This window comes from Furipterus horrens, unplaced genomic scaffold (assembly GCF_987537825.1).
Source record: "Furipterus horrens unplaced genomic scaffold, mFurHor1.1.pri manual_scaffold_8, whole genome shotgun sequence".
In the NCBI taxonomy this organism is placed as follows: Eukaryota; Metazoa; Chordata; class Mammalia; order Chiroptera; family Furipteridae; genus Furipterus; species Furipterus horrens.
In genome coordinates, this window is record NW_028327178.1 from 86,835,789 (window position 1) to 86,896,736 (window position 60,948).

Consider the following 60,948-nt stretch of genomic DNA (forward strand, 5'->3'; position numbering starts at 1 on the left):
AAAACTAAAACAAGAAGAACAGAGCCAGAATCATGGATACGGAGAGCATTTTGATGGTTACCAGATAGGAGGGGGTATGGGGGAATGGATGAAGAGGTGAGGGGATTAAGAAGTACATGTAGGTAGTTACAGAATGACCATGGGGATGTAAAATATAGTATAGGAAGTGGAGTAGCCAAAGAACTTACAGGCATGACACATAGACATGAGCAATGGTGTGGGGATTATCTGAAAGAGTGGGGGGTGCTGGGTGGAGGAGGGCAAAGAGGGAAAAATTGGGACAACTGCAATAGCATAATCAATAAAATATAATTAAAAAACAAAACAAAAATAAAAGCAACAAGCCCTGGCTGCTGTGGCTCAGTGGATTGAGCGTCGGCCTGCAAACCAAGTGTCGCTGGTTCGATTTCCAGTCAGGGAACATGCTTGGGTTGCAGGCCAGGTTCCCATTTGGGAGCACGTGAGAAGCAACCACACATTTCTATTTCTCTCCCTCTCTTTCTCTCTCTCTTGCCATCTCTCTAAAAATAAATAAAATCTTACATAAAAAAAGTACTGATAAATGCTACTTTATAGATAAATCTTGAAAACATGATGCTGCCCTCATTAGTGTAGCTCAGTGGATTGAGTGCTGGCCTGCAAACCGAAAGGTCACTGGTTCGATTCGCACTCAGGGCACATGCCTGGGTTGTGGGTCAGGTCCCCAGTTGGGGGCATCCGAGAGGTAATCCATTGATGTTTCTCTTCCTCTCTGTCTCCCTCCCTTCCCCTCTCTCTAAAAATAAGTAAGTAAAATCTTAAAAATAAAAATGATGCTAAGTAAAAGAGGCCAGGAAATTTATAGACAGAAGTAGATTAGTGGTTGTTTATAGCTGGAGAAAGGGTGGGGGGTAGATAGAGAGATGATAGCTAAAGGGTATGGGATTTCTTTCTAAGGTAATGGAAATGTTCTAAAATTGACTGTGGTAATAGTTTTGAATATCTGTGAATTGTATACTTTAAATGGGTGAGTTGTATGGTACATGAAATATATCTCAATAAAGATGTTAAAAATAAAAGCATATGCTATGAAGGCTTAGGGGAGAAATGAGCTATTTTTCTTGGGACTCTTGGCTCCAGGAACTCTAGGAATGTCCTCAAACGCCTGGACAACTTCTTTCGTGCTAACTGCAGCTGCCCCTCTTCAATAGGCCCACAGTGTCTTCTACTTCCAGGCCCAACCTTGGTGCCATACAAAGAAACTGATACAGCCACTTCTAGGACAGAAAAGAAGCTATACATATGTGCTAATGGCATAGCCATTTCCAGACATCTGCTCTAACTGCTGCCTGTAGCAGCGCACAGGGCCCACTTTTACTCTCTCTCAACAGCCATTTCCTGCACCAATTCAACTGGAGCCCTGGGATCCCACACCTCCCTCCATAAGCCCCATCTTTCCACTTCACCTTAGGGAAGTCCAGAGTCCACCTTCTCTTCTCTTGGACCAGGCTGTTCAAGACTGCCTACCAGGCCTAATAACCATTCCACTTACCTAAGAGCTATTCTTTGTGTTCCTCAGCAAGCTTTCCATTCATTCTCCTGTCTTTTTAAAGGGCCTTTTAGTACTTGCTTATTGAAGAAAACTTGGAAAAATCAGCAAAATAGGGGGGAAAAGTCCACACACAGTCCAATTACCCAAAACACATTTATTATAAACCAGAATGGGTGAGGGGGTAAGAGGGACATATGTCACATGGATGAAATCTCCAAAATGTAGCAAGGTTTCCTGAAGATGTGTGGGAAGGAGTCCTCATCCAGGTGGCACTACATTCACCTTTGCACAGAGACCATATACCCGTTATGGGCCAAGTATGGATCTGGCCTATGTAGGAAAAAGTCTCCCACGTTTTCTTCTAGATCTTGTGATTAGAATATTTTTTTATATTTCAGGGGTGGGAAATGGCTCTCTTAAGTAAGACACAAAACCCAGAAGCAATACAGGAAAAATTGATAGACGTGCCTAAAGATTTAAAACTTCTCATATCTAAGACTCTGCAGGCTAAGTTAAAGAACAAATGGAGAATATATTTGCAATATACTTAACAAAAGTTTTATGTTCAGAGGGGAAGAGCTCCTAAAAGTCAATAAAAGGACAAATATAAGGGGCACATGGGCAAAGGCTATGACTAGAAAGTCCATGGGATTCAAATGGCCAATACACACATGAAAAGAGAAACACACACTAAACCAGCAGTGAGTTACACTTTCTTCCCTTGGCTTCCAGAACACCATATGGTCTTGGTTTTCCTTTTACCATTTCAGCTTTTCCTCATGAGTTTCTCTTTTTTAAAAAACATTACTTATTAAAGTATAGTTGACATACAATGTTATATTAGTTTCAGGTGTACAACACAGTGACTTGACATTTATGTACCTTATGATGTAAACACCACAATAAGTCTAGTAAACATCTGTCACCATACAAAGTTATTACATTATTGGCTATTATCCCTATACTGTACATTACATCCCTGTGACTTATTTTATAACTGGCAGTTTGTACCTCTTATTCCCCTTCACCGCTTTCACCCTTCCCCTCACCCTACTCTACCTGGCAACCATCAGTTTGTTCTCTGTATCTATGAATGCTTGTTTTGTTTTGTTTATTCACTTGTTTTGTTTTTTAGATTCCACGTATAATGAAATCATGTGGTATTTGTCTTTGTCTTTGATTTATTTCACTTAGCATAATACCCCATCCATCCATCCATGTGTTGCAAATAGCTAGCTTTCATTCTTTTTTATGTCTTAGCAATATTCCATTGTATTCATATAACACATTTTCTGCATCTCATGAGTTTCTTGCTAGTTCTTTCTTAAGCCTGTAACCTTGGAGAGCCCAGAGAATGATTCTTGGTTTTCTCTCCTTCTTTATGTACACCCACTGGCTTAAGGCATCATCCAGCTCTGGGTCCTCACTCAGCCTGTCCCCCTGGGGGTCACAGCCTTCCTCTTTGCCTATTCCTCATGTTACTCTCAGAGATTTTTAAAAACACTGTAATACAGCCTTGGCTGGTGTGGATCAGTTGGTTGGAGCAGTTCAGTTGGTTGGTGCATCGTCCAGTGCACCAAAGGGTTGCTGTTCAACTCCTGGTTGGGGTACTGCCTTTGTTGCAGTTCCGTCCTGGGTTGGGACGTCTGCAGGAGGTGGCCAATGGGTGTTTCTCAGGTCAATGTTTTTTTCTCTATCAGCAGTGAAAAAATGTCCTCGTTTGAGGGAAAATAATTTTTTAATAAAATCAAATCACTATAATACATTCAATGTTTTAAGAATTTCATTTTTATGTGTTTGGTTCAGAGATTCTTGTGTGTGCATGCCTATATATACATGACATTATTTCTGTAGGTACAAACACATACATTTATGACTATATGCATGTGACACACTAAGATGATATCAGTGTTTATGAATTGTGGAATTATCATCAAATAGATTTAAAACTGGTGTTGCTTATAAAAATAACCTAAATGTGTAATAATAGGCTACATAGATTAAAGTTCATCCATTAGAAAGCATGTTGGCAATACTTTACCGATATGGCAAAATTCTCACCACTTGATGCCAGATAAAACAGCAAGAGATGCCAGATATACGGTCTCTACAGTATGATGCCAGTTTTATGCAATATATTTTTAAAAAGAAAACTGTATGCGCCTAGAGAAAAGACTGGAAGGAAATGTATCAAAATGTTACCTGAGCATCTTACGAGGTATTGGGGTGAAAGGTGATTTGTAGTTTCCTGTATTTTTCAGTTTCTGCCAAAAATGTGGGTTATTTTTACCTTAATAAAATATAAAACACAATTATTCTTTACAAGCAGCAAATCACAGCCCACCAGGCTCAGTGGCCAAGTACCACGCCCCCGCCCCTGGGTCACCGGAAGCCAGAGCGCTGGGCTGTCCAGCAGGCGGCAGCGCCCCCTGCGGTCCGTCCCGGCGGCTGGGAGGGGGGTGGGCGCGGAGGGCTGGGAGGCGGTGTCGGGCGTCCCCGCGCTTCCCGCGAGATCCCGCTCCGCCTGCTCCGCCCCGCTCCGCCCCGCTCTCGGCGCTCCCCGCTCCTGGAGCCGCGGCACTTTCTGCGTTCCGTGCCCGCACCACCCTCCCTCGCCCGCGCTCGCCGCCTGCTGCTCGCCGCCCGGCGCCGCGCCCAGCGGCGGCCCCGAAGGTGTCCCCGGCCCGGCCGGGTCGCCGCCCTGCCCGCTGCCCCGCGAGCCGCTTTGTCTCGGGTGGGGCGCGTGGGAGAGGCCGCCAGGTGCCCCCCGCCGCGGGCCCGGGCCCCCCGCCCCGGGGCGGCGGCGGTGGCGCCGGGCCCCGGGGCGGGGGGCGCGCCGGGATGGGCCCCAAGAGGCGGCAGCTGACGTTCCGGGAGAAGTCGCGGATCATCCAAGAGGTGGAGGAGAACCCGGACCTGCGCAAGGGCGAGATCGCGAGGCGCTTCAACATCCCGCCGTCCACGCTTAGCACAATCCTGAAGAACAAGCGCGCCATCCTGGCGTCGGAGCGCAAGTACGGTGTGGCCTCCACCTGCCGCAAGACCAACAAGCTGTCTCCCTACGACAAGCTCGAGGGGCTGCTCATCGCTTGGTTCCAACAGATCCGCGCCGCTGGCCTGCCCGTGAAGGGCATCATTCTCAAGGAGAAGGCTCTGCGGATAGCGGAGGAGCTGGGCATGGACGACTTCACTGCCTCCAACGGCTGGCTGGACCGCTTCCGCCGGCGCCACGGAGTGGTGTCCTGCAGTGGCGTGACCCGCGCCCGCTCGCGCAGCACTGCCCCCCGGGCCCCAGCAGCGCCCTCCAGCCCACCTGCGGTGCCCTCGGAGGGTAGCGGCGGGGGTACCACGGGCTGGCTTGCGCGGGAGGAGCAGCCGCCGTCGGTGGCCGAGGGCTACGCCTCCCAGGATGTGTTCAGCGCGATTGAGACCAGTCTATGGTACGACTTTCTGCCGGATCAGGCCGCGGGGCTGTGTGGCAGCGATGGACGGGCGCGCAGGGCCACCCAGCGCCTGAGTGTGTTACTGTGTGCTAACGCCGACGGCAGCGAGAAGCTGCCCCCGCTGGTGGCGGGCAAGTCAGCCAAGCCCCGTGGAGGCCAAGCCGGCCTGCCCTGCGACTACACCGCCAACTCTAAGGGTGGTGTCACCACCCAGGCCCTGGCCAAGTACCTGAAGGCCCTAGACACCCGCATGGCTGCAGAGTCTCGCCGAGTCTTGCTACTTGCCGGTCGCCTGGCTGCCCAGTCCCTGGATACCTCGGGCCTGCGGCATGTGCAGCTGGCCTTCTTCCCTCCAGGCACCGTACAGCCGCTGGAGCGAGGAGTGGTCCAACAGGTGAAGGGCCACTACCGCCAAGCTATGCTGCTTAAGGCCATGGCTGCGCTAGAGGGCCAAGATCGTTCAGCCCTGCAGCTGGGCCTCATGGAGGCCCTGCACTTCGTGGCTGCAGCCTGGCAGGCAGTGGAGCCTTCGGACATAGCCGCCTGCTTTCGGGACGCTGGCTTTGGGGGTGGCCCAAATGCTACTATCACCACTGCCCTCAAGAGTGAGGGGGAGGAAGAAGAGGAGGAGGAAGAAGAAGAGGAGGAGGAAGAGGAAGAGGAGGGAGAAGGGGAGGAGGAGGAGGAGGAGGAAGAAGGGGAGGAGGAGGAGGAAGGGGGGGAAGGAGAGGAGTTGGGGGAGGAAGAGGAGGTGGAAGAGGAGGGTGATGTTGATGACAGTGATGAAGAGGAGGAGGAAGAGGAGGAGGAGAGCTCCTCTGAGGGCTTGGAGGCAGAGGACTGGGCCCAGGGGGTAGTTGAGGCTGGTGGCAGCTTTGGAAGCTATGGTGCCCAGGAGGAGGCCCAGTGCCCTACCCTCCATTTCCTGGAAGGTGAGGAGGAATCTGAATCGGACAGTGAGGAAGAGGAGGACGATGATGATGATGATGACGATGATGACGATGATGAAGACGATGAGGATGGTGATGAGGTGCCTGTGCCCAGCTTCGGGGAGGCCATGGCTTACTTTGCTATGGTAAAGAGGTATCTGACCTCCTTCCCCATTGATGATCGTGTGCAGAGCCACATTCTCCACTTGGAACATGATCTGGTCCATGTGACCAGGAAGAACCATGCCAGGCAGGCAGGAGTTAGGGGTCTTGGACATCAAAGCTGAGCCACTGGGCCTAGCCATACCCTCGACCCAGATGTGGCAGCACCAGTCCAGGGCAAAGGACTCTGGGCAGCTGCTGTGGATGGAGCCAGAGTGGGAAGCCCCAGATCCTTTAGTGATGTTCACCAGGCCCTGTGAACAAGCCCAGTCACCTTGGCAGGACTTAGGGTCAGCCTCACTGCCTGCTTATTGCCTCTTTCTCAGAGTCCTATTTCCTCCCCATTTGCCCCTGGGCTTGGGGGACCAGGTGGGGAGCTGTCCGGTGCTACCACACTATGCCATCAGTGGACTAGGCCACAGCAGCCTCCAGGGATGGGCCCTGGAAGCTCCTGGCCAGAGAGTGCCTCTTCCCTCTGCCGTCCATACCAGGTTTTGGTGGGGGGACCCCAAAGCCATTCTGGGAAGGGCTTCAGAGGAAGGTCCAGCCTAGGCCCCCACAAGGCTGGCAGCCCCCCATCCCTGCCCCCAGACCACCTCCAGAAGCACAGTCTAACTCACTGCAGGCTTTTGAACCTGCCTCTGCCTGCTTTCCCACCCCCAATTCCTTTCTCTGGCCCAGCCCATGTTACTTTGGCCCTTGGTTTTCTTTCCAGATTGGAGGTTTCCAAGAGACCCTCCGGGGGAGTAAAAATGGGTGTTTCTCTTGTGGGCATCTGCAGGCCCTGTGCCTCTCCTTCTCTGGCAGGGTTCTATCCTGGGCAGGGGGCCTGGGGCTGGGCCCAGAGTCCAGCTGTCCAGCTGCTCCTTTCCCAGTTTGAATTCAATAAATCCGTCCACCCCCCTTTTGTGAGGGTGAACGTTTTAACAGCCAAGGGTGCATCCTTCATGGTCTGGGCTTGCGTCTGTCGGGGACATGTCCTTTCCCGGTTCCTTTTGGTCCTTTCTCTGGTGAGATATGAAAGCAAGTGTTGAGAGAGTGGCCACAGCCTAGGGCCTAACCAGGATGAGGGGCCACCTCCATATCTAAATGATATCTAGACTTGGGGAGGTAGGGGTCTTTAGTGCACCTGCCTGGGTATGGGTTTGAGGAAGCCAGGCCTTGCACTGCTTTTGGGTTAGAGAAGCTTGGGGTCAATTGGCTGGGACAGGAGGGAGGGAGCCAACTGTCGGGCTAAATTAAAATATAGGCACCTTGGAACTAGGCCTATCAAGGCTCATTAATGAAGGTCCTTGCAGGAGTGGGGACAGAGAGACAGAAAGGGATATTAGGGCAGTTCCTGAGCTCCAGGTTGGAGTTTGGAGAAACATACAGGCATCCCTTGGTTTACCCTTGGTGCCTTAAGAGGAAGTCCTTAAGGCCTTTCAGTGATTGGCATCTCCAAGCTTAGTGGCTGTCCTTGGGGACAGTGGCAGGAGAAAGATGATATTGCTGGGAAGAGATTGCACCCCCAAGAGGCTGAAGATGAATTAGCAACTCCATGTGTGGTGCCCTCTTGGGGGCCCCCAGTTCAAAGGTGAAGACAGGCCCCTCACTGATCCTACCTGGTTTCTCCTGTTAGGGCCAGCCCAGCATTGAGGCCTTCAGGCCCCAGTGGTTCCAGCTAGGGGAGGGCCCCAAACCGGTTTTCCCACCTTGACTAGGGCTGGCACATCACCCCTGTGGTTCTCTTCTCCCCACCTCCTTATAGTTCCTCTCTCCACCCTGGAATGTTAAGGGGTGGGGGGTGGTATCCAGGTAATCTTTTGTCTCTTGCCTGCCTTGGGTGTGGTCCCTTTTAGAAAGGCAAGGCCACTATGGACGACTTTTTAAATTTACTGATTGGATTTTATTTTTGGAAAGATTTTATTTATTTATTTTTAGAGAGAAGGAAAGGGAAGGAGAAAGAGAAAGAAACATTGATCGGCCCTGGCTGGTGTGGCTCAGTGGATTGAGTGCCAGCCTGTGAACCAAAGGATCGCTGGTTCGATTCCCAGTCAGGGCACATGCCTGGGTTGTGGGCCAGGTCCCCAGTTTGGGGTGTGCAAGAAGCAACCACACATTGATGTTTCTCTCTCTCTCCCTCTCTTCCCCTCTCTCTAAAAATAAAATAAATATATTTTTTAAAAAAGAAAGAAAGAAACATTGATTGGTTGCCTCTTGCTCATGCCCAGGTCAGGGACTGAAACTGCAGCCCAGGCATGTGCCCTGACCCAGAATTGAACCTGGTGACCTTTTGGTTTTGGGGATGATCCCCAACCAACTGAGCCACACTGATCAGGGCTGACTTAGTGATTTTAGAGAAAAGAAGAAAGGGAGAAACATCAATTTGTTGTTTCACATATTTATGCATTCATTGATTGATTCTGGTATGGCCCTGACCAGGGATTGAATCCTTGAGCTCAGCATATTGGGATGATGCTCTAACCAACTGAGCTGCCTGGCCAGGGCCACTATATATGACTTTAAAACAAAGGGTGGAGTCACCTTTCCACCCTTGGCTTTCTGCATTCCTGGCACAGAGGGATGCCTTCTAGGCCTTGAAGACTTTGAAACTAAGTGACAGCGAAAAGTAGTAGGGATTCCCCTTGCCGTCATCCCCCCACCCATATCTATGCCCTGGAGAGGAGACCAGAAAGTCATAAGGAAGCCCAGCCTACCTCCTGGCCTGCTCTGGAGTAAGTAGGTGGGAGCAGTAGCCTTCTCCCCAGGTGCCCCTGGCCAATCCAAGTCTCTCACCTCAAATAACAAGGCAAATCCCTTCCATTTGTTTTCTTCGTACAAGAATACCTCTTTTGCTGCAGCTGAGATAATCTTGTTATCGATAACACCAACTGATGTTAATAGGGCTCTCGGCACATGTCAGATGCTGTGCTAAGCACCATAAATGCTCACAAAGCCCCTATGAGGTAAGTAAAACCATGAGAAAACAGATACAGAAAGGTCCAGTAATGTGCCAGAAGCTACATCACTAGTGTGGAAGCTAGGGTTCTCCCTAGGATGACCCTAGAAGTGGCCCTTCAGTAAGGAAGGACCCATCTTCCTAATCCTCCTGAATTTTGTCCTCTTGAAATGGAACTGGTTATTGAAATCAATTTCTAATCCATGGAAGTGTAGAAGAAGAGCTTTTTGGAGAAAGTGAGGGATGTGGAAGTGTCTATAGGAGTTCTTACAGCTCTTATACCTATAACCAACTCCTGTTCCAGCAGTCCCCATAGAAACACAGGTTTTCTGTAAATAACCTTCACATTCTCCTCCCTCATTACCCCACTGGGAAAAATAGGTGAGAACTATCTGCATATCACAAAGGAGGTAATAGGTTTAACGGGTGAAACAACCTGCCCAAGGCACTGGCCTTGAGCTGTGGTCTCCCTGGGAGTCTGGGTTACATATTAAATGCCCCACACAACTATGCTGGGAAGTGGGGCGTGGTAATGGGCGTATGGGCACTGAGCTTTGAGGAGAGACCTAGGGAGGAGGCAATATCACACAGTCCAGACAGGAAGCAGCAGATACCTTCACTTGGGACTGATCACCAAAGGATCCTCGTGGGGGATACCAGACTGGGGATGCTGGTTCAGGGGTTCTGGGGACCCTCTTGGCTTTGTCAGGACCCAGAATGAGCCAGTGGCTGATCAGCAGGGGACGTGGGCGAAAAAGATTTCTTCTTAAGAGGCGGGGAAGACAAGGCCACCTATTATCGCCTTTTCAAATCTGGGGCCCGAGAGGAGGTAACTGGGTTAAACTACAACTCCCAGAAGCGTCTGCTCCCCGAAGTCAAGGACGGTTGTCATGGTTTCAGAAAACAATATGGCCGCTCCCAGCTGGGACGAGAGTCTCGGGGTTAGAGAGGCTGAGAAAGGTTTGGGTACCCGCAGCGGCGGGGTAGGAGGTGCTTGAGCTGTCGTGAGTTTGGGGCTGGACGCTGCACCGCTAGAACTGCCTGCTTTTGCCGAGGGCGCCAATGGCGGGCAGCGTGGACGAGGAGGCGCTGCACCAGCTGTACCTGTGGGTAGACAACATCCCTCTGTCCCGGCCCAAGCGAAATCTCTCCCGGGACTTCAGTGATGGAGGTGTGCACCTGTGTGTGTCCCCATGTCTTGTCCTATATGTACGTGCGTAAGGGGCTCTTTGTACAAACATATCTTTGCTTGTGTGCATGTGGGGTGTGTATGTTTGGAGGGTGTCTGTCTTCTAGACTTCAGTTGTAGAAATGTGTCTGAGTGTGAGTCTGAGACTCTCTCCTGGGACTTAATGACTAAGATGTGTATCAATGTATGTACTTTGCATATCTCTGTGTGTGCATGCACATTGCTATATTCTGTATGTTTGTCTATGGGAGTCTGAGCATGCATGTGTTCATATGTAGATTGACACAGTCTGGCCTGTATGTAGGGAGGTCTTGTGTGCATATGTGTTGCTTTGTGACTGTGTAGGTGTCTGTGTTTCTAAGACTGTCTCCAGGAATTTTAATGTGTGACTATGTGCCTCTGTCTGTGTATTGGTGACTGTCTCTTGGACTCCAGTGATGGAAGTATATGTATGTGTTTGTTTATCTTTGTGTGTTTGTTTATGTAGTGTGTGCGTGCTATATATGTGCCTAAGTGTGTCTAGGCATGTGTGTATCCTGTGTGCCTACACAGTCTGTCCTATGTGCATATCTTTAGAAGGATCTTATCACATGTGTCTGTGTGAGTCTGTGAATTCCTCCTGGGACTTTGGTGTTGGAGTATGTGTATGTATCCATATAAATGCCTAGGATCAGGCCACAGGATCTTGAAAGGTCCCTTGGAGCACCAGAGACCACAGCTTTCAAGTGCCCTGAGCTAATGGGGAAGGGATACAGCCCCTCTGGGGTATGCTGGAGGCTTAGCCTCCAGAAGATCACTGATCTCACTTCCTTGATTCCCCCTCCCTTGTCTTCTATGACCCCTTCCTCCTTATCATCCTTTCCCTTTCTACATCTCCACCTCTCCACTGGGCCCCACCACTCTGCCATCCCTGATTCTCCCATCCCACCCATTTCTTCTCCCTTCCCCTTCTCCCTTTCCCATCCTCCCATCTTCCATGTCTCCTCCCACTCCCACTCTCTCAGTCCTGGTTGCAGAAGTCATCAAGTTTTACTTCCCCAAGATGGTGGAGATGCACAATTATGTCCCTGCCAATTCTCTCCAGCAGAAGCTCAGCAACTGGGGTCACCTGAACAGGTAGCAGAATATCTGGTTGCACTAGTAAGATCTCCAGCCCCTACCCAGCTCCCAGGAAGGGGTATTTCAGCCCCTCCATCTCCTATGGTCTCCACAGCCCAGGCTGGGACTGTGTTGATAGCAGGGTGGGGAGAGACAATGCAAAGAGAATTGTCTGGGATCAAAAGTCAAGGACTCCTCTATTGAGGAGGTGACAAGGTAACTTGGGACAACCAAGAATAAGACTCAGGTGTGGTACCGTTCCATTCCCCCAGGGCTGCACACTTACTACCGCGACTGCCGCACCCCCTTCCTCCTCTCCCCCCACTTCATTTCTGAGGACCTAGTCTGACATGCCTCTGTCTACCTACCAGGAAGGTGCTAAACAAGCTGAACTTCTCAGTACCAGAGGACGTGATGTGCAAGATCGCACAATGCACCCCAGGTGTCGTGGAGTTGGTGCTCATTCCGCTGAGACAGCGCCTGGAAGAGAGAGAGAGACGCAGGAAGCAGGGCTCTGGTTCCTTACAGGTGCCACCCCACTCAGGCTTCTCCCACTTCTCTGGGGGAGCTTCCCAGGCTGCAGAAGGATGCCACCTTGATGACAAGTGTGGAAGAGGGTGCCTGCTAAAAGGGAAACTGACCTAGGGGGACAGTGGAAGGGACATAGGGCTACTTGGGGATAGGCGAGCACCAACTCACAGTGGATCCTGGGGGTTCTTTTAGGAGCTGGCTCCCCAGGATGGCACTGGCTACATGGATGTGGGTAAAGTGGCATTTACTTTTCCTCTCTCCCAGGAGGAGCTTTTCTCCTGTCCTTCTTTCCTATGGGGGGAGGAGGGGGGGAGGCAGGAATAAAGGACTCTAAAATATTACTCCGCCACTTACCTCTTCTCAGGTTTGTCCCAGAAAGCCCGAGGGGAAGGTGCCCTGGATCCCCAAGGAGGTAGGCAGCTCAGGTAAGGAAGTTGGGAGTTCCTGACCTTACCAGGCCAGGTGATCTCCCTGCAGAGGGCTGGGATGCTCCTGGAAAGGTAGAAAAGGCAGAAACGGGAGAGGAGAGGAGAGAAAGCCTTGCTAAGGGGCACTGGAAGGGTGAGGGTGGCTCCCAAGGTCCAGGCCTCTGCTAAGCTGCTTTCCTCCCTAGGGGGGCACAGCTGCCAGTGCCCCGGCCTCCGGGGTATAGCCAGGCGTTGCATGGCGACCCAAGCTTCGTCCTTCAGATCGCTGAAAAGGAGCAGGAGTTACTGGCCTCACAGGAGACTGTGCAAGTGAGAGCACTGGGAAGGTGTGGGGGCTTGGAACCTGCAGAGGTGGGGACAAAGGGCAGCGGGTTCCTGAGTTTGACCTCTGCACTGTGTGGCCCAGGTCCTCCAGATGAAAGTGAGGCGCTTGGAGCATCTGCTTCAGCTCAAGAATGTGCGCATCGATGACCTCTCCAGGCGGCTCCAGCAGGCAGAACGTAAGCAGCGGTGAGCGACAGGGATACCCAAGTATCCCCCAGAGCCCTGTCACCACAGACCAGCGCACCCACAGAATGACAGACAAACAGGTGGGAGGGGCCAGTGACTCCAATGAGCCTCTTGGGAAGTAAGGACGCCCCTCCCTTGGGATGAGCGTGAGTGTGTGTGTGTGTGTGTGTGTGTGTGGGAGGGGCAGTGGGACAGGAGCCCTCCCTGCAAGGCCCAGGACTGAGCCACCTCCTTCACTATATCTGGGTCAGGAGAATGGACTGCTTTCCAGAACCCAGAAACAATGTGCAGAGGCCTGGTGTATACCCCAAAGCAGTGTGCAGCACCGGGACTCCACCTTGGGGCTTCCTGTGTTGGGCCTTGGGGGATGGTCCCCCCAGCTCAGTCCACACTCCTAGAACCAAGTCCCCATGCAGCTGTGAGGACAGTGGTTTCTCTATCTAGGCTAGTTCGTTGTTCCCTGGGCCATGGGAGGAGCTGTCACGGGCAGCTGAGGGAGTCCCTTGCCCCTCCTGGGCACTCACCTGGGATCCATCTTGAGGCTGGAGGAGCACAGCCTCTGGAGAAGAAGGGGTGAGGAGTGGGCCCAGCCAGGTGTTGGGAAGACATTGGCTGTGTCTGTATCAATCACCGTATGGCTGAGAATCTTTGGGGAATATGGAACAGGGATGCCCCCATTAAAGGTGGTATCCTCTTTTCCTGTACCTGCCTTCTCTCTCTGCCTGGATCTCCTTTTGCTGCCCCTTCCACCCCTTGAGTGGGTCTTACCTTTTGGGCAGCTGCGCCCTAGGTGGCTACTGTTTGGCAAGTTGATATCACAGAGGTCAGGTCTTCTGCACTGGGAGAGCTAGGAGAGTCTGACTTCTAATTCTGTTCTTACTAGACTGACCCTCAAACCCACCCTCACAGTGTCCTCCACCTCTGTCCAAACCCAGACTTCAGATTCTCCCCAAATGTAGCCACATACTCATCCTCAACCTTGCTCTTGGACTGCAACCTAAATATGTCCTCTACATGACTCTCAACCCTCAGAGACTGATCCCAAGTTCTATGGACTAAAGACAAGCTTAACTCCCAACGCTGATCAAGACAGGATAGCCATGGTGTGACCCTAACTCTGATCGGTAACATTGAACATTTGTAAATCCTGAGCACTGCACTCCTCCCTCACCAACTCTGTTCCTAGACATATACTCAGCATATGCCCAGGAGAAACTTAAGCTCTGTGTTTTGTGTTCTGGGAGCCATGTATAGCAATATTCATAGCAACACGTTTTGTGTTAGCAAAAGAACTGAAAAGATCTTGTATCTGTTATCTGTTACCGTGTAACAACTTATCACAAACTTAATGGCTTAAAACAGCACTCATTTATTATCTCATATTTTCTGTGGCTCCAGAGTCCAGGCATGGCTTAGCAGGGTCCTCTGCTTCAGGACTTCTCACAGATGCAATTAAATTGTTGACCAAAGCTGTCTGCCAGGCCTGGCAGGCAGCTCTCCTGTTCAAAAAAAAAAAAAAAAAAAATTGTTGACCAGAGCTGTGGTCTTATCTGAAGATTCTACTAGGGAGGGACTTAATTCCAAGTTCACTTCGTTGTTCACAGAGTTCAGTTTCTTGTGGACTGTTGGACTGAAGTCTTCAGTTTCTTGCTGGTTGTTAGCTGATGGCTGCCCTCATTTCCTTGCCATCCATCAAGGTAGAGAGTTAGCACCTGCTAGCAAGATGGAAGTTATAGTTTTATCTAATGCAGTTACAGGAGTGACATCCATCACAGCTGTCATAGTCTATTTATGTGAAATAAGTCATGAGGTCCAGCCCATATTCAAGGAGAGAGGAACACATAGATTTAAATACCAGAAGGCAGAGATCATTGGGAATCATTTTAGAAACTGACTTCAAGGAGGAAAAAGCAATGAAGGATAAAATCTAGGATAGTGATTACTTTTGAGAGAAAGCAGAGGGCAGAGATGCAAGAAGCACATGTGTAGATATATGTTATTTGTAATGTTTTAGTTCTTGGGGTAGGTGATGGATTTACAGGTGTTCGTAAGTGGGTTGTTTATGGACAAGTAGGGAGAGAGTGTCATGAACCAAGGGTTGTGGAGTTCAATTCTGTTTGCCCGAGTTCCTAAAATAATAAAAATAAAAAATTGATGACTACTCCTGACCTTGGTCTGTGCATTCAGCCTGGTCTTAGGTTAACACTGGCTTTAGCCTGGCCCTCTGCCTTCCCCAAATTAACCACAGTCGTGCACACCTATTGACCCCAGCTCTAGCTCTGTTCTCTCTCCATAGTCTGCATTGGGTCTCCAGAGTTCTGTTCTCTGAACCTTTCATCCATGGAACATACCTGTATACTCCTGTGTGTGGAGCTGGTAGGAATGGTTTGTAGAGGCACCTGAGGATCAGGATGTAGGGTAGGGCATGGTTCTGCCTGACAATAGCACAGTGGACGCAGAATGCAGGTTCAGTGATTGTGGTCACCCCCTTGAGAGTCTGCTGACTTCCTCCATAGCATGGGCTGAGCCAGGTTCTGGAGGTTCCTCCTCCTTGAGTCCCCCTACCCTATTCCCATTATTTAGATATGCCTGACTGTGTCTCAACCCACAATCATATCTCAAAACCCTACATATCAAACCCCAAAAGCAATGGAGAATTTTATTGAAAATTTCTTGGGAATAAATATGAAGGTGGATTATACCATCTTTATGTCTATAACTCTTCTTTAAACATCTCTCTTGTTCTCCAAACTTCCCTTCTGACAGTCATTACCATATTTCTCCCACCCTGCCCTTCACTCCCCTCTCCCCTTTCAGAACTACACTAAATTGGATTTCTTCTGGTTCATTCATTCATTAATTCCTCAAAAATTTATTGAATGTCTACTCTGTACTAAATACCAGGAACACAAAGATGAGTATAAAACATGATTTGTATCCTCCCATTTTCACAATCCTAAGAGGAGAGAAGGCATGTAAAAAGATATTTTAAAATTTTTGTTACTTAATATTTTGAATATAGGTAAAACTCATAATTAAAAATATGTACATAAACCTTGAAAATTCCCCTTGGTCCCCACACACCTCCAATAGATAACCTTTTTCTTTAGTTTTTGCGTATTCTTCCAGAGTGTCTTTATGTGAATACAAGCAAATATGCACATTTATTATTATCTCAACCCTACCACTTTTTAACATAAAGGGGAAGCAGACTACCCACTCTGTTCTGTATCTTGGTTTTCCACTCAACAAGATCTCTTATAGATATGTGATGGTCAATGTTACATACCAACTTGACTGGACCACAGGGTGCCAAGGTATTTGGTCAAACATTATTCTGGGTGTTTCTGTGAGGGTGTTTCTGGATGAGATTAACATTTAAATGGGTAGACTGAAAGCAGATTGTTCTCCCTGGTGTGAGTGGGCCTCTTCTAATCATTTGAAGGCCTGAATAGAATAAAAAAACCTTCTCCTCCCTGAGTAAGAGAAAATCTCTCCTGCTTGACAGCCTTTAAACTGGGACATCGGCTTTTATTTTCTGCCTTTGGATTCTAACTGAAACATGGATTTGTCCTGGGTCTTGAGCCTGCCAGCCTTTAGACTGGAACTTAACCATCAACTATCCTGGGTCTCCAGGTTGCTGACTTATCCTACAGATCTTGCAACTTGCCAGCCTCCATGATTGCATGTGCTAATTTCTCTATCTCTGTCTCCCATTGGTTCTGTTTCTCTGAAGAACCTTGACTAATGCAGGAATTTTCCATATTAGTATATTGAAAATTTCCTCTGCTTTTAAAGCTCTATTGTCTGTATCAAATAAAATTCTATTTGCACCAAATTTAATCAGTCTTCTATTTATGGACATCTGATTTTTAAAAAATACTTTATTTATTTATTTTTAGAGAGAGGGGAAGGGAGGAAGAAAGAGAGGGAGAGAAATATTAATGTGAAAGGGAAACATCAATCGGTTGCCTCTTGCACGTGCCCCAACCAGGGACTGAACCCACAACCCAGGCATGTGTCCTGACCGGGAATCAAACCAATGACTTTTCGCTTTGTCAGATGATGCCCAACTGACTGAGCCACACTGGTCATGGCTGATTTGTTTTTAATCCTTTATTATTAATAATATAACAATGGATAACCTCATAAGCCTCATACATTCATAACTTAGTAGTGTATACAAGTATATCTGCATGATAAATTCCAGAACTGGGGTTAGCGTCAACTTAAGAAATGTTCAAACCTGTAGAGAATTTTTATGAATTTGTTTGAGCAAACCGAGGACAATCGCCAGGAAGCAAAACTTCAATGAGTTGAAAAAAATGCTCCAGAGAATGGCAGTTTTGCACCTTAGTTTATACATTACAATCGTGAAATCCATTGGTGATAGATTAGGGAGGCCTGAGAACACAAAGTGGGTTGTGGGGGTTGGGGGGTTGGAGTCAGGGGTAGTGGTGTAAAACCTCTGGGTTTGGATAAAAAGTATAATGATAGATACATACTTCTTTTACATAGGTAGGTACAGGATAGTTCACAGTCAGCAGTTAACATGATCAGCAGTAACAATGAGGGGATATGTGGTCTCCCTCTGATATGCTGGCTGTGCTCAGAGGGGTCTGGAAAAGAGAAGTTACCTTGACCTTCCAAAGGTATGTTATCTTAGATGCAAAAAGACAATAGACAGGGTCAAGTAAGGTAAAAATTGAGTTTTGTTAGGGAAGATTCTGGCCTAGGACATGACTGCCCTCCATGGCCTGCTTTTAGTTAGAAAGTTCTAATTTCGGACCATCCTATGTGGCTACTGTAGGTGTCTTGAGTTTGTAAGGCTGCCATGAAGGTCTCCCCTAAGCTTGTCAGGTTTAGTATGTGGCCCCTTTTTGTCCACATTAGGTCAGAGTATACATGTATTTGTAATCTTGATATTGTGAAATTGTCATCTATAAGGACATGGTTGAGAGCAGAGGCTAAAGATTGGTCGCCCACTGCCCTGCCTTGGTTTGTGGAGTTGTGTTTTTACAAAATTAATATAAAAAATTTTTAAAGATTTTATTTATTTTTAGAGAGGGTAAAGGAGGGAGAAAGAGAGGGAGAGAAACATTAAAATGCAAGAGAACATTGATTGGTTGGTTGCCTCTCACACGCCCCCAAATTAGGGACCTGGCTTGCACCCCAGGCATGTACTGCAACCAGGAATCGAACCTGTGAACTTTTGGTTTGTGGAATGACGCCCAAACCACTGAGCCATACCAGTCAGGGATAATTGCTAATTTTTATATTGATGAGGACTTGAAACAACTGGAACTCATACTCTGCTAATGCGAGTATGAGTACAATCAGAAAACTCGTATTTTCATATAAAATAAAACATTTGCCTATGTTATTGTATCAGTTTAATCAGAGAAGCAGAAAGGGTTTATTACAGGGATTTGACTTTGGGTAACTGTTGAATAGGCTCCATAAAGCTGATGCTGGAACTTCAAGTTCACAGGTCAGGCAGTTGGGAAGCGAAGATGGATGTAAAGTGGGGAAGAGGAAAGACAAGTTGGAATCCATGAGCACAAGCCGGAACCCTCCAGGCCAAACTGGAACTCATGTTAGATCCCACTGCCTCCAAATTTGGTGATGTGGGTGTCATGCTGGAGAAACTGGTGCTCTTTCCTATCTGGTACAGAAGTCAGAGAAGCTGAAGGAGGATCCAGGGCAAGGAGGAGCAGTTGCAGGCCTGTATGCTACCCCATGCCGGTGAGGTGAGCCAGCAGATCAGCAACAAAGTGCATGTGCTACAAAGCTCCGGCCTAGACCTTGCGAGTGTAAACCATTATAGCCACAGCTTTTCTTCTACCCTCCAAATCTTACGCAAAAAAATCTGTTGTAGCCCACCCTAATTGGAAACATATATGGAACAGAATTCTGGGAAATGTAGGTCACCCTAGGTTGGCATGTTACGGCTACATAGGCGAGATTGAACACTCTGAAGCAGTGTATAAAGTTAAGCAAAGGATTTTTAATATTGGCCAGGAGTTGGGCAGACCCTGAGCAGGTCTCTAACATGCTCCAATCTACAATGGAGTCTAAACGCTGGGCTTTTATACTGGTGCAGTCTCTTTGTTTCTTCTTTGGTGGGAAACAGCCTTAGGAAGAGGGGGCTGGGCAGGACTGCAGGAATGTCTTGGCAGTAACAGGAACAGAAATTCGCAAGGCTAAAGGTTATCTTCGACGGCAGCATAGCTCTTCAGCCAGGGACGAACTCCCTGTGAGGCAATTTATTTTCAAAGGGCTAGACATTCTGCAAAGCACAACCTTCACAAATGTTATAAACCAGACACAAGCAAGCAAATGGGAGGTGATAGAGGCTGAAGTCCTTTTAGCTTGTAAATCACTAATTGCTATAACACTCCTTTTTACATTCCTTTTTCCAAGGCCTTTTAGCAAGTCCTTGCTATTTCTTACAAAGAACATTTAAAGCCCTTACATACTTACATATTGAAACTTTTTACAGGGAATATTTGGTGCCCCTACATAATCCCCCCTCTAGTCCCTGGACTAAACCTATTAGGGACGTCTAGGGACTATAAGTAGGGTTTTTAAACCCTGGTTTTCAGGAGGGGCTTAGTAGCAAGGATAAGGAGTTGGGTATTTATAATGCTAGCTTTCAGGAGCTGCAAGGAAGAAATTAAGTTTTCAGAAACAAATGATAATGAGTATACAACATCCCAAAACTAAAAGGGACACAGCAAAAGCAGTTTTGAGAGGAAAGTCCATAGCAAAACAGGCCTACCCAAAGAGGATAGAAGAACTCCACACAAAAATTTAACCCCACAGCTACAAAAACTAGAAAAACAATAATAAACAAAGCCCAGAGCAAGCAGAAGGAAGGAAATTATTAAGGTTAGAGCAGAATTAAATGACACTGAGACTAAACAAACAACTTAAAAGATTAACAAAAGCAGGGGCTGGTTCTAGGCTTATAAAGAAAAAAAGAATCCAAATAAACAAAATTAGAAACAAAAGAGGAGATATTATGACCGATAACACAGAAATACAAAAAATTGTAAGAAATTACTATAAACAACTATATGGCAAGAAACTTGACAACCTAGATGAAATGGACAAATTTCTAGAAACATATAATTTTCCAAAACAGAATTAAGAAGTAGAAAGTCTTAACAGACCAATAACAAAGAAGGAAATTGAAACAGTAATCAAAAATTTCCCGGCACACAAAAGCCCTGGATGGCTTTACAGGCAAATTTTACAAAATATCTAGGGAAGAACTAACTTCTACCCTTTTCAAACTATTTCAAAAATTCAAGAAAAGGGAAAAATTCTAAACTTTTTCTATGAAGCCAGTATTACCTTAATTTCAAAACCAGGTCAAGACATAACAAAGAAAGAAAACTACAGGCCAATATCGCTAATGAACATAGATGCTAAAATTCTTAACAAAATATTGGCAAACAGGATCCAGCAATACATCAAAAAGATTATATACTACGATCAGGTGGGATTCATCCCAGGGACACAAGGATGGTTTAATATTCGCAAATTAATAAATATAATACATCACTTAAACAAAATGAATGACGAAAATTACATGATCATATCAATAGATGCAGAAAAAGCACCTGATAAAGTACAACACCCATCTATGACGAAAACCCCCAGAAAAATGGGAATAGAGGGAGCATACCTCAACACAACCAAGGCTATATATGAGAAACCTGAAGTCAACATTCCACTCAATGGACAAAAAATGAAAACATTCCTTCTGAGATTAGGAACAAGACAAGGATGTCCACTTTTTTCCTTTTCTTTTTAAACAGTGCTGGAAGTTCTAACTACAGCAATTAGACAAGAAGAAATTAAAGACATTCAAATTGGTAAGGAAGACAAAACTGTTACCACTTGCAGAAGACACGATAGTATACATAGAAAACCTTACAGACTTTACGAAAAAACTACTTGACCTAATAAATGAATTTGACAAAACAGCAGGGCACAAAGTTAATATTCAGAAATTAAAAGCGTTTCTATATACCAACAAAACATTAGAGATAGAAACCAGAAAAAAATTCCATTTACTATAGCAACAAGAAAAACAACAGTATTCAGGGATAAACTTAACCAAAGAGACAAAAGACCTGCACTCGGAAAGCTACACAACCCTGAAGAAAGAAATTAAGAAAGACACAAATAAATGGAAGCATACATCACATCCACGGATGGGAAGAATTAACATTTCCAAAATGTCCACATTATTTAAAGCAATTCATAGATTCAATGCAATTTTTATTAAAATATCAGCAACATATCTCACAAACCTAAAGCAAACACTTAAAATTTAATTTAGCAGACATTTGTTAAGCACTAGCTATGTGCCATGCATTGTAGATTCAATGATTAATAAGAAGAGCAAATGGAATGTTAGCAAGATGATGGAAAACAAATTTCCAGACCCTTATTGAAACATTAAATTAACAACTAGGAACTGACTAAAATAAGTTTTAACAGCTTTGAAAACTAGTCAAAGATTAATAGCAATTAAGGAAATGACCAACAAAGAAAGCACTACATTCAAAATGATAGAAAATTTTATGGCACTGTACTTATTTTTGCCTTACCCTTTTTTTTTTCAATGTAGTGCAGTATCCTTGGGAGGAATTAGCCTAATTCCCTTTTTTTTTTCTTTTCTTATAAGGAATGTCTGAAGCCCCTGTATAATTCCCCTCCTTAGACTTAAGACGTTTTATTTTATAAGAGGACAATGGGCGAAGGTCTCGTGCTCTTCTAGCTGCTTCAAGCTGAACATGGTCGTTGTCCTACCTACCCTTGGGTCCAGGAATTTCTAATAAGAGTGGGGGTGGAGGGGAGTGCGGCCCTCCCTTATGGGGAAGGATTTTGCAGAGTCCAGGTCAGTTGGCTGTCCCCGGGCAGCGGCATTCTTGGTTTCCAAGGGCTGGCACTGTTGGACAAATTGACATCCTTGTCATATTCTGGAGGCAACAGATTTGGCAACAGGGTTAAAAGGCATAATTTAACCCACAACCACTAGATGACAAAAGACAGAGATTAATTTTTCAATGTCCCACATTAGGAAAAGAAATGGCTTCTTTGGAGGAAGGTGTGCAGGGCATGTCACACCTGTCCAAAATTCTTTTGCTCACTATACTTAGCTAGGGCTGAGGGAAATATTTTAGGTTTTTCCCCCTCTCAGACCTTTAGGCCCTTTTTGTCCAAGTCATTAGGATAGAAAAGAGAAATAAGTTTTTAAAGTGAAGCTCACAGACTACCCCATATTTTACCAACCCAACCACTTAGTTCAGCCAAACCGTCGAGTCTTAGGAGGAGGCACTGCAGATGGGCTTCTTAAGTGAGGCCTATAAGTACAATTACTCAGGTAATGAGATCATAAGCTTATGCCCTATGAAAACAGAAAGAACACACATGTTAATTCACACAACACAATTCACAAACCAGTCTCCAAATCGGAGAGACTGTCTTATTGGGAAGACATCCAGTTGCAAGGCACTTGACATTCTTCTTACCTGTAAATTAAGCATCCTTGATAATGTCACAGACCTGGTTTAACTTTTAAGTGAAGACAAACTTTATAGACAGTTAGCTGCACTGAGCATTGCGATTTTCCTTGAGTCACAATTTTTCTCCTTAAGATTACCCTCCTTGTTATTAAAGGAACTGCATTAAATACAGTTTTAATTTAGCCTGTTCATTTGCATAAACACAACAAGAGCAGTGATTGACCACATATGATTTTTAAGTCTACTTTGCTGGAACTTATACAAGGAACCTTCATGCTGACTATTAGTCTGCCCACTAGGGCACAGAAGCTGAGCCACACACCTGCCATTCAGCCTTGCCTGTAAATACCTGCTTTTCCCAAGTCCTTTGGATTTTTCATTGTGCCTTGAGGTTCCTTCTAGCCATTTTTCAGGAAAGCAACCTTCGTTCCTTCCCTGGAAAGACTGCAATGAACCGCACAATTTTCCAAGGTGTCAGGCCTTTTTTCTCATGGGCTTTTCTTAGCTTCAAAAGTTAAATCCAGTTCCTTAGGGCTTCCTGGTAACAACAACCAGAGCCTAAGCATGCCTCTTTCAGGCATATTATTCCAGTCAATGTCTTGGTTAACAATACCTTTATTAACAACTGGTCTTTTTAGTTTTATGCAAAGAAACCTAATGTCATTACTTACTTCTTTAAGTTGCCAAATTCTGGAGGGATCAGGTAGGGAGAAAAATACACAGTGTGAAGGAAAATCCTTGTTCTTCTAATATTTACTAAAACTGCATTTCCATGCCTTATACTTTCTTTTGTTCACTTTCCTACATGTGAAGTTTTCTTTTTTTTCTTTTTAACTCTCTCTGGGGAACCTTAATTTTCTTTTCAGATTATATGGCTAATACCAATACAGAGAATTCTAGACCTTTTCTAGGTCCCCAATGGCTAATGCCAATTCCAACACAGGGAATTCCAAATGACCTTTCATAGGTCCCAAGGCTAAATGCCAATACAGAGGTACAGTAACCATACAATTAGACCACAAGTAGTTGAGGTTTCCTTTCCCCAGGTTTAAAACTTTCACAACCTTTCTATACATTTTTATGACTTTTCACAGACCTTCTGCAACATTCACAAACTTTCCATATATTTACCCATTCAGATTTAACCATAATCCATTTCCAATTCTTGTTCTTTTCCACACTGTAAAGTACTTTACTCAAACTCAGTATTTAGCAGCTAAAATTTCCCTAGATTTATAGATATTCTGCAGTTTTCTGAAGCTTCCTGCTTCTTCTTCTTCTTCTTTTCTAACATACACTTTTGAGCTTTCCTGAGAAGTTTTTCAATTGTTTTATTTGGCCTATTACTATTCTATTTAGGATTTTATTGGGAACCTTTTGTTTGGCCAGGACAATTCCCTGACCAGGAGGATTCTTGCATTTTTTTTATATTCTTATAGCAGCCCACCTGATTATTCCTCTTTTTTTCCTATTGAAGAGGATGTCTAGAATGGACATTAGTTTTATTCATGTGTAACAACACTTTTCCTTAAGATACAGGCACATTCCCCCTGCTGAAGCAGTGAGGAGACTGAAGGCCCTTTAGTTACAGCTTTAGAGGTGTTGCTGATTGGCACCCAAGCAGCTTGCACCAGTTTGAAGAAGAGCGGCCTGAGTTTTAAAACTGTCATTTTTTTTTTTCCTCCATGTTGGAGAGACAGACATTCTGCTCTTTCTGTAACCTGTAGCAAGGGGATTATAGACTGCCGCTTTGCTAGCAAATTTAACATTGCCCCTCCTTGTAGTTCTAGCAGGGAGTATTCAGATGCAAACTGAATTGCTAGAAGTTACCTGGGGTGGAAAGAAATGCTGCAAGCAATTTCTCTGGGGAAATTTTTAAGGAGCCTCATCCCTCTGGCCAGGGCTACAAGGCAGCAGGACACAGCACAGAGGGTCCTAGGCTTTTTTTTTGTGTGTGACACTGCCCATATTGATAGCCTTGGTTTTCCTGTTCCCCACCCCCCTCTCCTGCGCCTGCAGCTGTTTGAGAGATAGCAATTTGATCTGGGAACCAGGGGCCTTCCCAGATTACAGAATATGTGAAACTAACCCACGTTTGTTTGGCCTTCACTAGCCATCTGCAAGATAATACCTTCTTTTTTTTTCTTAAAAAAACACTTTTCCCTTAGAAGTGCAGAGCAGGAGCCACTCTTTCAAGGCACAGCTCCCTCCTGCCTTGCTACTTCCCCCAATAACCCTCTCCTTTCTGCTTGTTGCATTTTTGCTTCCCGAGAGACACCGTTTTACACTTATAATATTTAGATTTAAAGTACTCCCAAGGGGGGGGGACTATCCGACCCCAAAAGCAGGCCACTCTGACCTACAGAATGTTTCCAGGGTGCCAGAGTTTATGAAGGGATTTTGTCCCCGGAACTTGGGGAAATTCTGGAGCACACAGTCAAGAACTGTGGGTGCAAGCTTAGACTGGCGTCCCCTTATGTTGGCTAACATGACTGCTACAAACATGCACTTAATTTGGATTACAATTAGGAGCTGGAACACAAGGCACAGGAGCAATTCCCCCCTCACGGCACAGACAAACACGGGCTGGGAGCTCCCAAAGGAAGCCAAACAAATGCCCGCTTGGCCTCTCCTCCTGCGAGGCTAGAGCCCACTCAGACTCCATAGACCGAAGTTTGTGGAGGCACACAAAAAGGAGGAAATAACTTTTTTTTTTACTTTAACCTTAACATTCACTCACACATTCACTCAGAGGTTAAACAATCCCACCCAAACCCCGCCTAGGCTTCTGAGATTAGATGAACAGCATCGGCTACAGGCAGCAGAACCCCAAAACCAAAGGAGCTCTATACAATCCAAATGAAGCTAGCCAAGCCGGCTTCAACAAATTCCCTGTTCGGGAATATGTACCTCTGCGTCCAGAGGACAAAAGAGACCAAGTCTCAGTGGCAGTGGCCCAAGTCCGCTGCCCAAATGGGTTGCCACTCACCTGTCGCCGAGGCTGTCCTCTGTCCTTTGCTTACTCTAGACTGGGCCGTCAGGGCTTCTAGCAGCTCCCAAGTGTCTCCTGAAGGCGCAGGGAATTGCTCCCAATCAGAGCTTGCGGCCGCTGTCCTGCCACACGTCAGCTAGACACACGGGACCGCACGAAGCCCCGGGGGCTCACCGAAGGCGGCACCGCTTTACAGAGGCATCTCGCTGGGGCCTCCAAAATGTTACGGCTACATAGGCGAGATTGAACACTCTGAAGCAGTGTATAAAGTTAAGCAAAGGATTTTTAATATTGGCCAGGAGTTGGGCAGACCCTGAGCAGGTCTCTAACATGCTCCAATCTACAATGGAGTCTAAACGCTGGGCTTTTATACTGGTGCAGTCTCTTTGTTTCTTCTTTGGTGGGAAACAGCCTTAGGAAGAGGGGGCTGGGCAGGACTGCAGGAATGTCTTGGCAGTAACAGGAACAGAAATTCGCAAGGCTAAAGGTTATCTTCGACGGCAGCATAGCTCTTCAGCCAGGGACGAACTCCCTGTGAGGCAATTTATTTTCAAAGGGCTAGACATTCTGCAAAGCACAACCTTCACAAATGTTATAAACCAGACACAAGCAAGCAAATGGGAGGTGATAGAGGCTGAAGTCCTTTTAGCTTGTAAATCACTAATTGCTATAACACTCCTTTTTACATTCCTTTTTCCAAGGCCTTTTAGCAAGTCCTTGCTATTTCTTACAAAGAACATTTAAAGCCCTTACATACTTACATATTGAAACTTTTTACAGGGAATATTTGGTGCCCCTACAGGCACATAATAAAGCCACCACAGCTATGTTCCAGCAATTTCATTCCTCAATATACACTCAAGAGAAATGCATCATTATATTTACCAGGATATGTACTAGAATATACAATGCAATTTACAGTAGTCCCCGCTTATCTGCAGGGGTTACGTTCTAAGATCCCCAGTGGGTGCCTGACACCTTGGATCGTACCGAACCCTGTACATACTGTTTTTTTTTTCCTACACATACATAGCTATGATAAAGTTTAACTTATAAATTAGGCACAGTAATAGGTGAACAATATCTAGTAATAAAATAGGGCAATTATACTGTAATAAAAGGTATGTGAATGTGGTCTCTTTCTCTGATAGCCAATTTCATAACAGGGATGGCTACTATGTGACTAATGGGGGTAGCATTAATTCGTATAATGGACAGAATGGAGTAGGACAGCACAACATTTCTTCTCAGAATGGTGCACAATTTAAAAATTATGAGTAGTTTATTTTTGGACTTTTCTACTTAATATTTTGGGACCACAGTTGATGACAGATAACTGAAACCACGAAAAGTAGAATCATGGATAAGGGAGGCAGCCCACAGTTAGCAGTTAGTCTGTGTTTTAAAGAGCCTGGATGGTTTTTACAAGTTGGATAGAAAGACACAGAAAAGAAAGGTGAATTTTGCCCATGAGAGGAGAGTAGGAAGGGCATTCCATATAAAATCAAATGTCTGCACAGACCTAGGAGGTAAAATTAATGTGAGAAAATAGGGATTAGTGAGGACTAAGGCAAATTAATGTGCCAGCCTTTGTGCAGGCTGGAATGTGAGTTCATCTCCTTAGAGTTTCTGATATTTCAAAAGAGGAAGAAAGGGAAAGAGGAATTAGAATTTTTAAAGGCCCATGTGGTGACTCTGGCTGGGTAATTCATTTGGTTAGAGCATCGTTGGGATATGCCAAGATTGCAGGTTCGATCCTCAATGAATGCATAAATAAGTGGAACAACAAACTATTTCTCTCTCAAATAAATTTTTAAAAAGCCCATGTGGACTAAACAAAATATAACTTCAGCCTGCTTTGGACCCAGTGTCTGACAACTTGAGAACTTGTAGAAGACATGAGAATACAATTGGAAGGGGAACTAGTAGTGGGATCGTTGTTGTCGTTGTCGGCAGCCGTCCGTCTCGAGAGACGATGGTGTAGCTTCTTAAGAGTCTATCTGCACCGCCGAGAATGGCTGTGCAGTCCGACTCGGGAGTGACACGGTATCTGTCTCCTCCCGTGTTGAATCGACATCTTGTGATGACGCTGGAGTGTCCTCTCCAGTGAAGCTGAAGCTACAGAGCCCGGGCAGGGTGATATGGAGGGTCTGCTGTTGCCCATGCAGCAGACCCCCCCTCTCTTCGCAGCTGAAGGGTCCAAGGGAAAGACGGAGTCAATACAGCTTGGCTTCAGGTGCGCCGCAGGAGTTGCCGGTGTTGACTACATCGTCAAACCGCCTTAGGGACTCCGGCTCCGGATTTTCTGTCGGGGTTTACTCCCTTAGCCTTTCCCCTGAAGAGGTATGCCGCAAGGCAGCGGAGGTTTTTTGGAGTCAGAGTTTTCCTTCTCTGATGTGCCCTGACTGGAAGATCGAACCAGCGACACTTAGCTCGCAGGCCGACGCTCAATCCACTGAGCCAAACCAGCCAGGGGGAGTAGTAGTGGGATCGGTTAGTGAGAAAGCATCTAGCAGGAGTTGGTGGGGTGGGATCAAAATGTGGAAATCTCTCCAAGCCAGCGCTGGAGGACAGCATCTCAAACGCCAGAGAGCGCACGAATCACCCAAAATACTCCTAAAAAGTTTGTGAAACTCTTCCGGAAAGAGGGGCAGAGCAAGGAGCACTTTGTAGCTGGGGAAGACTCGATGGAAACGAGCTCAGGAAGACTGGTTCGTCAACAGATCCAGGGAAGGCAGGATCCTTGGGAGCAAAGGCAGAAACCCCGGTCCTTCTGAAAGCTAGCTGGCCCTCAGCAGCTCAGACCATCTATGCCCTAGGTACGTTGGAAGGAAGTAGCTGCATGCTCTGGAGAGCCCTGTAGATACTTCAGGGACTCTTTCCTGGCCAGCAGAGTGGGGCGTAAATGAAAGGGCGTTGCTGGATCTGCAGGCAGAACTGCGGCTAGAACCACGTAAGACCCCAGGACCACGCCTCGTGCTCCTCCCACTCTAGGCAGGCGCCCACTTCCCACCCCGCGGCGCTGAGTTAGGAGGATCCTGCTGCCATGACGACCGCCTCCATGGAGACCCGGTACAGAGGCTGCGGTTCTTGAGGTCCCCGAGGGCGCTTGCACAGGTTCTCCCAACATCCACCCCGCGTGGCTTCTTTGTTTTGATGCTTATTTCGCGAAGCAGATCTCCTAGGACGAGTTTCTGGTCCGCGCCGGAGCGCTTCTTCCGAGGCAGGGGGATGGGGTGTAAAGAGGCCTAAACCCAGGGGTACCAGAGCGGCTCCTGGACGAGACCTAGTGAGGCGCGAACTGATGGCGCCAGTGGGGTCGGAAGTTACTTTAGTGGGCCCCACCTAGCCCTGAACCCCGCCTTACGACAGCTCAGGGGGTCAGAACCTAGGGGGAGGCGGGAAGTGAAAACGCCGCTACTAAACGTGAGACGCAGGCGGGGCCACTTCGTGGTGGTCTTCCTTTCTTTCCTCCCTTCTGCCGGATGCTGGCCCCAAGATACGTCTAGCCGCCTTGATGTCTACATCGCGATAACTCCCCAGACTCTGGGTAAGAAAAGGCTCGCACTGCGCAGCCTCAAGGCCCCCCTGCATGTGATGCAGTGGCGCAAAGCCCGTTGGCGGTTCTCTGGCGTCCACTTATTGGTCTAAAGCATCCTCGCCCCACCCCCTCGGTCGGCCAATGGGCGGAGGCGGGGGCGTGTCTATTAGCCAGGCGGCTGCAGCCCCGGGGATCCCTCCTCGTGCTCCGCGTTGATCCCCCCGCAGCCGCCGCTAACGCCACCGCCCCTGCTGCGATTGTCCCGGCTTGGCTTCGGGTTGCGTTCCGCACGGTGAGACTGCTCCTCCTTACGCCACCTCCTGGTTCCTCCCCTCTCGCGGAGATCCCTTCCCGGCTGAACCTCCGTCCTAAGCAGTCAGTGCATGAGACCCCATCCCTCTGGGGCGTTGCGGGGGGCGGTGCTCCGCTGTCGGGGCCGGGTTCAGGAGGGCTCCCTGGCTTCTGAGCTGGGGAGATGTGCGGCCCCGTGGACGTGGGTGACCATCGGCTGGTGTAGCTAGGATATTTTCCGTGGTGCGCTTTCCGGGGCATGTGTGACACTGAGGGCGGGGGCGTAATGGAGTAAGCTCCATCAGTATCCCCCCACAGCTATTGCCACCGCCTCGACGTGTGACCTTGGATGGTACCCTTTCTGAGCCTCACATGCATCGGCACCCTCAAGGAGGAGGGCAATAATGGGGTGTGCAGGCTCCGGAGACTGCGTCAACAGAGGGCAGGGTGGGGAGGGCACAGTATTCTCTGAGGAACGGAGCCGCCGCCTCGCAGCCTGGGAGGGGTATGATGGGGGGCGGGGAGCGTCCTCTAGCCTCATCTATCCTAGGAGAGGATGAGAATGGGACGGGATGGAGGCGCGAGAGGATACAGGATTCTACACTGTGGACCCTAGTGTATCTGGGGACTTGGCCAGCACCTCCCTGTTGTCACGCTGCAGGAAGGATTCGATGTAGGTTCTGGACCAGTGTTCCTGTTAATGAGCAGGGGCCCTGCTGGACTGAGAAAGGAGACACTGGATTGCCTTTCCTCTTGAATCTTGGCATTAGGAAGTGGGAGTAGGGCCTTTCTCTGTTCAGGGAACTGAAAGTCAGAGGAATTGACAGCCCGGGATCCTGCCTGGCCTTTACTTGTTGGGACCACCAGGGTGGCGCAGGCAGTCTGGAGGCTAGAGGGAATTTAAGCACCTTCCAGCTGAGGGTTTTGGGAGGGGTTATGTGAAGAGGGGATACTGGGTAGAGGGAGGAGTGTAGCACTTCTTGGGGAGACAGGAGGGTGTGGCACGGTGGGGGGGCACCCTTTCTCAATTCACCACTGCTCCACCTATTTGTGAGAGTGAGAATACTGACACCCGTCCTTGCACCTTTGGCCTGCTGGGGGGAGGAGGACATGGAGTCACATCCGACTGAGTTGATGTAAAACTGCCACAGCCACACCTGACTTCCTGTCATGCCTTTCCAGGCATTGGCCTAGGTATGTGGGCCCCCCACTGTGTGTTCAGTCTTTTGTCAGGTTCTGGAGTCTGCAGGGCAGTGTGGCCTCAGTGGGTGCTCTTTTTACAAGCTTGAGCTTTAATGAGAGGCGGGACAGTGCTTTTGATGGACTAAGTGCTTAAGCCAGATCTGAGTCCTGGGTTGGGGGTGAGGGTAAGGTGAAAGGTTGTGGAGTTCCTGGCTCAGGAAGTCCCTGAACAGGTTGAGAATGGGATTGGGGAATGAATGAAAAATGAGGCCCCAAGAGGTTGGTGACTTGTCCCAAGCTACAAAGCAGAGGACAAGCTGTAGCTCACCCTGTCCTGTGATGCCTGGGACTTGGAGGCTGCCTCTGAGGCAGAGAGGTGGTATGGGGGTGCAGCTGTGAGGTGGAGGAAGGGCAAGAAGGTGGCAGGTTCTGGAGCTCCACCTGCCACGGACAGACTGTCTTTGGCCCTCCTTCCAGTCTATAGCCTTGGGCCCCAGTGTAGAATAGCCTGGAGTCTAGGGGGCTGAGGACTCTGGGTTTCTGTGTCCATCTGTCTGCTCCCTTGTCATGTCCCTGGGCCTGCTCTTCATGCCAGAGGCTCCACCAGGCCTGGCTAAGCCTTGCCCTGGGTAGGGTAACCTTGAAGCAGCCATCCTCTCTAAAGCTGAGAGGGACCTGAGCTGGCAGTACTCTGTCCCCTACAGAGAAGTTTTCCCCATTTCCCTGAGAGTAGCTGAGAGCCAAAGAAACCCCCAAGGCCCTTATTCTAGCTTTACAGCCCTCCCCATCCTGTAACTTGTCCAGGGTACCGCTCCTGACCTGTTGACAGCCCATCTAAGAGTAGGGTGTCAAAAAATTTTTTTTTGCTGGGATGGGGGCATTCCGCAGGATATACATTCTTCACATCTGTCTTGAGTATCTCTGGTGTCGGGAACAACAGGCTCCCAGCAGTCTGTTCTCTGTGGATCCCTAGGGACATGCCTGGCCTGGGAGTGTGGAAGGGAGAACGCAGGAAGAGGTGGGAAAGGAAATGGAGGCCCCTCAACCCTTGAGCTATATTCTGAGAAGGCTGAAGTCCCCGGAGGGGGGTGGGCAGTGGGAGGTGGGTCATTACTGGCTGTTCCAGTATTGCCTGAAGTGCCTTTCCACCAGTGCTGCCCTGAAATTGCCCTTTACTTCAGAAATCAGGTCTTTGGGGTTTTGCTTTTGCAAAGGTAGGGGTGGAGTCGGGAGCATTGTCAGAGCGTCAAGACACCAGCTGCAGTAAACCCTTTGAAGAAGAGGCCACTGCTTTTTTTCTGTGCCACAGATGAGGAAACCAAGGCACAGAGATGTGAAGTAACTTGCCCAGGCAGCCTGAATCTGAGCCACGACTGTTGGTCTGTGGGAGGCTGTGAGGCTGGGGCCACACTTAGGACTTGGCTGGGGTTCCCCGTGGACACAGCTGTAGCAGGAGGAGGCTCAACACCCTCTCCTCCTGCTTCTGATGAGGAATTGTGTAGATAAAAGTCTGGCTTCCAGGGGACAGCTACTGGCAGGGCTCTGCTGGGAGAAAGGATGCTCTCTTTTCCTAGCCTCCTCTGGGCCCCTAAAGTCACTTGTCTCCCCCTCTGCTTGCTCCAGCCTGGGCTTTGGTCAGTACATGAGATGTAGGTCCTACCCTCTGGACTTTCCATGTCAAGAATGGAATGGGCAGGTCATCAGTTGAAGAGGGCAATGCTAGAAGAATGCCCCGGGGGAGGCTACACTCTGAGTTGGGGGAGGAGTGTGCCCTCTAGGGCAGGGGCAGAGGTTGGCTAAGAGAGTAGGATGGGGCCTTCCTCTTCCTGAAAGCATTTGGTAAGAGTCACTCCCACAGCTGCTCAGAGGGCCCAGTCAAGGCCCAGACTTGGGCTCCCCTTACTTTAGTCATTCATTCAACAAATATGAACACAGGTTTTCCCTGCCAGGTGCTGGGCTGGATGCTGGAACACAGAGTTTGGCAAAAACAGTCACTGCCCTTGTAAGATGGGGCACATAAATATCAAATGATACCAGAAGTGAGAAAGGGGATCCTTTTACAGATTTTTTTCAAGCCTATGCTGGGATGGGCAGGAGTGGGTGGTGGTGTGCTACCTCAGAAAGGTACTCGAGCTGAGATCCAGGCCAAGGGGACAGGATTGTTCCAGGCAGGCAACAGGCAGGGAAACAGGGAGGGGCCCTGCAAGTACTGGGTCAGAGTGTTTTGTGAAGAGTCCCCAGGAGCCTTTGCTCATTGGCCACTGGTTAAGAATTTCAGTGCCCTGGGAGATGCAGGCATCCTGTGGGTACTCTGCAGTTATTTCCTCATGGCTGCAGAGGTGTTGCTGGAACAGCCTCTTTGAAAGGTAAGGAAGAAGGTCTGGTACTGTTGCAAAAGGCCATTTTCTCACATGCTCTGTGTCCATAGCTTCAGAGGGTGGCTGGAGTGGGTGGGATGGGGGCAGGCTTCTCTCCAAGGGCCAGGATCCCTGCAGACAAGCTGAGTAACCCAAGGCTAAGGGGCTGCCCTCTTGGGACTGACCCCAGAGCAGCCCTGGTCAGAGATGAGTTGGCCCGTAGTTCCCTTCTCTGCACCCTGGGCTGGGTGGGGCTTGGGAGCTAGCCTCCAAGGCAGTGGGGGTGGGGGTTTGTGCTGGCCTGGGGCTGTACCTGTACCTGCCTTGGTGGCTCCAGTATTCCTGAGACCCAAGCCTTGCACCTCCTTCTTCTGTCAGGGGTTCCTGGCACCCAAGCTGATCACCCTGCCCATGAGGCAGGGCTTGGGCCTGGGTGGGCTTCTTGAACTGGGAAGAGGGGAGGGAGGTGAGGCTGCTCAACCTTGAGAGACCTCCAGGTCATGGCCTCCACAGGCCCAGCCCCTGACTGTGAGACTGCCAGCCCGTAGTTTTTCTTCCTCATTCTCTGGACTAGCCGAGGTCACTCATGGGTCACTCATCTCTAAATGCTTCAGTGTGTATCTCTGAAAAATAGGACATACTTTTCTACAGAATACAATTTCATTATCTCACCAGATAAGATCAACTCTTATTTCTTAAGTCTATCATCTAAGATCCAGTCCCATTCCCATTTCCTAATTATCCCTCAAATGCATTTTTTTTTTTTTTTGAGGGGAGGGAGGGAAAGAGGTTAGAGGTAAGAGGGGAAACTCCCAGTCCACCTCAAGGGTCCCTGTGAAGCAAGGGGGAAGGGAGGGAGGGAGGAGACCCCCAGTCCACTTCGGGGGCCCGTTGGAGTCTTCTCCTTCAAATGCATCTTTTATAGGTAGTTAGAAACCCCCTACCCCATTTATTTTTCTTCTTGCAGCTAGTGTTGTGGAAAAAACCAGGTCATTTGTCCCATAGAGTATCCTGCCTTCTTGGTCTCTGTGTGTTAATCTAGAACAGCGGTTGGCAAACTTTTTCCTGTGAAGGGCCAGATAGTAAATATTTTAGACTTTGCAGGCCATGTGGTCTCTGTGGCAACTACTCAAAGTAGTTTTGCTTCATTGCAAAAGCAGTTTTAGACAACATGTAAACAAACAAGCATGTTCGTATTCCAATAAAACTTTATAGAAACCAGGCGGCGGCCCCACAGTCTTATTTTCTGCCCATCCCCTATCTAAACCTCTCTTTATTTTTCTTACTCTTTGGGGAAAAAAACAGGTCAGTTTCCTATAGACTATCCTGCCTTCTGAGTTTGCCTCATTGCCTTCTCGTGGAGTCATTTATTTTTTATTTTATTAATTTATGTTTTTAATCTCACCTGAGGACATGCTTGTTGATTTTAGAGAGAGAGGGAGAGAATCATCGACATGAGAGAGAAGCATTGATCAGTTGCCTCTCCTATATGTCCCGACCAGGACCAAACCTGCAAGCTAGGCATGTGCCCCGACAGGGAATCGAACCAGCAACCTTTCGGTTTCTGGGACCAAGCTCCAACCTGCTGAGCCTCACTGGCCAGAGCGTGGGGTCATTCCATTTGTTCCACTAACCGCTGTGTTTTCAGGAAGATAGAAGTTGGTGCTAGGGGCTTGATTAGATCCAGGTTAGACATTTAGGGTAGGTGCTGTACACTCGCCAGTGGTGCGGTGATTTGGTACTACCTCCCATCAGGAGGTATCAGTGTGTCAGGTTAGGTTCCACTGTGAGTGAGGGGCGATTGTCCAGTGTCACTGCATCTCTGCATTGCTGACTTGTGTCATTCCCTTTAAGAACCCTAGGTCATCTGTTGGTGGCATGTGGGCCTTTGTGAGCATCCACTTCTGTCAACCTTTTCCCTCCTGGTTTAGTGTCCAGTGACTCATTGCCTCCAGCAGGATCTGGGAGTTGCAGAATTACTTGGCTTTTGGTCATTCCTTTGTTATTTAATAGTGAGAATTCTTCTGTAAAAAAGAGCTTTCTTTTAACCACCAGGGCAATTTCAATACAGAAAAGGCCAGGAGACAGGCTGAATTATTTCTCATTATTGCCGTTTTTTCAGAGTAAAGAGTTAGGGTGTTGCTGCATCAGTGGTGACAAATGAAGGTTTGGGTTTGTTTGTTTTGCTTTCTCCTTTTTTCCCCTAATCTCTGAATGCTCCAGTTTTATGTATTCCATCCATTTGCGTCAGCTGCGCTCGTTATTCTTTTTGATGCTGAGATGGTCCCAGCTCAGCCCATGGGGGCCAGACTGCTCACACAGGCTTCCTAGGGCACCTCCCACTGCCCCTGCTTTGAGGCTGCCTGCTTTAGGGCAGGTGAGCTCAGGGGCAACCCCTTCACAGGCATCTGTTCTGTAGATGGCCCTGACTGGTCGCCACTAGGGAAAGCTCCAAGGGCATGTTTTCTGTGGGCCCTTATTTGCTTCCTTCCAAGCATACTGTTGACTGACCTGGACCCAGTTGTACTGGTGATGACCTGAATAATGTGGACTCTGGCTGCAGAAGGGTACAGCCCTTGGGATCACCAACTCTAGAACTGGCTCCTGGAAAGTGCTAAAGAATCCCCTCCTTTCCAGACTGCCTTTCCCCTCAGCCTCAGGTGGCTTGGGCACATGAGTCCTATGCTGGCATTTTGGCACCCAGAAGCTGCAGCTCAGCGTGTGCTGGCTGGGCCCTGGGTCAGCAGGGTGTCAGGCAGCGGTGAGGGCTCTTGGTGAATGTGGGTAGAGGAGTGTGGGTGTGCTAGAGGGCGCACATACCACCAGGACTGCTAAGAGCAGCAGGGTTTTGGGTCCTTCCTAAAGCGAGATCTCTGCTCTCAGGCCATGGGTGGCCCTGACCCATGTCTTCCCCACTCCCTGCCCTTCAGGCTCCTGCCGGTGTCCTTAGAGCATGGGAGGCTGCTGAGCTTGAGTGGCGGGGTCCAGTGGGAGCTGCGCATCTCACTCCTTGGCAGGGAGGGCATCCATGGCTGCAGCCAACAAGGGTAAGTGCCTTCCTGGCCTGGTGGGGTTTGTAGGGTCTTCCCGCTAGCGCTCATGGAGTGGGTGTTGTTGCATGCGTTACTCTGTGTGTGTGTGTGTGTGTGTGTGTGTGTCTGAATGTGAATACAAATTACATTAGTAATTGCACCAATGTTTGCACCGGGTCCTAGGGCACACCCAAGCCCTCGCGGGGAATGTGGGCACCCCTGCTGGTTCCTTGGTGTGCTGGTCTTTGGAGGTGTGCCCTCTTGTCCCTGTGTTCCAGCCTCTACTTTGGGGGCTGCAGGCCATGAGGGGCTTGGGTGAGCATTGAGACTGACAAGGTGGATCGAGCCATAGAAAGGACTTCTGGTTTCATTCCGAATCCAGAAGAGCTCATGGAGGGTTTTAGGCAAGGCAGTCCTGCTGAGATTGAGGGTTAGGTCTGGGGGACGCAGCAGGGAACGTGGAAGTGTCAGGCTGGCTCCCCTGGGCCTTCACTGAGTGTCCAAGAACCCAGGCTTTCACACTGGAAGGACTATGAGGAGGGCTCTTGGGAGGCCTACGGGCTGTGGGGACCAGAGAAGATTGGGGTCATGCTCTTGGTAAGACAGGCCTCCCCCAGGCTAGGCCCTCAGCCCAGCTCTTGGTACTCTGCCTGTCTCAACGCCCTGTCTCCTGGCTTTGGAGAACCTGATCCCTCTGGGGGCAGCCGAGGGCCTTGAGGGTTAAGCAGAGGAAAGTGTCTCTGGGAAAGGTCCTTGAGGCTTCCCTGGGTTCTTCCATCTTTTCTGCCAGTGCTCAGTGATGATGCAACATATCCTAGGTGGGTGGGCTCAGTGTGGGATTTCCCTCCGCTTTGTTTTTCCCATGCCCAGACAGGTCCCATAGAGTCCTTGGCCCTCACCTCTACCAGGTTGGGGTCATCAGGAGGGACAGGCGGGACATTGGGCACAGATATACCTGGAAGAGGAGGTCTCAGAGATGGGGAGCTTGGCCCTGTGGAGGAGAAGCCTGGGCAGGGATCCTGAGGCCTGAGCTGAGGCGTGCTTCGCCTGGGGCTAGGTGAGCGTCTGCGAGACTGCCTCTTCTTGTCTCTGGTGTCAGCCTTATTCCTGCTAAGTGAGGGGTCATGTTAGCCAATTCCTGACTTTCTTGGGGTATTTTTTTGCGGGAGGACTGGGCCTCAAGCCTCAAGATCCCTAGTGTCCAGTAGGATATGGCCTAGCCTGAAAGGAGTCTAGCCAATGGGCACTGGGTGATGTCAAGGGCAATTGCAAGGGCTGGGGAAGCAACAAGGGGGAGTCACTTTCTGGGGGTGGAGGAAGCCTGCAGTCCCTGGAGCCCTCTCCCACTTTCTTCCTAGGTAACAAGCCCAGAGCCCGGAGCATCCGCTTTGCGGCAGGCCATGATGCAGCAGGCTCCCAGAGCCACGTCCACTTTGATGAGAAGTTGCATGACTCAGTGGTCATGGTCACCCAGGAGAGTGACAGCAGCTTTCTGGTCAAGGTGTGTGCACACTTCCCCTCATCATCAGCCGTATTCCCTCTATTTCCCCCTCAGGCCTGCCTGGCTTCCTGGGCCTGTCTGTTCCACACCCTCTAAGCTGGCTCCATAGTGTATCTTCATCCCTCCCTGGGCCTTGGTTTCCCCATCTGTGAAGTGGGAAGTGGTGAGATTGCAGTGAGATGAATGCATTTAGAATGTCACCTCAAATAAGGTAAGGAGAGCAGAGGAACTGTTGTTAGCATCAACATTACCCCAACAATAACATTACCCCAACATTAACAATGGAAGGTGGGTATCAAGGCTGTGATGTCACAGGCCTAGGCTCAGGTCCAGGCCTGCTAGTCTAGCTCTGTGACCTTGGGCAGGTCACCTCAGCTTCCTATTCTTTGAAGTGAAGACAATTCACATCCCATAGGGTTGGTGTGAGAATAAAAGGGAAGAATGTATGTATGTTACACAGGTAATTATGCTGACAACAAGGTGAGACTTCATTTTCCTTCTTTGCCAAACTTCTTGCTGACTGACCCCCATATTTTCTGCTCAGTGGAGCACAGCCTTTCCTATTGGTCATACTTCATACACCCTCCAGTGTGACTTCTCCAACTGCTGGGACACTGTCAGATCCCACATCCACTTGGAGGGACAAGAAAAAGTCTCTGGAGGGGATGGATTGGGGGAAACAGGGAGTGAGGCCTTCCGGTTGGACAATAAGCCAGGGGGCCAGAGTTGAGCAGGAGTGCCAGGAGATGGGCATCTTGTTCATTGAGACCACCCTGAGGAGAGGCCCAGATTCATACCCATTTCTGCCTAATCCTTGCTCCTTCTCCTACAGCTGACAACTTCCCCAAGGGAATAAATAGAATGAAATAAAACTTTAAAGAAATAGCTCCCTCTCCCCCACTCCCCATTGCAAAATTCATTCTTGTCTAATAAACTCTAAAGAAATTTAAAAGTATCCACAATCATAGAATCTAGAAATAACAATGGTTAATTTTTTTTTAACATTTTTTAAAATTTATTTTTAGAGAGAGGGGAAAGGAGGGAGAAAAAGGGAGAGAAATAAGATATGCTAGAGTAACAGTGAGAGGTTGCCTCTCTCCCTCCCCCAACTGGGGACCTGGCCCACAACCCAGGTGTATGCCCTGACTGGGAATCAAACCCACAGCCCTTTGGTCTGCAGGCTGGCGCTCTATCCACTGAACCACAACAGCCAGGGCAGTGGTTAATATTTTGAAGTGTATCATTTTAGCCTTTTTTATAGCTTTGTTTCCAAAAACAAAAAGCTGATGTCACAGGTAACACTGTTTTTTGTTTACGCTTCTGTTATGAACCATCTCCTGCTTCTGTCAGTAAATAATTTTCTGCAAGGTTTTACAACTGCTGGGTATTCCATTATATGTGTCATCGTTGATTTAGCTGGTTCCCTATTCGTGGTGTTACTGCTGTTCCTATTTCTCACTGTTATAAATAGGACAGTGATGAGTATTTTTTGCACATCTCTGAGTATTTCCACTGGAAAATTCTGCAAGTGGTGTCGCTGCATCGCAGGATTCCCACTGGCAGGTCCAGCCAGAAAGCTCGCTTGAGAAGTATGCCCTCCACCTGCAGAGTGGGGGAGCCACAGGGACTGAGCTTTATCATGCAGTGACATCAGCCTGATCCCATTGAAAGGCTAAATGTTCCATGCAGCCAGTCCCAACCAGCTCCCAGGGACAGAGCTGTCCAGCCTGTGAAACCATGAGCAGGAGAATTTATGTGCATGTGAGCTGTGGGTACAGCGTGCACCCCTGTGCCTCCCAGACTGGCACTCTGGTCAACCTACCTACTCAACACCCATGCAGACTTGTGACCCTTCACATGACTGGAGTTTCCAAGGATGGCATCTATCCCAGAGGGCATTGGTTGCCAAGCACTGTATGAACAACAGAAATTGCTTGGACCCTGAGTCAGGACTGTTGAACACAGTGAACATTTGAGTGGGCAGGCAGGCATCCATGTCCAGATGCCAGCAGGCAGGCAGGAGCCTGGTTCAGTGACTGATGCCAGGCCTGTGGGTCAGCTTTGGACTGACATGGCTGGTCTCATGTCAGTGTTTCTAATTCTATCCCATCTTTCATCTTGTACAGTCTGTTGCCCCATGTCTCCACCTGAGTGACTAGAGAACCAGTGCCCCTGACCCAGGACTGTTGACTCTGGGCAGGTGGCAGTAGTGGTGGGGGCAGGTGGATGGTCCCTTCTGGGCAGTGGCTGTTACCTTGCTGTGTCCCACTCATGGCAATACTAGCTAAGAAGCCTCCAGCCAGTCATTCCCTGGCTTCCATTTTCTTGTCTATGAAATGGGCCACTGCGGAGCTGTGGGGCCCATCAGACAGATGCTGAGGAGTGTGTAGCCGAGCTGTGGGGTGGCATCCTCAGGGGATCTTTTTTTTTTTTTTAAACAAGGGGGCAGTCTAATGCACAAACCCAGTTAACAGAAAGAGACAGAGGTTGGACAACAGATGGGACTTCAAACAACACTGCATAGTGTCACGGATTAGCTCTTACATGGTTGATCTGTTTTCCTTATGATTTTGATTCCGGTACACCGGGCTGGGGGTGTGGACCACCTGGGGTGGTGCTGGGAGACAGGCCCCCTAGAAATCCCAAGGAAACAGGTACAGAGGCCCACAGGATCATAGGTGGGTAGGCCCCAGGGGAAGCTGTAAGTGAAGGTGCTTCCTTCCTCCACCCTTCCTGCTGCAGGTTGGCTTCCTGAAGATCCTGCACAGGTATGAGATTACCTTCACTTTGCCCTCAGTGCAAAAGCTGAGCAAGGACATCCGAGAGGCACCTGTCCCTAGCCTGCACCTCAAGCTCCTCAGTGTCATGCCTGTCCCAGAAGGTTCGTCTTCTACTCGGGGTGCTGGAGGCCTGCCCTCCTCCAGCAGGGCCTGGGTGTGAGTGGGAGTGAGAAAATGGGGTGCTCCCCCCCTCACCCCCATCTAGCCTGGACAGAAAACTCAGCAGTTGGGGACATGGTGCCTCTATACAGGCTTGCAGTGTGGCAACTTGGCAGGTCCATGCCTCAGGCCTCACTTTCTGGACAGAAGTGATGGGCTCACACTGTTGGCCTATGTCTGCCCATTGCCTGACAGTTTACTCAGTGGAATGATAGGAGCCACTGAGAAACTGGCTCTGAACCTCCAGCCTCCCTCTTCATGTTCCTCAAGAAAAACCTGCTGGAGCCTCAGGAACTCTGCTCGGCTCCCTCCTAGCACTCACCTGGGCCTTGGGCTGGGGGCTGCTTCTCCCTACCTTGCTAGCTTCAGCCCCTGTCCCCTTCATAGGCTGGGGTATCAGTTTCATTGTATACTGATGTCCCAGCTTCAGTTACATGTCCCCCCACCTCCTCATGACCTTGCTCTTAAGTGGATTGAGCAAACCCCCTCAGGCCTTTGCCTCTTGCCACCTGATCTCAAGTCCTGGCCTACCCACCCCCCTTACTCATCACTTCCTCTTCCTTCCTGCATTTTCGGGGAATCAGCAGGCCCTCCTCTTAGAAGCCTAAGTTTGACACTTTGGAGCCTTAATGTGGTGGCCCAGAGGCCCAAGGCATGTAGAACTCATTGAAGGGGAAATTTCTGAGGCCTGTGCACCAGCCTCGGGGACATGGGTCCATCTTTGCTCCTTTGGAGGAAGCAGCCAATCTTGGTGGTGGTGGTGGGGTTAGTGAGTGCTGGGGCGGGGGAACTGGGGCAGGGGCAGGAGGCCATGGAGATGCTGATTGCCTGGGCAGGTTACAGCATCAAGTGTGAGTACACGGCACACAAGGAGGGCGTCCTCAAGGAGGAGATGCTGCTAGCCTGTGAAGGTGGCGCGGGCACCTGCGTGCGCGTGGTGGTGCAGGCACGCATCATGGGTGAGAGTGCGAGGCGTGCATCTAGCTAGGGGAGGGAGGCCCCAGTTTTGCCAAAAGGGGATTCTGCCTTCTTCCAGTCTGAAAGAGGGATCCTTGCCCTGGCTGGGGTTCCCTGTCTCCTTAGTGGGTGTCTTTCCCTCACCCCTGGTAGAGCCGGGAGAGAAGGTGGAGGGGTGGGGTCTCCTTGGAGTGGGTGGAGCCAGGCGTCCAGCCTGGCATACTGACTTGTAGTCTGCCTTGCAGACCGGCACCATGGCACACCCATGCTGCTGGATGGTGTCAAGTGTGTGGGTGCTGAGCTAGAATACGACTCGGAGCACAGCGACTGGCACGGCTTCGACTGAGGCCCATGCCCCGGCCCACCTCGGGGCCCTCAGCCTTAATCTCCACCTCATCTCCCCGAATGCTGCATGATGGTGTGGCTTCCTCATCCCTCCCCGGGGTGGGTGTGGGGGCGGTGTGTCCAGGGGCCTCCAAGCTGGGGACTCGCCCATGCCTCATCTCTGTCTTCATTTTCATCACCTTCCTGCCTCTCCTGCATCCTCCTCTTCCCACTTCTTCCTCTCCATGTGCCTCAGTCTCCTGCGGGATGAAATGGGTTGAGCCCCCAAGGAGGCTACCTGAGGATGGGCGGGGGAGGGGAGGACCTGGGGTGGGTTTTACCCACCCCCCACTGCAAGCCATAGGAGCTCCAGCCAGGGCCTGGGAGAGGAGGGAACTGGCTCTGTGATGTCATCACCCCATTACTGCTGCTGCTGCCTCATTTAAGCCACCTCTCCTGCCCCCTCCTTCTTTCCCACTGCTGTCCATGGTGACTTGGAGGGAGGTACAGTTCCCAGACCTCACCCCCAGGTGTGTGTTACATGGTTTTTAAACAACTGGTTGGGATACAACCTTAAATAAAACTTTCAGTGGATACCAGAGGCTAGTGGATTTTTGTTCTCCGGGGCCCTGAGAACATTCAATCCTTTGAAGATAGGCCAAGGAACAATTCTGGCTACGCTCATTCTTTCAGGAAGCAAGGGCACTGCGGTATGAAAGCACCGAGCCCCCAGAGAGCTCTCTACAGGTGATGGCATTTTAGGCCTGTGAAGAGTTGTCAGGTCAGTTTGGATGGGGAGGGGCCTTCTGCCCAGGCCAGAGAGAGGTCTTATAGACTGCAGGAGTTCTATTTGGGAAGTTTGACAGGGAGACAGCAGCACCCACTTCTGGTCAATTTTCCAGCCCCACACACAGCTGAAAGCTTTCTCCCTTCCTGGAACCCAGGTCCCCTCTACTATACTACTGGGATCCCCTCCTGTGAGGTACTGGCATAAATGCTTTATTGTCACCTTGGGCAGGTAGGGTTGTTGCATGTTGTGGGTGGGCATAATGGCATATTGAGTTGACTGGCAGAGTTGAGACCAGCCCTTAGTGTTCTTTCCCTCTGTCCTCCTAGTGTGCTGCTCCCCCCACCCCCCCCATTTTGTGTCTGGAACAGGGTTCAAATGGGTCATCACGAGCTGCCCTTGGGGCTTTCCCAGAATGAGTAATCTGTCTGAAGCAAAGCCCACCCCCAGCATGCTACCCCCACATTCCCTCTTAAGCGCCTTCACCTTGTACCCTCCTTCTCCTTAGCCTGCCACTGCCCTTTCTACAATTAACAGTGGTATCTGGGTGGTCAGCACCACACCCTGGAAGGTCCTACTACCCCTGCCAATCTTGGGTCTGCTTCCAGTCATTTTTCCGTGGCACAGGGCTGCTCTCCCCAGCTGCCTGTGTGGGTTGAGTCCATCAGTCAGTGCGCTTGGCCTTTCAGGCCCAGTCCTAGCAAACTTCTTCCTGCTGCCCCTCCTGCAGCAGCCTTGTTTTGGCTCTCCCTCCCAACGTCATCCCCTCCCACCCTCCACTCCCACACCAGTTCAGGCCAAGGCCGAGACTTCTGGTACATTCTGCCTTCCAAGTCACGTGTTCCCTGTGGGACCGCCTACCAAGTCTCCTTGACCTCAATCCTCGGCAGAGCCCTTCAGCCTTAGAGTCAGCGGACCAGGGCCCACTCCCAACGCCCTGGATGCGTCTCGACCCACCCTCCTGCGACCTCATCTGCCCGGGCTCAGGAGGGCGGGGCCGGGCAGAGCGTGCTTAGCACCGCCTTCAATGGGAAAGAAAGTCGATGGTGGCGCGCACTGAGCGATTGGTGCTGACATCGACCGCGGTAACCTTAATCTCGGTGTCGCCAAACTGCATGGCGGCACGGATCTCGCGGCGGCCCAGGGGCGTACTGGCGGTGCCGCCGTCGGTGGGCGTGGGTTCGAGCTCGAGGCTGAGTGCACCACACTTGCGCACGCCGGGGTCGGTGATGAAGCGCGCATCCTCGGCGGCGCAGCAGTACAGGTTGATGAGCACGCGCCTCTGGCCTGGGCGCGCGGGGCAGTAGCTGCGGCGCACCTCCTCGCCCAGGGCCACCGACTGCTCCGCCGCTACGAAGCGCTCAAAAACATCGGTGCACCAGCGGCGGCCGTCGCGGACCAGCAGCTTGTCCGGAGGGTGGCGCCCGTCCACAAAGCGGTTGAGCACGCCCACGCCGTAGGTGAGAGGCGAGCGGCGCACCCGCACCACGCCTGGCGCCTGTCCGAACAGCACAGCGCCCTTGAGGATGGTAAGGCCCACGTCGTGCGGTACCACCACGCGCAGGCCGCGGGGGCCCAGCGCGGCCTGCACCGCGTGCTGCAGCACAGCGGACTCGGCAAAGCCACCCACCAGGAACAGCAGCTTCACACCCTGCACCTCCGGCCGCGCCAGCAGCGCCTCTGCGGGATGGGGTGGGATGGAGAAGTGGTGTAAAGAGGAGGAGGAGGGTTGGGGAGGAGGCGGACCCATGAGCTGCTGAAGCCACTGGCACCTCTCCTCCACCTACCCGGCAATGAGAAACTAGCCATTTCAACTATAAAACGGTTCCCCGGTTTTGATGAAGGAAAACACTGAGTGCTTTCACTGAAGGGCTCCTGGCCTCCCCAGCAATACACCCCTCCCCCCACATGGTGGCTCTGAAAGAAAGATATGCCTACTGCTTGCAGGACATTGAGCTCACTCTCTAGATACTTAAGCTTATTTTAACCACTGTGATAACAGTTTTAGGAACCCAATACTATAACCCCATTTTATAAACTGGAAAACTGAGGCACCAGGGGTCATTTAACTTGGCAAGACTACTCATCATCTCTCCTAGCTCTTAATCTCCAACACACTGACTCCTCCAGATGTTCCAGATGATTCTGAGTCTCCGTCCAGGGTATGGATGTGTGGAGGGTTTCCAGGCATTAATGGTGGCAGTTACTCCCGTGTCTGGGTGTATATATGGGGGTAAATGGAAGACTCAAGCTCAGGGGCTCACCTATGTGCTGGATGATCCCGCTGATCGTGGGCTGAAAGAGCTCATTCATGGCCTCGCAAGACATCCTGAGCATCCCCTGTGAGGACCACTTCACGAAGTTCACGCTGCAGATGAAGAGGGCACAGGCCCATGTGTCAGCGTCCTGGGTCCCACTGTGGCACCAGGCCGATGTGTGTTATCCCAGCCCCACTCTTTCAGGGGCTTGAGTGAGGACCTGCTTCTGTTCCAGGCATGAAGACCCAGGAGAGGATCCTCCCCTTGCCTTCTGTCCTGGCACAGTATGTGTTTCTGTGTGTGTGTGCACGCGTGTGTGGCTGGAGTTCAGGGAGGAGATAGATGTCGTCCCTTTCCCGAGGTCCATGATTCTCTTGCCCCATCTGGGAACACGAATTCCAGTTGGGCTACTCATGCACCGCCCCCTGCCACCTGGCTGGCCAGAGGTGTACAAGCGGTGCATCAGGCTGACTCCCACTCCCCCCTGCAGCCCATACCCTCCCTCGTAAGGACGTTCCTCATCCGCACACCCTGCCTGAGCCTGTGGTCCCTGAGGCCCACCTGCTCCTGCGCAGGGCAGTCTCCACGTTGTGGCCTCGCTGCTTGCGGTAGAAGTCGATGAAGGAAAACGGCAGTGAGATGTTGAGCGCCCCCGTTCGGTGGGGGCCTGCCGTGCGTTTGCGGGCTTCGAAGGCAATGGTCAGATCCACCCAGGCTGCTGGCCGTTGCCTTTTGAAGGTGGCGATGAAATCCTCCCCGAATATACGACCCAGCAGCTGCTCGAAGGCCAGGTCCACGCCCACTGCTCCATAGGGACCACCTTACGTGGGGCAGCAGGTAAAGGTCAAGTCAGTGCAGATCCCACTGTCAGGGGGCTTTGGCGGGCTGGCTATCAAGGGTGCTGCCTGCCTACTCACCCGATGCCTTGTAGAGCTCCTTGAGGGTGCCATGGGGTTGCTCCAGCTGGTGCACCGTCAGGTCCACTGTGCCTCCTCCACAGTCAGCCACCACGTAGCGGTCTCCTGTAGCAGCCAGCGTGGGCACACACTCGTGGTCTGCCCTGCAGCGTCAGCCCTGCGCCCCTTACCTACCAGCCTCCAGCCCTACCCCAGCTATCGAGTCCTGCTTGGGGCAGCAATGTGGAGGTGTGAGGCTTCAGGTGCTAGAACCTCAGGCCACCAGGCAGGGGCACAAGATGTGTGTGGGGGAATTGTCCAGGGCACTGCAATCCTTCCACAGAGAAACCCCAGGGGAGGAGAGTGAGTTGGGGGCATGGCTGAATGGGGTGTGGGTGTACTTGACTGTGGAGGGGCTGCCACATTAGGTGTAGTGGATGGAGGAGGGAGGGCTGGGGTTTCTAGGGGCCAGAGCCAACTTCCAGAATCTTCCCTTCCTGCTATCAGCATTTGGTGCCCTGCAGAGCCCAAAGTGTACCCTGCCATCTCCCCACCTGCTTGCATCTCTGCCCACAGCTCTCCGACCCCTGACTCCACCAGGAACGTGCGGCTGTGGCGGGACCTTCGCAGCTGCTCACGGGCTGGGGGTCGAGGGACAGCAGGACAGTGAGGTTAGCAGGAGGTGCCTCAGCTACCACACTCGATCCTCATCCTCCCCACCACGCCCTCCATGAGCACCTGGAGCAGCCAGTGCTCCTGAAACTCCTGCTCCACTCTTAAATGGGGGAGGGCCGTGCTGACCCCCAAAAGGTCTGGAGAAACCTAGTGCTGTAATCTCATGCTCCGTAAGCAACAGCTGAGGGGAAGTAGTTCTGCCTGCAGGACCAGGGCTCAGGCTGTGGCAAAATCAGGGTTAGGAGGGTTTAAGGAGCTGTGTGTGTGTGTGTGCAGGTAGGTCTTGGAGGATCCAGGGAGTGCAGGACTTGTAACTCTCCCTGTCATAGTAAACAAGGTTGACTATAGCTGTCTCTGTACCTGGTCCTGGCAGCAGGAGCTTGGGCTGATGTGGAGGCTGAGGGGGAGAAGAGCCGATATGCCAGAAGGGGAGGGGAGGCATCAATGGTTGTTTAGAGGAAAGCTTCTGAAGACCCCTTCAGTTCGGAGTGGGAGCTGACTTCCTTCTTTGCCCAGCACCCAAGCACCCCACCAGACTCCCAGACTCAGGGCTAGGCTGAGTCCTACCCTCCTCAGACAGTGCTCCCCTAGGGCAAGGTGAAACCTCTGCCCTCAGATTGGGCTTCTCCAGGGTTGAGGGGGGCCTCTCCTTCATCCTGGACATGACTGAGCCTCTGGTCCTTCAGGGGCGACTGTCTCCAAGCCCACCACTGGAGGTGGCTCACCTTGTCGGAAGCTGGAGTCGATGGAACGGCGCTCGCCCAGACGCCCACTGCCTGGGGCTCGGCTGCTCAGGTCTAGGAGCTGGTGCAGACGCAGCTTGCGGCAGTAGACAGAGGCAGCCTCAGGCTCCAGGGCAATGAGTAGCTGCTCTGCATTCTCTCTGGACACCAGACCAGCCTGGAGGACAGGTGGTGGGCAAAGGAGCGCATGGGCTGTCACACCCAAGGGCCTGTGGGACTCCCACCTCCTCCCCATCACACCCCACTCATGCTAGGCCTCTCAGGCCCCTCCATTCTGCACACATTTGGAGCTGCCTCACAGTCACCCTGTGACCACCCTGGTCAGTGGCATGGCCACAGCCAGAACACTATGGGGCTACCCAACAGGAAAAGACCATAGACAGAGTGAAAACCTAGAGTGCCTGGGATTTGCCCTTCTGAGCTGCCCAAGGTGTCCTGGGCTGCAACAAGGTCCCCTTCACAGCTGCAGGGCTGGCTGGCCAGCTGGGCATGGGCTAAGGGTGTTAGTTCAAATTCTAGCACAGTGTGTGTATGTATTGGGGGTGGGGGTGAGTAATGGGCAGACCATCAATCAGAGGAGATGGTGGGGGGCCCCCTTTAGTCCATAAGACCTTCCTCCACCAGTGTTGTTCAGACAGTGGCCGCAGGCCTCCCCACTCCCAGAAGAACTTTGTTCCTGGGGAATCTAATGCAGGAGGAAGGAAACAACAGTGAAATTCCAGGTACCAAGACAGGCCAATTGTGGGGAGAAAAACACTTGGGAGCTGTTACTTCCTGCATCAGAATGGGGGAATCCCTGTGGAAAGTCCTTTATAATTTTGTGGGATTCCCTGGATCTGACCAGGTGGGGGAGGGGGATGGGTAGGTATGGATACATCCTGCCCAGGGCCAGCCCTTCCTGAGCTGGCAGCCAGGGAACACAGGGAACAGTGTGGGAGGAAACAGGGTGGGTAAACTGGCAAGGGGAGGGGCACTATGGTATGGGGGGGGTGTGTTTGTTCTGGCTGGGCACAGCCTTGCTTCCATTCTGGTCTTTTCAAGGGGATGTCCACTAGGCTCAGGGTTAGCTCTTTCCAGAAACAAGCGTAGGCACCTGGGGCATGCCTGGACCCATGGGTATGTGTGTGTGGGTTGGTGGCCCAGTATCCTCCGAGGGGTCTACAGGCAGGCCTGAGATCCCTTTTGTAGGTCTAAGGGTATCCCCAAGGGCCCAGGGTCAGGACCAGCAATGAGTCTTACTCTGGAAGGCTGTGTTCCCTTTTCTTCCCCCATCTCCACTGGAGAGGTGGTTCCTGAGCTGCACCCACCCTTTCTCTAGACCTTTGGTTATCTCTTATGGTAGCAAAACCAGCAAACATTGGCCCAGATCACCTCCCTTCATAGTTTCATAATCCTACTTCCTGTGCTTAAGAATTGCAGTGGTTGGGCCGTGGGGGTGGTGTTCCTGAAAATACTGATGCTGGCTCAAGTGGACGTTCTCCATCCCCTCCCCAGCTACTGGGAGTATTGGCTGCTATTGGCTCACAGCTGCCCTCTTCTCTGGAGAGCTGCCCTCAGCTGAATGGGGACCACCTCTCTTGGGGAGAATTCTCCCCTCTTCCCAGTAACTAGTGACACACTGGTATGGCTGCACAAGAAGTCAACCCCCTTGCTTCACTGTGGTCAACTTTGGGGTACAGTTGTCCCTCCATGGGATCAGGCTGAGACCAGACTCCAGTTGAGACCATATCCCTGCTAGGCTCTTTCTCCTGTCCTGCTTCCTGCATCTCCTTTCTTCTGAGAGGCCTTCTTCAATAGACCAATGCACATGATTTCCCATCTTGGGATCTGCTTTTAGGAAACCAGATTTAAGACACTGGCTAAGCTGGCTTGGGCTGTGCCTCTTCTCCCATGGCTCTCTTGCACTCAGTGGCAATGACCCTCTGAAATACCCAGCAGGGAAAGGCTGGAGGTCTTCACACAATGAATCTGCCATCCCTAGAGCCCTGCTGAACAACATCCACTGTCCTGCCTGCACGTCCTCACCAGGTAGGCAGCCTCCCGCATGAACTGCTTGGCTGGCTGTTTCCAGATGGCAGGCACCGTCAACACCCAGCGCACAGTGTCCTTCTCTGGCAGTGATGGGCACTGCTCTCTCAGCTCCTGGAGCAGGAGGGGGCAGTGAGAGAAATAGCTGGCTTGGAGTAGAGGGGTGTCTTCAGCTCTCTATGGGAGCTGGAAGAGCTAGTCAAGCCTCAGGAAGGACTACCCAGTGAGCTGGAAAAATCCTAACACTACTCCCTCCACCAATACCTATATGCCCGATACAGACTCTACAAGACAGGAAGGCCGGGGGCTGCAGAAGATGACCTCTGACACTGGCTACCCATCAGATGGGGAAGGGATGGGCTACGGGGAAAAGATGGACCGGGGGGTCCCTTGACTGCTGTGGGCAGGGATCGAGGTGCAGCGCACCTGAAGGGCGTGCTCCTTGAAGAAGCGCAGGGCATGGGCGAACACCTCCAGGGCAGGCATTTTCTTTCCATTTACCGCCTCCAGCTGCGTCTTCAAGGTGAGATCCTGGCAGGGACACAGGCAACTCTGCAGGAAGCTATAGTTCTGCCCTCATTTCCTGACGACCTCTCTCTAAAATCACCCCGTTTCCTGGTACTTCCCCTCTTGGGCATCGACCCATTCTGGATCTCCCTTCACGTTAGTTCTGTTCCCAGCTCCTCTTGAGCCCCGCCTCTCCTCTAACTTCATTCTCACCCCTTAGCCCCGCCTCCATCCTTCTTTATTCCCAAGCTCCGCCCCCTTAGCCACCACACCCCGCCCCTCCTCCCCTGTCAGCTTTGCCCACCCACCATTAGGCCTGTCCCTTCTCTTCCCAGCCCTGCTTCCCAGTCTGGAGCCAGTCCTGATCCAGAATGTGACTCACAGTGGCGCTGTGGATCTTCATCTTGAACTTCTCTAAGTAAAGCCAGTCCCGCGCCTCCTCAGGGTCTAGATCGTGGTAGTAATCACGGGCAGTGTAGCCAAAGCTGTGAAAGGCACCCTCTGGGGTCAGCAGGAGGCAGGTGGGTGTCTTCTGGTGCGCCACGCCTGGGTCCCCGCCCTCCCATTTCCTGCGGAGACACAGGGCTATCAGTGAGGTCAGCAGCAACCCTCTATTCTTGCGGTTGGACGATGGCTCTGGGATGAGCTGTGTGATCTTGGCAGGCCACTTAGCTTCCCCCAGTCTCAGTCTTCCAGCCTGTAAAATGGGAATAATAATAGTACCTGCCTCTTAGAGTTCTTGTGACAATGAAGATGGACCTTGGCAACCAGTTAAATCCCCGTGGATGCTACTCTTAGGATCCTCCCAATCCATGGGGCCATGGGATCCACCCAACATTCTTAGTTCCAGCTCTCAAGAGGTATACCCTGCACCCTTCACACGCAGCAGCCAGCCATCATCCATCCATCTGCCTGGGTCTGGCTTCCTGATGTGTCTCTCCAGCTCCCTGGCAGAGGCCTCTCCCAGCCAGCTGGTTTGCTCTGCTCAAGGCCGTCTCCCACAGCCAAGCTTCTTCAGGGCATTTGTGACATTCCTATCTCACCCACCTTAGCAGCTGCACCCCAGGTGACTGCACCTCTGTCAGATCCCAAAAAACCTGAAGGAGATTCCAGACCTCCCTATCCACGGCATATCCAGACCTCGACCCAGAACTCCTTGTCCCATTCTCTCGCCTGGAAAATCCTTCCCCCCTTCTTCTGCCTTCCCTGATGCCCTGAACCTTCTAGGGCAGGTTGCCACTGTGGCCCTTTGGGGAGGGAGCTGGAAATCCAGGCAGAAGGAACAGTATATGGAAAACTTTGTGGTGTGAAAGAACAGGAGAACTAGCTGTAGGTTTGCTCAATATGCAGCAGGAGAAAATATAGGAGTGTTAAGGCAGCTAAGGAAGAACACCAGATACCATGTCAGAATACTATCTTGTTGGGGTTTAGGTTGGGGAGTGAAGAGGCATGACCATAACTGCCTTTAGAAAGGTCACTGGTCCCCATGTAGCAATAGACCAGAGGCGAGAGAGGAGGGAGAAGAAAAACCATTCAAGTGAGAGAGGTTGGTGGCTGTGGAGAGAAATGGATGGGTACTCCAGAGATGTTAGGGAGAGAGAAATGATGGGACTTGGTGGCTGGTAGGGGCGGGGAGGGCTTGGGAAGAGGCCAGAATGTCCCCCAGGGACTTCTTATGAGTATCACCTGCACAGGACAGAGACAGTGTCCTTGGCTACAGCACGGGGTCCAGCATGGCCTTGGCTGCTGTGTGCTGATTCCCAGAAGGCTGTAAATGATCAGAGCCTTTGTGGCCTCATGTGGATGTGGAGGAAGCAGAGAAAGGGAAACAACAGTCCTGGCTCATGAAGGTCAAGTCCCTGTATCTTTGGGGCAATGACCTTTCTGTCTGTCTCGCTATACACCTTTCCATCCAGCCTCCAAGGCCCTGGGGAAGCCCTCTGATACTCCATTCCAGTCTGGGTTGGGAGCTTTGGGGTCTTCTATAGCTTCACCTTTTGGCTGCAGCCCCACTAAGATACATTCAAAGGATCAAGGTCTGCAGGTCCCTGCAGTGTTCAAAGAAATGTTTTGTTTAAAGAAAACTCAACATAAGATAATTTTTCGAACATTTCTTTCATAGCTACTGTGTGACTTGTGTCAACCCATTAACCCTCTGATCCTTCATGTCCTTGTTTTTCATTTGAGATGTTGGACCTAGGAATCTGCCTCTAGGAAGCTACCCCATAGAAACTCCAGCACAAGTGTTCAAGGAAAGAGATTCATTGCAGCACTTTCTGTAATGGTGAAAAATTAGAGAAACCCTCCAAACTGTCAGTAGAAGAATAGATACATTATGACACATTACACTATGAAATACTAGGCAACTCTGAAAGAAGGTGATAGCTTTAAGTATTGACAGGAAACGTCCACAAAATAGCATTGAAAGTTCAAAATAAGGCAAATTGATAACCCACTTTTATTTAAAAAACAAATATATACATATACATACACATATACAAGCCCAGATATCTGTATTTTACTGTATGTTTGTTATATCTCAAGAAAATGTTTTAAAATTAAAAATCAAGCCCAGAGCCCAACATTTCCTGCAGAGGGCAGGGAGATGCTCCAATAGAGGCTGATGGCCCAGGCCTGGGGCCATCCTCCCAACTTTGGCCCCAGAATGGAGCCCAGACTTGGAGTGGAAAGAGCTCTGAGGATACCCCTTGTCTCCTTAGTGGCAGTACTTCTGGCACCAAGCCCATCCCAGGGTGTGAGGATGCCCCCCCCCCCCACCCCCATCTCCCAGCCTAGCAGCCCTCACCTCATCATGTGGATGGCCTCAGGGTCACTGGCAAAGCTGAAGGCATAGCCACTGGATGTGGTACCAAAGTCTATGGCCACCACCACGGAGAAGGAGGCCTGCTGAGGGGCTCGGGCCTCAGGCTTCTGCAAGGGCAAGACCTAGAGTCAAGGAGCAGCCCAAGGGCCGGGCTGACTGTACATGGGAGCCCCACCCTCCCCTGGCTGTGATCCAGACCAGCCCTGGTTCACCCCCACCCACCGCCTGCATACCTGGGCTCCCCTCCCCTCCCAGACTCCAGGCTGATCCCTGGAGATGCCAACTGACTCTTAGGTAGCTCTGTGCAGCTTTTGGCTCCAGCCTCTGCTTTTCTACTTCTGGTTCTCTGCCCACCTTCTGTCTGTACTGCCTTAGCCTCACCCCCATCTCACACCATGTCACAGCCTGGCCCAGCTGGGAACAATTAGGCTCCTCCTGACAGCTTCACAGCACATGGACCTGTATATATCCGATCCTCTTGCTCTTTGTGGCCACAGTGACACAACCAGACTGTCGGTTTTGTGGCAGATGAGAGGCCCCGTGCACGTGCCCAGAGTAGTCCCTTCTCCTAGACCAGGCCTGGCTCTCTGAGAACAAAGGGGTCCCCAGGCTGGATAACTGGAGTGAGATGACCCAGGGAGCTTGGGTTAGGTCCTGGATACTTCAAGCTAGTAATTTCCAAAATATTTTTTAGCAACAGGTCTCCTCTTCCCCAGATGGTGCGGCTATAGGTGACAGGAGTGGGAACAACTCTGGGAGGCCCAGTACAGACCAGTACAGACCTTGAAGAACTATATGCTCAGAAATACACCTGCCCCAGGAGGGGGGCTAGCTGCAGTGGCCCCTGGTTGGCATCCTGGAGGGGGATATTTAGGTGTCAGCCTGTGCTGCTCACCTCAGTAGAACTGTTACCCATATGGTCCAAGGTCACCTAAGGTTAACCCTTCTGCGGAGAGCATGACTTGAGTGCACTGGGGCAGGAGACACGGTGGCACCCCAAGCCCACTCCCAGCCCTGCCAGCCAGGGCCGTGCCAGGTACCAGGCCTTGCTCCCTGGAGCGCCAGCCCCCTCCACACCCCTTAGGCCACCCACCACCCAGATCCCCACTCCAGGCTTACTGGAGACTGAGAGGGTGTGAGGGGGGCAATGCCACAGCTTTCTTGGGTCCTTGGGGAGCCGGGTGGGCTGGGAACTGGCGACCGTTCTGGGCTGGAGCCTGCAAAGAGAGGGCAAGTCACCCTGGCACCATCAGAGTAGGGGCCTGGCAGCTGGGCCCCAGGCCAAGGAGGTTCTCCCATCAGTCCTTGCTGGGCCAAGGCAAGGGGCACCTAGCTGAGGAAGGGGGACTGGGCGGGAGGGGAGGAAAGATGAGACTGAGGCAGGGACAATGGAGGCAGGAGCAGGCTGAGGGCTTGTTATCAGTTAGAGGTGACCATCCCTGGAGGGTGACTCATGCCTCACTTGGGGACTCCTCATCTCCTCCAACACCCCTCAGGCACAGTGGGGGAGAGGCGAGACAGAGAAGCATTGTGGGCTTGGGGGGACTGAGGTCAAAGATAGAAGGACTGGAGAGATGGGGTGGGTGGAGAAACCAGGAAAGGTGGGAGAACTTCAAACCTAACTGCTCAAGGTTTTAATCAGAACCTGAGGGAACAGGCCCCCTCTCTACCCCCACACCCAAGGGCCAAGGACAGGCCCAGCTGGCTGCCTGGTGAGAATCAAGGTGGGGCAGCACCTCCCCCAGCCCAGCCCTGAGCTGGAGGGTGTCCACAAAAATAGGAAGTGGGTCCCAAGTCATCCCGATCCTCACACGCACACAACACACATACACCTGGAGCCAGCGTTAGGGGGCGTGGCGCCCCACTGAGATCTTCTCATAGGCCAGGACTGAGCTGGCCCTTTGGTGAGAGGAAGCATCACAGCCCCCAGAAGACAGCTCAAAGCCTAGATTGGAGGCTCAGGCAGCTCAGGGGTCTGCCTGGTGAGACATCTGCCAGGTGTGGGCTGGTGGCCTGTCACTACCACTGGGCTTTGCTAGGGGCCCCTGTGAGGACTGGGGCTGCCCTGGGATTCATGTCTGGGGAGAAGGAGGCTGATGGGGTCTGGCGTGAAGATCCAAGGACAAGCAAACTGGTCTGTGTGGCTTCAGGCTGACCCAGGGCTCAGGGCCTATGCCCCCTCTGTGGCTGCCCTGACGTTTGGCCCTGACAGTTCCCTGCCTTTCCTGGCCTTGGGGAACCCTGGGGAACATATGTGAGAAGCTAAAAGTGTGGGGGACTCTAGAAAGTGCTTGGACAGAGCTGGAGTCTGTCTTGGGGTGCTGGAGAAAGCAGGGACATGGAGGTCACACCCTCAGGGCTCCCTTTTCTTAGGTGGCCGGCATGGGCTTAGGCCTTGCCACCCGCTCCAGCTTGAGGGGCCAAGTCTCTGTGTGGCTTGAGCCTGGGAAGGGAGGCAGGAAGGAAGGCCCAGCCCACCGGGTCTTTGTGAGTGGACTTCCTGAGGAGTGTCCCTCCTGCCTCCTGGCTTCCCACGCCTGCAGAGGCCACAGGCAGATGCTCACACACACACACACACACACACACACACACACGCAGAATTCTGTGGATGCAGACCTTGCTGACATACACACTCACACAAGGCGCTGTGCACAGTGATCTGCCCCGGGACAGACAGACACACTCACACCAGGTCTTGTGCACGCAGACCCCACAAAAAACATGCATATGCATACAGTCCTTGGCACACAGAACTGCTCTGCACATACACACTAACAGACATGCAGGGGGTCCCCAAAACAGATGTGTCCTGTGTGCACACATGCGTGAAGTGCACATGAGCACACACACACTTACATACTCAGTCTTGTGTGCATCGACCCTCCCTGCACACACATACACTCTTGGGAACTTCTTCTGGAAGAGGAACCCCTGTAAGGACTCGGGTTCTGGGGCAAGTGGAGTGGTGAGTGGGAGCAGAGGTGAGGGGGCTCTTACCGATGTACAGCCCCGGCAGGCCCAGCTCCGGGACAGCCAGCATCTTTGCAGGCCTTGTGGCTGTGAACAGGAACAGACATGCAGAATGGCGTTTATTTGTTCCTTTGTTCCCTCATTGAATGTTTTATTTATTTACTTTTGACTGGAGTCTTTTGAAGCAAATCCCAGACAGCATGTTGTTTCACCTATAAATTCTTCAATATGTCTCTCCAACAGATAAAGACGTTAAAAAACGTCTCCAGAACACCATTGTCATGTGTAACAAAATTAACATTAATTCCTTAATCTTATCTAATGATCAGTCCTACAGTCCCAGCTTGTCTCAAAAAGGTCTTTTTTAACAGTTGCTTTGTTGGAATCAGGATGCTCCTAGATGTTTTTGGTCCCCATTTTGTGCCAAGTGCTGGGGGGCATCAGAGACCCAGAGAGACGCTGTCTGTGCCCCAGGCGCCCAGAGCCTAGGGGGGTGGCTGATTATAATCAGATAATCAAGTGATTTTGAGATTACAAATGATGCTGTCAAGGAAACTTGTGAGGCAGAAAGGGGAGCGTGGTGAGGCTGGAGAGAAGGGCTGGGTTGGCCTGACCCTGCAGGCAGGCCCTCGTGGACCCTGTTTTAGATTTGGTTTTACATGAAGGGCAACAGCAAACCTTGAAAGGTTTGAAGTGGCAGAGTGGAGGTAGGGGCATGACTAGATTTGCGTTTTTGTTTTTAAAGATTTAATTAATTTTTTTAGAGAGAGGGAGAAAGAGAGGGAAAGAAACAGCAATGTGTGAGAGATACATCAACTGGTTGCCTCTCGCACACCCCCAGCTGGGGACCTGGCCTGCAACCCAGGCATGTGCCCTGACTGGGAAATGAACCAGTGACCTTTTGGTTTGCTGGCCAGCACTCAGTCACTGAGCCACACCAGCCAGGGCAGAGCTGCTGTTTTACAAGTTCCTCTGGCTGTATGGGGAGTGTGGATTTCAGCAGGACAGTATGGAAGCAGAAGCCCAGTCAGGGCTCTGGGCGACTGAGGATGGTCATGGCCGTGTATCTTGGGACAGAAGTAGAGACACTTAAGTTAGAAGTTAAAACCAACAGGGCTGAGGGAGGATGGCTGGATTGGATATGTGGAGTCAGGAGGAAGAAGCTGTCAGGGATGACATTATCTGACTCAAACTAGGAGATGGGTGATGAGATGGCAAATGTTGGAGAAGCGCAGGGGGGGAAGTGACAGTGTTCTCGGTACAGTTCTGAAACTCCTGAGGGTACAGTACAGACCAAGGAGCCAAGGACATATGACCTAGAGGTCAGGGAGAAGCTGAGGTGGAGATGTGTGTTTGGGGGTCATTGGCAGAGAGCAGAGTGGGGGAGCAGAAGGGAAGGGAACCTGCATGTCAAGGCTGACTTGAGGAAGGTGGGTTGGCCGAGGAGACTGGGATGCCTGCTATGGTTTCACAACAATCTTGGTTGTTAGATGAGACTGGAAACATCTGTTTGAATGGTCCAGGGCCTCATGTCGGTGGAATAATGGAGATGAGGTGGGAGTCAGGTAAGCCTAGGTGAGGAGAGAGCAGAGGGTAAGAGAATGGAGCGAGCACCTCCAGGAAGGTGGCTGAGATAAGGATCTGATGATGTGTGGGGCAGTACCTGGGGGACAGAAAGCTTGAGGAGAGCTGCCCAGAGCCCACTCCCTCTATGCAGCCAACGGCCTGATCAAGAAGTTTTGCTAATAGAACATGGACAGACACAGAGCTGGGCACTGTCAGCCCTCCCCCCGCCACACACACACATGCATATACCCTTGCTCATGCACAGTTCATACAACTCAGCCCCGTCATACACAGACACACAGATATGTCCAGGGTACTCCCACATGGCCAGCACCGTGGAGATTTCCAGACATGCTCAATCCTGCTGTCATTGGAGATGCACAGTTGGATGCCCAAGAATCAGAATCAGGGGAAAGACAGGGGCTGGTCATGGGCACTCAGAGCAGCTGGGTGATGCTGAGAAATGAGAACACAAATAGGGTGGGTACAGGCCTTGAGAGCCAGAGACAGGAGCTCAGTTCAGGGCAAAAGCTGATTCTGTACATCTCTTTCCAATTCCACATTCATTGACATCACATTAGTATCCTGAAATCAGCCAAGGTGGGAGCATTTACACCTCAGAAATTGGCAAGCACTACAAATCAGGTTTTTCTCCCTTTTGTAGAGTTGGCTGTAAAACATTTACCAGCACACATTGGACTAAGGCCACAAGGGAGAAGTTGACAGCCTTATTTGTACATTGTCTCAATTCTTTAGCAAGAACTTATTGAGCATTTCTTTGTGCCAGGTTCTAAGCTAAGTTCTGGGTAAACACTTTGTTGAATGAATGAATGGATTTGTCTGGAACAAGGCGATTGTACCTGGAGTAGAAACAATCTAGAACTACCAGGAAAGAAGAGTCAGGGGTTATCACTCTAAGCTGGATTCCACATCTCAATTGGTTACCTATAACTTCCCCAGCTATCTGAAGCTGGTCCCATTACCACCCCCATCCTGGGTGTGTGATTCACTGAGTGCGCTACACTGGGGTCTCAGGGCTGGCAAGGGCCTATTACGGCACCTGGCTGGAGTGTGTCCTGTGCCTCTCTCTGTCCTACCACCTTTCCAGCAAAATGGGTCACATAGGGGGTTTGTGAGGATCAAGTCCAGGTGAAAAAAGGTGGTTGACAAAAGGTAGGGAGTTGGACAGATGTGAGAAATGTTCTTTCCCTTCATGATGTGGGTTCGGAATTTTCTCGTCAGAAGATTTTGGTCTTACTGAGTTTTACTCTAGTCATTCTGCATTCTTTAGAGAGACAGGAAAGACCAGAATCAATTGGAGGATCTTGCTGATTCCTTGAGAGGTGGAGGTAGAAGGATTGATTGGCAGCCCCGTCTGCTTTCAAGACATCTCCCCACCATGCACACACACCCAGAAACATTTAAGGAGAATGTTGACCATGGGGCTCAGGACAACTTCAGCCCCCCAAAGCTGTGTCTGGGCAGAGTCCATGGCTGGAACTGAGGTGAGGCAGACTGCCCCAGGGACTCACTGTTTTCAGGTTGGTGGTGCTTAGGGTTCGAGAAAAATTAGGTGGGGCAGTTTGATTTACACAGAAAGTAACTTCATTTCTTGGCTACAACAAGCACAGATTAAAACTTTGGCCCTTGCCTGACCCCTACCCTACCCACAGACACAGATCCATAACTGTCCCATGCACTGACCTATCTTTGCTCATGAACTGATGACTCCTAGCCCTTGACCTCATATTGACCTTTGATCTTCAGCTTCATCATGACTCCTGGCACTGACTTCTAACCCAATAGGCATGACCTATCAGTCATTGGGTGTGGCTGAGCAGGAATTCAAAACTGGAGGCTCCCACCCTAGAGAATCCCCCAGAATCACAAGGCCTAGGACTTCTTGCTTGATGGAGAGAATTCTCCAAGGATCTATTCCTGGGGTGGGGGGGTGTCAAGGCTGGGTACTTACACTCCCCAGACCACTGGGGGCCTGTAGTGTTGCTAGATTTCAGGACTCCACACATACCTGTCCTCTGCCCATGAGGACAAAGAGCCCACCCAGATCTTTATAGCTCCCCTCTCTCCCCTACAGATTTCCAGCCTCTCCCACCCACTACTCCCTGCTCAGCCTCCTGCCAGCCCTTGAATGGAACAGGAATCTGTTGGCAGGCAAAGAGAGGCCACAGACATTTCTTTGAAGCCAGAGACTGGGCCAACCAGGGCCCAAGGGGCAGATCAGAAACCCCAAAGGGCTGCTCCAGTCTGTCTCTGGAGATGAGCCCTCCAGGAGGGAGACCAGTGGGAGGCTGCCTCCTGTGCTGGGGCAGGGGTGACAGAAGTGGCCTCCTGAGGTCCCACCCGCCCTCAACTTTCTTTCCATACATCCTGCCACACCCCCATGGGTCTTCATCATGGGAGCAGTCAGTTCACAAACAACCTCTGTCCCACAGCGCCCAGGCCCTGAAGCCCCGCCCATCCTCTGCCCATCAGTCCCCCATCACCTCCCTCACCGTCTAGGGCTCCAGGGCTGCCTTTGCTGTCACTGGGAGTCCATATTTCAGAACTCCCTCTCTCCCAGTCTCTCCCCTACACAAGCTTGCTTCACGGACAGGCCCCACGCTCCTGCAGGGAGCCCAGACCCCACCCCACTTGGACCTGGAAGCTAGCCTCACAGAGAGAAACCAGAGTTCCCCGTCAGGAGGCCAGTCCACAGTCTGGAACTGTGGCACCCTGGCCACCCAGCTGCTCTAGAACTTCTGGGACCACAGGCCCTGGGACCCCCCCATCCAAGATGTTCCCCAAACAAGCACACACAACACCCAGGTATCTACCTTAGGTCTAGGGACTGTGCCCTCCACAGATGGGCCCCCTGGAGCAAGCCCCGGCCCCACACCAGCTCCCACCGGCCATCCCACAGCACGGGAGTCTCTCCAGCCCCTCTCTGCAGAGTGTGGGAGGTCCCAAAGTCTGGGTGGGAGCCCACAGTCTCAGCCCCGCTCGAGAGACAGGGGCTTGCAGATCTGTCCCCAATCCGGACCCCAGGTTCAGGAGGTTTGTACTGGGGTCTCAGCCAACAGCCCAGGTCGGGATGGATGGTTAACCTCTGCTCCTTTCTCCTCTCTGGAAGCCCAGCAGCCTCTCACCCCAGAACTCACCTCCGCCCTCCCGACAGCGCAATCTCTGTCCTGCCGCCCGGATCGCGGCCCCGCAGCCTGTGGCAGTGCCTTGGGCGGCGTCCGCAGCCCTCGACGTGCGCCGGGCCCCGCGCCGCCCACCCCGCCCGCCGCCCCCTCCCCCAGGCCGGATGGCCGCGCCGGCTGCGCCGCCGGGTGGGCCCCGCGCTCTCAGCCCAGATGTGCGAGGCCGGGGCGGGGCCTGCCTGCGCGGGGCCTCCGCCGAGGGGCCCAGCCTAGCCCAGCGTCCAGGGCCCCTCCCTGAGCCTCTGCCTCGCCTGGCGGCCGGCTTCGGAGCAGCCTGGGGGGTGGGGTGGGGGAGAAGGGTGAGGAGGGGAGGTGGAAGGAGGGAAGAGGAATTCCATACCCCTCGTCGGCCTCCTGCAGCTAGGCTGTGGAGGGGGCCCCTGCTTGCCCCAGCAGGCCCACCTCGGGGCTCTGCTTACGCCGGCGCGTCTGGGAGATCCCATGTGCTGGGGAGGGAAAGCCAGCCCCAGGCCCCTCACAGCACCCTGTTCCGGACGCCTCCTGTCCCTTGACCCAGACCACCCACCCTGCGATCCCTCGCCTGGTCTCTGAGGGTGGGAGACAGGAGTCTGAATTGAGGGTGAAGGCAGGCTCCTGGACCTGGGGCCTAGCTCTGTCTTTGCTGAAGTCTGGGGCAGAGAGGCTTCAAGGGTACTCACAGGCTGGGGCCGCAGTCCTGGCCAGGGGCTCCTCAGAACCCACCTTACCTCCACAAGGAGCACCCAGCTCCTTTCCTGGGAGGGCTCACAGCCTTCTTCCTAACCTAACTCAGGTCCTCTTGGGGATGCAGGGACGCGGCCTCCAAAATGGGGGTTTGCAGGGGGGCGACTCTCTTTGCGAAGCTCCTGTAGCAGCTGACTGACCTTGCCCCCAGGACCTCCTTTGTTCTGGTGTTCCTTTAGTGGGCCCCTTCCCCTCCATCAAAGGTGCCCCCAGAGAGTCTCGGGCTGGGCGCCAGCGGGGTGGAGATCAAGGGCTGCTCCTCAGCTCAGCTGTCTGTGCTAAGGTACCCGGCCCCCTGTCTGCTCCCCCAGCACCCTCCCAAGACAAGGCCCATACAGTTCTTTGAGC

General features: G+C 51.0%; 4 protein-coding genes across 7 annotated transcripts; 3 read left to right on the forward strand and 1 right to left on the reverse strand.

The window, feature by feature from the left end:
- Window positions 1–4,086: 4,086 nt before the first annotated feature.
- On the forward strand, window positions 4,087–6,999 carry CENPB (centromere protein B). The gene has a single exon (XM_090286093.1). It carries the CDS (start codon window positions 4,373–4,375, stop codon window positions 6,188–6,190), a length of 1,818 nt encoding a protein of 605 aa, XP_090142219.1. The 5' UTR covers window positions 4,087–4,372; the 3' UTR covers window positions 6,191–6,999.
- A 2,961-nt stretch (window positions 7,000–9,960) lies between these two features.
- SPEF1 (sperm flagellar and cilia associated 1) lies at window positions 9,961–13,274 on the forward strand. Its single transcript, XM_090286094.1, is given in 10 exon segments — window positions 9,961–10,177; window positions 11,200–11,311; window positions 11,665–11,821; window positions 12,017–12,056; window positions 12,189–12,249; window positions 12,438–12,561; window positions 12,659–12,762; window positions 13,014–13,078; window positions 13,081–13,145; window positions 13,147–13,274. Coding segments are annotated over 10 exon segments (897 nt in total). The 5' UTR covers window positions 9,961–10,068; the 3' UTR covers window positions 13,207–13,274.
- A 15,014-nt stretch (window positions 13,275–28,288) lies between these two features.
- ADISSP (adipose secreted signaling protein) lies at window positions 28,289–42,019 on the forward strand. Of its 3 annotated transcripts, none has more exons than XM_090286098.1 (6): window positions 28,289–28,413; window positions 35,598–35,714; window positions 37,058–37,200; window positions 39,943–40,081; window positions 40,976–41,098; window positions 41,342–42,019. In XM_090286098.1, the coding sequence occupies exons 2-6, from the start codon at window positions 35,696–35,698 to the stop codon at window positions 41,440–41,442; spliced, it is 525 nt and encodes a 174-aa protein (XP_090142224.1). In that variant the 5' UTR covers window positions 28,289–28,413; window positions 35,598–35,695; the 3' UTR covers window positions 41,443–42,019. The 3 variants fall into 3 exon arrangements, with proteins under 3 accessions (XP_090142224.1, XP_090142225.1, XP_090142223.1); XM_090286099.1 differs by lacking the exon at window positions 28,289–28,413 and adding an exon at window positions 28,716–28,846; XM_090286097.1 differs by lacking the exon at window positions 28,289–28,413 and adding an exon at window positions 28,990–29,129.
- A 379-nt stretch (window positions 42,020–42,398) lies between these two features.
- On the reverse strand, window positions 42,399–59,938 carry HSPA12B (heat shock protein family A (Hsp70) member 12B). 2 transcript variants are annotated; one of them, XM_090286096.1, is made up of 13 exons: window positions 59,833–59,938; window positions 55,136–55,195; window positions 53,258–53,355; window positions 52,121–52,245; window positions 49,697–49,883; window positions 49,234–49,338; window positions 48,805–48,921; window positions 46,762–46,936; window positions 45,916–46,002; window positions 45,383–45,487; window positions 45,027–45,285; window positions 44,472–44,575; window positions 42,399–43,887 (listed from the first exon to the last, which is right to left on the reverse strand). In XM_090286096.1, exons 2-13 carry the CDS (start codon window positions 55,176–55,178, stop codon window positions 43,232–43,234), a joined length of 2,061 nt encoding a protein of 686 aa, XP_090142222.1. In that variant the 5' UTR covers window positions 55,179–55,195; window positions 59,833–59,938; the 3' UTR covers window positions 42,399–43,231. The 2 variants fall into 2 exon arrangements, with proteins under 2 accessions (XP_090142222.1, XP_090142221.1); XM_090286095.1 differs by having other exon boundaries at window positions 49,234–49,359.
- Between the last annotated feature and the right edge of the window lie 1,010 nt (window positions 59,939–60,948).

Coding starts and splice junctions, on each gene's coding strand:
- HSPA12B (XM_090286095.1), bottom strand. CDS start 55,178: ATGCTGGCTGTCCCGGAGCTGGGCCTGCCGGGGCTGTACATCG. Junction 46,937..48,804: donor TGCGGGAGGCTGCCTACCTG/GTGAGGACGTGC, acceptor CCTGTCCTCCAG/GCTGGTCTGGTGTCCAGAGA. Junction 43,888..44,471: donor CGGGATCATCCAGCACATAG/GTGAGCCCCTGA, acceptor CCCATCCCGCAG/AGGCGCTGCTGGCGCGGCCG.
- ADISSP (XM_090286098.1), top strand. Junction 40,082..40,975: donor TGTCATGCCTGTCCCAGAAG/GTTCGTCTTCTA, acceptor TTGCCTGGGCAG/GTTACAGCATCAAGTGTGAG. Junction 41,099..41,341: donor GGTGCAGGCACGCATCATGG/GTGAGAGTGCGA, acceptor TCTGCCTTGCAG/ACCGGCACCATGGCACACCC.
- CENPB (XM_090286093.1), top strand. CDS start 4,373: ATGGGCCCCAAGAGGCGGCAGCTGACGTTCCGGGAGAAGTCGCGGATC.